Genomic DNA, 72089 nt, shown 5'->3' on the forward strand with positions numbered 1-72089 from the left:
TCATATGCAATCTTTATAACAACCCTGGAAAAGCATCATCATTTGTCATCCCTATTTTATCAAAAAGGAAACGAATGTCTCTAGAAACTAAGGTGTTTGCCCAAAGTCGCTCAACGAGGAGACTTCTCATCTCAAAGCTCACACTACACCACAGTTGTCTCTCCCATGTTGAAATCTACAAAGGTTGTCCATATTCTCCTTGCACATCAATGGGCTCAGGCAGAGTCACAATGTGAGTTTCAGGCATAATGACTACTCACGTAAGACCAGCCGTGGGCAACAGTATATAGATTTGTTATAAGACGAAAATGTGATCCTATCTCCCCCAAACAGTATGCAATTTTGAGGCTTCCCCTTGGATTCCTCTGGATAATGGATGCTGCAGAAATGTGTAATGTGGATGAAGCCTGAAAACAAAAGGCATCCCTATGGAATACAGCAACTGGAGTGATTTCCTCTGGCCTGCACTCTATAAGGGTCCAGTCTCCTGAGTGGGAATTCAGGCAGCCTGAAGGGAAAAGACAAAAACAGTTCATACCAGCTGGTACTGAAAACAGACCCAAGATTCATCATAGGTAGGTAGGTAGATAGATAGATGATGATAGGTAGATAGATGATAGATAGATGATAGATAGATACATAGATACATAGATAGATACATACATAGATAGGTAGATGATAGATAGATAGAGATAGATGATAGATAGATAGATAGATAGATAGATAGATAGATAGATAGATAGATGATAGATAGATAGATAGATAGATAGATAGATAGATAGATAGATAGATAGATAGATAGATAAATAGATAGATGTACATATTAGGCCCTTAGGCCCCAGGCTTCCCAGCATGTCTTGAGAGTTTTGTGTTTTTTTTCTTCCAGGCTGACTCTCTTGTTAACTTTCACCTGCTTTCCACTTGCCCCAAGCCTCACACCTGCTGAGATGACCTTGCTGAAAAGGGCTCAGACAACGTCAAAAGTCTGGACTGAATTGGTTACCATCAGTAGCTCCTACAGAGATGTCCTTGCAATTTTGACATTTTTTAAGACCTAAACTCATTAAATTCCCTGCCCAGGAAGCAGGACAAATGCATGTGCCCCGAGTTCCTAACCCCATGTAAGTACAGAATCAAACACATTAGCAGTTTTAATTTAATGGCACATGTATTCATTTCTGCTGTTTTTCTCCTCAGCAAATAAACATATGTCAAAATTATATGTCCCTTAGCACCTATACTCATGCATCTGAGTGGAATATTTACTAGGTAACATTTACAGACTTTCTCACACTGTGCCAAGCACTGGGTAGTTGCTTGACTTTCTGTCCCCAGTGTTTGGGCTTTAAAAATTTCAAGCATCTGTCCTCTCCCTGCAAAGACTGGATCTTCACAGAACTTTACATTTGGAAGGGCCCTTAGAGAGCATCCTGTCTTATTTCACAGAAAGGAAATCAAGGTCCTGGGAGTCACAAAGTCATACTGCTTCACAGTGAGAGAAATCGAGTGTCTCAGTGCAGTCCACTTTGCTCTATGTCACCCTGCCCTTTCCTTTTATAATATCAGGGGCCTTCTGGATCACGAGAGAGCTGTTTGGAGGCACACTGGTACCTGAGAGTGATCATTAAGCTGGGAAGTCAGCGTCTCTATCAGATACAGCTAAAAATAGGAGCCTGCCCAAGACCAGACTCAGAGAGAGAGACTGACTGATACCAGGGGCTTCTCAGCGTGCTCACCTGAGACCCCACCTGTGCTACCGGGAGGATGGTCATGCTGGGCACCTAGGAGGCAGAGGTGGGCTCAATAAAACAGCTGTCCACACTAAGGGCAACCTAGCTGCAGCTGAAGCGGCACAAGTAGCTCACTGGGAAGAGCAAATTCTGTCTTTGCAGCCACCTGACAGATGGGGCCACGTGACGTGATTAGAAGGACTAGGAAGACTCTTCTCTTGGTCCCAAAATTCTTGCTTTACTGGCTCACTGGATGGTGCCCAAAACCCTTCCATTATGAAGGAGTTTGGAAGTCCTAAGGAGTCTTGGAAATTACCTCGTCCACCTCTCCCAATATACAGATGAGATAAATAAAGCCCCAGAGACCTTAACTCCACTAAGGGTAAACAGCTTCATCTAGAACTTCCCAAAGCAGAATCCCTGAGATAGTAGTTTCACAAAATGTTCCCTGAAAAAAGAATGCTTAAGGTTCTGAGATCAGGTCGTTTGGAAAAAGCTACATTCTCTCCTCTCCTTTGTCTCATCCACTCATTCTCTATTTAACACATATTCACTCAGTCTCAAAATAAAGAACACATTTTAAGGATCTGGTCTAACCAGGCAAAGTTGAAACTAGCCTGTGGGTATTCAGACTTCAGAACCAAAGAATACACAGCCAGCTCAAGCCAAGGCTATTCCTCGAGGTTAACCACTCATGCTATTCTGTTAAAATGGTAATACTCCGGAGAGACCCAGCCGCTGTGTGTCGGTCAATAAGCTTTAGTATGTCTTACTCATCTAAGGCTTTTCTAAGTGACAGCACTTGTAATCCTACGGCCAAAGAGGTAATCCTGAGCCTGAGGAAAAGTTGGTCTACATGAAAGGGCTGGAAATTCAATAGGGCAACCGGGAGACACTGCTTCCCTGAGGAAAGGAAGAGTCAGAAAGAGAAAGTCATGGAAGAAAAGGTGGACTTACTTCACTCAGCATGACAATCTCTAGGTCCATCCATGTTGCTGCAAGTGGCATTATTTCATTCTTTTTTATGGCTGGGCAGTATTCCATTGTGTACATGTACCACATCTTCTTTATCCATTCCTCTATCAATGGACATTTAGGTTGCTTCCGTGTCCTGGCTATTGTAAATAGTGCTGCTAGGAATATTGGGGTTCATGTATCTTTTCGAATTATGGTTTTCTCTGGATTATGGTTTTACCTGCAAGCCCCGGAGTGGGACTGCAGGATTATATGGTAGCTCAGGAGATTGGGATTGATATATACACACTACTATATATAAAATGGATAACTAATATTAAGGACCTACTGTATAGCACAGGGAACTCTACCCAATACTCTGTAATGACCTATACAGGAAAAGAACCTAAAAAAGACTAGGTACATGTATACATATAACTGATTCACTTTGCTGTACAGCAGAAACTAAAACAACATTGTAAATCAACTATACTCCAATAAAAAATTTAAAAATAAAAAATAAAGCATTGAGAAGATTTTTTTAAAGAAAGAGAGAAAAGGTGGAACATAAGCAAAATCACTCCAAGCCTTGGTAGGCCAGTCAGCAATCATCTCTCATCAAAAAGAAGCACAATACACACAGCCCCATCCGAATAAAGCATCCCCACCACACCCCACCATCAAACCACACTTTTGCCCCAGCCCCCAAAAGAAACAAACACTTCGGAAATTAATTCTTCTCCATAGACTTCATATACCAAATTCCTCTCCTGGGCAATCGTGTAAGATCTAGCCAGGATTTATTATTTTTAATTACAAGGAGAGGGTGATGCTTCTATCAATAAAATTCTGCTTCAATTAGTACAATTATCATTTGGGTCATTATTTTGAGTGTTTGAAATTTCTGCTTAAATAAGGTCACTTTCAATTCAGTAAACACGCCAAAGTCATCATCTTAATTCATGGCCAGTCACCCTGGGAATGCTGAGTAAGTAAACACAATCAAACATTAGCTAACCAGCCACAAATCCACTTGAGTTTATTAATTTCTCTCTTGGCAGAGAAGCAAGAAAAGGGAGCAAACCATCAGAGACATTCACGCATCATTCATTCAATAAATATTTATTACATAGCAGGGGCCAGGCACTGTGCTGAGCTAAATTTAGATTTCATTGCTTTATTAATATTCAGCTACATTATATGTGAATGTTTTAAATAATGAAATGCTATTTTCTCATAAATAAAAAATTTAATTCCTGAGATGCTTTTGCTTTGTTTCTGCCCGATGTGCGTTCTTCCATAGAGTGGATGATACACCCTAACTCTTAAGCTTTCAGACTCTCCATCCCTCCCTCCAAAAGACCCCCTCCCATCATCCCTCCAGCAGCTAGTGGATATAAACTCATACTAGAAGCACTAGTGAGGCCCTCACTATTTTAAAAGTTCTAGAATATAGATGGTAAGAAATAGTTCATAGCATTGCACTCAGATTTTTTTTTAATACATTTGGGTTTTGTTTTAGGGGGAATATTTATACTTGCCCAAAAAGCTTTTAAATACTAGTACACATATATATTCCAAACGCAGACAGGATTGTAGGCAAACTGGGAATAGAATCGTAAGAGTACCACCTTATCAGGGAATTTCCCTCTCCTCATTTCAAAGGAGCTCCCCACTCTCTCGCCCTTTCCCATCTTCTCCCCGACAACACCCGAAACAATGGCACCTATCCAAACTCAGTACCCAAGGAAGACACCCACACTGAGAACTGACCTCAGACAGGTCACTTTTCATACCAGTGCAAAAGGGAGTTGGACTGGAGATTCCGTGATCCCTCTACAGCCTGCGGATTAGGGGGTCCAGTCTAGTCTAATCCACTGCACCCCCCACACACACACGCACAGCCCCCCCCCACGACAGCCGGCTTAACGAGTTGCACAAAACACCCCCACACCACCCAGAAGAAGAGTCAGGACTCCCCCTCCCTCAGCGGGGCAGCCTCCGGAGGCTGCTGACATCACAAAGGTGTCAACTGGCAACCTCTTGGTCATGTGGCTCTCCCCTGGCTCCCCTTCACTTGCAAACGCAGGGAAAGGGTGAGACCTTTTAAAGCCGCCAAGCGGGCAGGCTTCCAGCCGCAGTCTGGGAGTGAGCAATCAGCAGACACCAAGCCGGGTGGCGGGGCATTGGGCCTCGCGTTTCAACTTCTGTTCAGTTCTCCTGTAATGGAAAATTGCTTTGCACAAAGCTAGAGAGTTACAGTTCTTTCCAGCGCCCCTCCCCCGCCCCGCCCCGCCGCTCGGCAGCCTCTGATCAGAGAGACAGCGCCCGCTGGAAAGTGGAAGGAGGGTAGTCGCTGCTTCTTACTATGTCCCTTGCTTCAGGCCCTGGGCCCGGGTGGTTACTCTTTTCCTTTGGAATGGGACTGGTATCGGGGTCAAAGTGTCCAAATAATTGTCAGTGTCAAGTCCAAGAAGTGATCTGCACAGGGAGCAGGTTAACTGAATACCCCTCTGACATACCCCTCAACACCCGGAGGCTGTACCTGAATGATAACAGCATCCGTTTTTTGCCAGCGATGAATCTAGGACTCCTCAGTGACCTTGTTTACTTGGACTGTCAGAAGAACCTGATTCAGGAGGTGATGGATTATACCTTCGTCGGGGTCTTCAAACTCATCTACCTCGATCTCAGCTCAAACAATCTAACCTTGATCTCCCCATACAGTTTCTCCGTGCTTAGCAACCTGGTACAGCTGAATATCTCCAACAACCCTCATCTGCTATCACTTAACAAGTACACCTTTGCCAACACCAGCTCTTTGAGGTATCTGGACCTCAGAAACACCGGCTTGCAGACCTTGGACAATGATGCCTTCACTAACCTCATAACACTGCAGACCCTGTACCTGAGTGGAAACCCCTGGAAATGCAACTGCTCTTTCCTGGACTTCACCATCTACTTAATAGTGTCCCATCTGAACCATCCAGGTGAGGACTTTGCTTGGGTGTGGGGACAAGGATGTGATGGTGTAGGAAGAATTGGTTCCAGAAGAGGTGAAGTCAAAAGATTGTCAGTGTGGGAGAGAAATCTGGGTAAAGCTGGGTGAGAGCATTCTTATTGCTGTGCAGGACCCATCCCTGGGTTGACTGGACAGGCAGTAAGGATTGGTAGGAAAAGTTCTAGAATAGCCATCCAAAAAGCTGAGTTCTGCTGGCACACTCAGCCCTTACTACGTGGCTGCCTTTGGGGAAGTCACAGTTTCTCCGAGCCTCAGTTTCCTGTTGCATAAAGGGGGGACAATAATGTCACCAAACATATAGAGGTGTCATGTCAACATGAAATGTGTGGAAGTGATAAAGTACTGTAACTGCACAGTGACAAAGTAGTACAGGGACACTGTATCTCATTGGTAAGCTATTTTAATCTGTTCAGTTCAGTGACTGACTTTTTCCAGGGTCTAAAAGTAAATTCAGTCATTCATAGCCAGTAGAAAATCCAGTGGTATCATATTTAGAAGGGAAAGTTCAATAGAGACGGAGGAGGGGCACATGAGCCATCTGGACGTGAACGAGAGAGGGAGAAGAGAGGGCTTTTGATATCGCCTTTGTCTTCAGATGCTACCCTCACAAGGAAGGAGAGAATGGCATGAATGGGTGGAGAATGGGTCACCAGTGCCCACTGTGTCAAGCAGGGAGATTCCAATCTTACAGGCAAGCTCTCAAGTCTTACCTGGTAGATTTCCAAGCCAGTTACGACCACTCTTTCCACTGGTGCCACCCCTCTGCCATGGTCCCTGGGGCACTCCAGTGCCTCATCCATTCTTCTTTTCAGTGACTTCACTGTCCCATTCTCATCCTTCAACTCCCCCCCCCCCCACCGATAGCACTTTTACAGGGAAGTCAGAGCTTCAGAGAAATGTGAAATAACCCCTCACAGAAAGCCTGGAGCCACGGATGTAATTAAACCCTATGAGAACCATTTCTTCTCTGCCTTCCCTGGGTGTGTGTTTTTGAAAATATTTTCATGCACCGGCTTCACAAAAGTCCTGCTGAAGTTTCCACCCTGAAGTCCTCCCCACGTGACAATATTCTAGAAAGATTCCTGACCAAAATGACAAACCTTAAGGGGCACTGGGGGAGAAGGAGCTGGGTGGTGACAGCTAGTAAAAATGTGCCCTCCAGGCAGGGGCTGAACTGTGATGGGGCAAGCGAGGTGCCCAAGATGCAAAACCGAAGGTGACACCAAGTGTGGGTGGCACCAAGAGTGACCGTCTCCTTTAATGTTGTGCCCGAGGCACCTCGCTCTGCTGCCAGGTACTTCAACTCGAGTGGGAATAAATCCAAAGGAACGGACTTTGTCAGACCATCTGAACAGTACTAATCATACAAGTAGATAGGAGCGGTTTCTTGGGGGCGTTGCCTGGCCTTGACAGAGATCATGTCTTCCACTTTTCTCAATGGCTGGTGCTGTGGTGGTTTCCAGAAAGGTCTCTAAAAGAGGGTCAGTATTAATCATTCTCAGGCACCAAATGTGATTCCCAAAGGAGATGGTCCCTGTCAGTGTCCACGTAATGAGCCTGTGGGCCAGCATCATTTTCTCTTGCCCCGTCGCCACCATTCATACACATTTTCTTTGAGCAGAAACCCCCACTTTGCCAGGAGGAACCCCCTGCTTAGCTGAAAGGGCGAAGTAGCTTGGCTTCTTCCCCAGTCCCTAAGCCTATCGCTTCACCACCCATCACATCTCCCTTAATAATGAATTGTGCTTATAAAGTTGTATCTTAGAATTTTCAGGCTAACTACTTTGGACTCTCTGACTCCATTCAATCCAGGATTGAATAGGATTATAAACCGATCTGTCTCACTGCATGTTTTCAAAAACATCAGAAACAGGTATCCAGCTCGTCAAGCTCATAAGTTCCTCGTGAATGAAGAGTCTGGCTTCTGAGGTAGACAAAGCTTTCATCCACTGGCCAGTGGGAGCTCCCCTACGCAGACACATGCACGTACCTGCACCCGCAATTGCCAATCTGCTCATCTCCCTCTGCTGCTTGGAGGCCTAGAGGAACCCTCCCAGCTCACTTCATACAGAAATATGGTCCCACTGCCCCCAGTTCACTATTTTTGTTTGTTTGGGTTTTGTTTTGTTTTTTTATTTATTTACTTTTGGCTGTGTTGGGTCTTTGTTGCTGCACGTGGGCTTTCTCTAGTTGTGGCAAGCAGGGGCTACTCTTTGTTGTGGTGCGTGGGCTCCTCATTGCAGTGGCTTCTCTTGTTGTGGAGCACAGGATCAAGGTGTGCGGGCTCAGGAGTTGTGGCACGTGGGCTCAGGAGTTGTGGCTCACAGGCTCTAGAGCACAGGCTCAGTAGTTGTGGCACATGGGCTTAGTTGCTCCGCAGTATGTGGGATCTTTCCAGCCCAGGGCTTGAACCTGTGTCCCCTGCATTAGCAGGCAGATTCTTAACCACCGAGCCATCAGGAAAGTCCCCCCAGTTCACTATTATTATCCCTTAAAAACATCAGTGAGCCCCAGGCCAAACATAGAACAATTTAGCCTTATATCAAGCTTTGCAACTGCTTAAGTTTTTTCACACACGCAGTTTCAATTTTTTTACTTTGAGTGTCACACCAACCCTTAAATTTTGTGCCCTAGAACTGTGGAAGAGGCTAGGATGGGTATTTTTAATCCCTATCTTATGGTTGAGAGGATAGACTGATTTCCCAAAACCGCACAGCTACTAAATGGCAAGAAAATGGTTTGAACCTCCTGATTTCAAATTCAGGTCTTTTTCCATGTGACTATTATCTCTTAAATCCTCAAATTACATAACTATGATCCAGTAAGTCACTTTAGTTATAAATGTAAGTCATGTTATAAGCGTATGGCCACAGCACCTAAATTTCAGCTTTGTTTCCTATCTGTTTACACCTGGAACTCACATAAGATCATTTTCATTGGATAATAAGCCCTAGCCATCATAAACTCATTATAATATGCCTGTACTTCCCTTGCAGACTGAGGTTTCACCCCTAATCTACCCAAACTCTAAAAGAATGAACCTAACCTCAGTGTTTGCTCTCCTTTGCATCATATTCACTCTGATTCTCCCTTCTCATACACACACACACACGAACACACAAGAACACATACATACATGCACATATACAAACACAAAGCTGCATCTACACAAACATACCATACAAACATATATACGTAATTACATACACACTCACCCACATGTTACAGATGCATGACACACATGCACATATAAATGCATACACAGCAACACATGAACACACACACACACATAAAGTTGAAAAGACTCACAAATAAAATTCATTAGATGCTTATCTTGCCCTTTAGCCAGACCTCAACATAATGGAAGATATTTATTTCATGTGACTCTCATATGATGATTCATGGCTCTGTTAGGTAGAAATATCTTTGCTACTTACAAACACTCTAGTTGAACTCTCAACCTTTAGCCCACCTATTATACCACATTTTCTATCAAAATGGTACTCTTTGGCATGTTCTAGAATGGGGTCTACACATCTTTTCCCCATGCGCCCAAATTTCAGGATAGAGGACAAATTTCTATGAAATAAGCTAAATAACTTGGTTGTTTATAAAGGAGAATCCAGCTTGAAGATGGGTTTCATTTTAGAGCCAGGGAGATACTAAACATTAGTATTGGGAGATTTTGCTTGCGGTGCAGTATTGAGGTCAGTATGACAGCAGAATTCCAGTATATAGACCCCTTGAAAAGCAACGCAGTGAAGTAAGGGACTTCCAGGCTACCACTCAGCTCACCCATTCATCCATTTAAATATTGACTGAGTGCCTAGGATGTGCCAAACACGTGCTCACGAAGGTAACTAGCCAAGAACCCTGGGGCTGTGTATGGAGACTCATCTGGCTACGGGCCGCCTGCACCATATGTGTCCCATGGTCCAATTAGGCACAGCAGAACTAACCTCTCTGGACAGAGCAGGACAGAAAGGCAAGCATGTATCTTTCAGGGTAGAGCAGGCACCTGGGACAGCCTCAGCTGTGGCCCAGGACGGCCACCATGCAGGCAAGAGAGCCCAGTGTTAAGAGCTCAGGTTCTGGAGTGAAACAGATGTGGATCATAACCCTGGCCCTGCCTCTTAGTATCTATGGGAGATCAGATAATTTACTTAACTCTCCACACTTCAATTTCCTCATCTTTCAGACAGGTCTAATCATAGGACCAATCTGTCTAGGGCTGGTATAAGGATGAAATGAGAACACTTATAAACTGCCATTAGCATTAAGGCTGCCACACCATAAACATTAATAAACAAATGGTTCACAGATGTAGGAGAGACACAGAGGGTAGCAGATATCAGTCAGGTGGTTCCTGGGGCAAGCATTGGGCTTCAGGAAGGCTCAGCCGTTGTCAGAGGACAGGGTACTCTGCCCAGGAGACGTGACTGTACAGATGCATGTGGGCACATAAATAGGCTGTGAGAAGGTGGGCAGCAGGTCCCAGGACTCTAATCCCTGAGAAAATGGGACAGAGGGAATCCTGGAGGGAGTTGGATATTGAACAACTTATGAATACAGGGGTTCAGACCCTGGGGAACACAATCAGAAGCCCAAATCAAGGCTTAGTCTCTGCTCGGGCCACGAGACGCAGGGCTGGGCCAGGGGCAGCAACGTAGCTCTTCCTAAGTCACCTGAGTCTGGAACTGAAGTTCTACCTTAAAGACAAGCCCCACTTCCAGAAACAGGTGTGGACATGCAGACATATTTCAAGGGATGAGGGCAAGGAGATCAGTTCAGCTATGGGGCAGACATGGCCTAGGGAGAAAGAAGTCACCTACATGGTGCAATTTTGTCATCTGAAAAGTACTGAGCAGTACCTTTGCCCCAGTCTCTCCCCATCCACTGCCAACCATTTGACTAAAATTAGCCATTAGGGATTCACCCTTCTGGGTCCCCAAAAGTGCCCCAGTCTTGAAGAGGACTCTGAAAAATACACAAATTCCTGGGCGGAATAATACAGGTGTCCTTAAGCTTTTATCAGCTTTCATATCAGAGGGAAGAGTGAATTCTTGGGAAATCCAATTAGCTAAGGTGAACTCTGCAACAGTGGAGAACCTTGAAGGATGTCAAGGTCTAGGAAAGAAATGGAGAGGTCTTAAAAGGAAAGAAAAAAAAAAGACATGAGGGCAACAATATACCCTTCCCCTATGTCACACTTTGGCTAAGTTTGCCCCCCACAGAGGGCTGTAGAGGAGGCTGAATGTTTTATTCACCTTATTTCATCACAAGGCTGTAGCAAATAGGAAGATCAAAACTTCCCCGTATTGACAAGAGATTTGGTGCTATTATCAAAGGTCTTCATCAAAGGGAACCCTCCAATGATATACTCACCAGATGCACTGAAAACTGCCCAGTTCTCAAAGAGTTCATGTATCCACTTTCCAAACATAAAAATCATAGCAGAAACCAACGTGAGTTGAAACATGCTGGTTGCCTGGGTGCTCTGATCGATACAGCGTTAAAACAGATCCACAGATGCCATTACTTTTTTGGCTCAGGTCAGCAAATAGGAAGACTAATTCCTGGCCAGAACTGTAATTTTCCAGTCATTAATGCTGTTTGAAGGTGAGAGTGGAAATTGGGCTCTTCCCAGGATGGAGCTCTCCAGCAGGGCAGGGCTGAATGCCTCTGAAGATGCTCTCAAAAACTCCTGCAGCTCTAAGCTCCTGGATAGAAATAAACCTGGCTTCCTACCTCCCCTCTACCCTCAAAGTCTGGTCCAGCGCTGTCCTACAAAAGCTTCTGCAGCAGTAGAAATGGTCTACATCTGGGCTGTCCAATACACTGCCTACTAGACACATGTGCCTACTGAGCTCTTGAAATTAGGCTAGTGGAACTCAGGAACTGAATTTTCAATTTTCTGTCATTTCAATTTATTTAAAAAGCCACATGTATGGCTAGTGGCCACCATATTAGTCAGGGAAGCCTTTTAATATAGGATGTTTAAGCTGGAGCTTTAGAATCTAGCCTCCTCCCAGGTAGCTGGCTATAGAGCCCAGCCCAGCATGGAGATCTTCTGACATTCAAGTTCAATAGTTTCCCCCACGCCATGATATTTTCTTACTATCAGGCACATCACAGTCCATTCAACTCTAAAACATTTATTGTATGTCTAGTATGTGCCCAACATTGTATTATAATGTTGGGGTACTTTATCACAGGGAAAGAAGTCATAATTCCTGTCTTTAATATGATAAATCTAGGGGTACAAGAGAGAGGAAATTTGGTTGAAAGCCAGGAAGCCTGATCCCAAACATGCCAATGTATGATTTGGGGCAAGTCGCTTTTCCCTCTGAGTCTCACTTGTCTCTGAAATAAGGCAATAGGATTAGATACGCTATAAGACCCCTTCCAGTTGGCAGCCTATGTGCCTAAATAGAAAGATAAGATGCATGTAGATGAAGGAAGAGGAGAGCAGTGGTCAGCATGCGGGGTCCCAGAGGAGCAAGTGCATGCTGGGTCGGTGTCGAGGTGCAGGTGTTCCCAGAGACAAGGGCTGCACTCTCCCACCTCCGTCTTAAGCACCCTCCACTGGGCTAGAACAAAGCCTCCCCCCCTCAGGTCCTCAGTGCCCTAGACTTTCCTCCCAGGCCCAGCCTGCTCAACCAGCAATTCTCAAACTCTAATGAATACAAGAAACCAGGCTCCACGTCCAGAGATGATGACTCAGTGAGCTGCTGGGGTAGGTGCTCCTTAGGCCACATTTCAAGAAAGCCTATGACAATGGTCCGGATTCTAGCTCTACAGTGGCTGCTCCAACTGATGAATACACTGATTTGCACTGAGATATTAGCAGGTGATAATGTTTTGATGTATCTCCCTCCAGGGGCATTTGCAATGCGACAGGGAACAGCCAGAACCAGTGAGAATTCAGAAAGTTACAGGCCACTAGCGTAGACGCAGGGATAGCTTCAGGACAGAGGGTCCATCTATATTCGCCCTTAAATTATCGTCCCTAGGCAGTCCTGCTCAGTCCAACGGTGGGGCCCACAAGTCACAAAAGAGGAGTCTGGGCAGGAGTGCTGCCGAGGCAGGGGGACAAAGCCACTCAGGGACATCTGCAGGGACCAGATGGGCTGGGTCATGTGCTGTTTCAGGTCCAAGTCATTTTGAGGGCATTTTGAACAGGGAACATCTTAGTTTCATTCTGCGGCGATTTCATCCTGTAGTCAAGGCTGCTGTAATAGGATAATGGCCCCATTTCAACCCACCAAGTACAAAGTCATCTACAACTGTGCCAAAACTTAGATTTCCAGAATGAATTCAGGTCCTCACACTCTTCCACTATTAATGCTAACGCATCTCCTCCATCAGGAACATTGCAATAAAGGCCAGACACCAAACAAGGGACCAGCTGGGCAGCAGACATTGCCAAGACTGTCACCTGTCCTGTTAGCACGTCTCTCCCACCTCATCACGGACACCCTGGCCTTGTGGCTCCCTCCTGCTGAGAGCCAGAGGAGCAGCCTCATGAGGGCAATGAGGGGGCGGGGGGGGGGGGGGTGCAACCGGGTCAGTGATCCCTAAACCATCCAGAAAATTCAAAAGGGTTGGAGTGGCAAGCATGTGCGGTTTGGCAAGGACCCTGGGTGATTCTCACACACTCTCTAACTCAGCCCCATTGGAATCCCTGAGGGTGGGTGATCTAAAGTTCCCTCAAACTCAGAAATGCCAGACCTCTGTACATGGCCCCTCTGGTCACCCAACAGCACTCACACCCCGGGAAGGAGGCCTTGCAAGGTCAACCAAAGCAGCCAGCTCAGTTTCTTCATCTCTAGAGATGAAGAATTCCCCAAACTAAAAGTAATCCTGCAAAGCGTGAATGCAGCTAGAAAGAGAACCAGGGCTCAAGCCATCTAGGGCCTTCATTTACGACTTTCTAGGGAACATGCAATGTATCCTGAGAAATTTGGAAGGCAGGCAAGATGGATACCAGGCTAGGAGGCTCCTGTGGGCATTCAGGCAAGAGAGGACCACAGCCTATGACAGCAGTGTGGACGAAGAGGTACTGACAGGTCAGGAGGAGCTGTTTAGAAGGTAGAAACAACAGGACTTGGGACTGAACTAGACCCTCTCAGAGTTCCCTGTACTTCCTTTGTGACTCCTGGCACAATTCTGAGTAATTAACAGATTTGTATTAATTTAACATTTATCTTGCCTGAAAGACAGGAAGGTCTATAAGAGCAAAGAGTAGGTCTGAATCTTCAGAAAGATTCAGACACAGAGAAAACGCTCAAGAAATATTTGAGTGAATAAAAAATCAATGAGATGTGGAAAATAAAGGAAAGGAAAAAAATCAAGTATAACTCCCAAGACTTTGGCTTGGACAACTGTGGGGGCTCCACTGAGAGGAGGGGGCAGTGAGGGGGTTAGGGGAAAAGCCAAGTCACATCTTGAACGTGTTGAGTGGGAGGTCTTTGTGAGCTAGGAGCCATTTGGATGTTCTGACCTGAAATTCAGAATAGAGGATAAAATACATGTTTGGAAATCATCAGCTCACTGGTGATCATCAAAACCAAACAATGGATGATATCAGCCAGGGAATGAGTTTAGAATGAGAAGGTAATAGGGCAAGGACAGAAGCTGTAGGGAATGCTAACATATTGAAGGATCAAGTAAGAAGAGCAGAGAGCTGAATAAAGTGAAGGGACCAGCAATGGAAATATGATGCAGGGTGGTGTGGTCTTCTAGACAGAGGGAAGAGCAAGTGCAAAGGCCCTGGGGTGGAATGAACTCAATGTAGTACAAGGTTAATATGGCTGAAGCCAAGTGAAGCCAAGGGAAGAAATGAGGTTAAAAAAATCAGAGGCCATATCATATAGGACCTATGGGCCATGGAGAGGCTTTTGATTTTATTCTAAATGTGATAGGAAGTCATGAAAGGGTTTTGAGCAGGGAAGTGACATGATCTGTGATTTACAGCTGGCTCTCACTGCTAGATGGGGAGAGACTGGGGAAAGAGGTTATCACAGTTCAGGTGAGGGAGGACAGTGGCTTGGTCCAGAAGACAAGAAGAAGTGAGAATCGGGATATATATTGAACATCGGACTAAGAGGATTGGCTCATGACTTGAGTTATGGGATGTGAGAGAGGAAGCAAGAAGGACTCCCGAGTTTCTGCCCATGCTGCTGGTGAACGGTGCTGCCCTTCCACCACTGAACTTTTCTAACTTGCCTATTATCCATGAGGATGATAACTGTCCACTATCTGGATTTTTCTGAGAAGATGGGTAGTTATTCAGCAGGTCCAGCTCTAGGCCAAACTGAGAGCAAACGAGGGTTTGCCATTAGCTCCCGAAAACTGCCTGGCACCATCCCCCAGGCCTGTTGCATAGCTGGCTCCCCTCCCCCATCAAAACCTGCTAAGAAAGGCAGTAGCAGGGGTTCCTCAAGGGAGGGCTTAGGTCATTGGCTTCTTTTTCAAAGGACTTCACACTTTAAGCCTTATTCTTTCAGTGGAATGAAAGATCCTCTCTCCTGCTGATGGAATTCTGGGTACTGACAAGCACATGAGAAGCGTTATGAGGAAAAGGGGTCTTTCTACCTCTAAACCTTGCCCATATATAACCGCTTATACCAAAGACCAATCCTGTAGCCTAAAGCACCTTTAAAGCACAGGAATAATCAGGTTGAACTTGCTGGATTTCAAGGTTGTTCCTGTAATGTTCCAAGAGTCTATGAATCAGGTTTAACCTTGACCAAAATACGAACCAAGGGAAAAAATTGTATCACATAAGAACTGTACTGCCCAAGCCCAAATCATCCAAAGCCAAGGATGCTTTAGACCAGGAGTCAGACACACTTTCTATAAAAGAGCAGATAATAAATATTTTAAGCTGTGCAAGTCTTTGTTGCAACGACCCACTCTTGTCATTTGTAGTGTGAAAGCAGACATAGAAAATACATGAATAAATAGGCACGGCTGTGTTCCAATAAAACTTTATTTACAAAAACAAGCCAGGGGATGGATTTGGCCCACAGATTGTAGTTTGCTGAAGCCTGGCTCGAGCCATCAAGGAAAGACAGCTGGGTGATAAGGAAAAGGAGCTCTAGGGAGGCAAAGGTAGGAGCCAAAGGCAGGACTAGAAATGCTCAGGAGACCATACATGAGGGTCTAAGAAGGGGGCCTTGCTGTCTAGTTGGCTTTATTGGTGCTGGGCTGCTATATGGTCCAATCTAGGTTCCCCTCTAGGGAGTCTCCTCTGGGCCACTCACAGTCCAGCAGAATATAATAGTGATCCCTTCAAATTCCATCAGAAACCAGTCCTAAACAGCAAGGCCAAATATATGAGTTTAAAAATTGCTGTATGAGATTAAACCAATATTCCACCCATTCTCTCCTGTATGCATTCAGTAGACACTTATCAAGCCACTATTGTGTGTGAGGCACTAAGGATACAAGGGTGAACAAATAGGGTCTCTGCTCTCAGACTGTAATTGGGGAATAATAATAACTACCTTTTGCTGCCATGCCTGCAGCCCTTGCAACCTCACTCCCTCCCCATCTGCACTTACCCTCATTTCCTTCTCTGAAGTCTCAGAGGACAGTTCAAGGCTTACCCCTCCATTTGGTCCTGGAGACCATCTGTTCCTGCCTCCTCCAGGACGTCACACCCCTTAGCTCACTGAATCCTCCCCAAACGCTCACAAGGTAAGCAGGGATTGGTATTAGCCTAGTGTAGAGTAGCCCAAGGTGGCCAGAGGTTAGCTGACTCACCTATGGTCTTCTATCTCCCCAGGTTCCCTTTCCTCCAGGTGAGCATTATGTCAATGACTTTGATCCCAAGGGACATTAATAACAAACAATATTTAATTCATGCAACAAGCATACTTTGAGCTCTAGTATGTGTTAAGCACTGTTCTCGATGTTGGGGACACAACAGTGAAAACAACTGCATGCCTTCATGGAGTTCATCATCTAGTGGGTGGAGGCAGACAAGTGAATCGGTAGTACATCCACTTCCTTGACAAATACACAACTTAGCTGGAGAAAAAATAAGAAAAGAGACAAAATGCCAAACATCTAATGATGCTCAGGCAAGCTAGGGCCTAAGGAGGAGAAATGGGGAAATTAAGCCTTTCTCTAGGTTCCAGGTAGAAGGTTTATGACAAAGTGCTTAGGCTGGTAGAAACTGGTATTTGCTCTCCAAGGCGGTTGCAGTGTAATTGCGAGAGAAGTCTCCAAATTCCATCCTCTCACTTCACATGGCCACCACATCAAGGCTGGCCTCCTCCACTCAGCCCAGAGAGTTCCTGAGCCAGACTGGCCAGGGAGCTCAGAGCAGTCTGCTCCTCTGGGGAGCCAAGCAGACCCCAGAACTGTGGTCACTTCTGCAGACCAAGAAAGGAGCAGTTCCTCTTAAAACCACTGGGTTCAAGCTGGCTTTCTGAAGGAAGGATTCCTGTGCTCCTGCACTAACTAGTGTGGTTCTGGGCCCCCAAAACTCTTGCTCCTCCATGCATTTGATTTTGGCAGACTGGTTTTCCACCTGTGAGCAATGTGCCGCTTGTGGAACTAAGTAACGGGGTAGTTTATGTTTCCTCAGGAACTATTTGCAGGAAGAATTTAAATATTAATGATACCTGTAATTGTACCTGGGCACTTTAACTGGGGCAAATGCCCTACACCCATGAAGTGGAGCTGAGGAAGGGATAATATGGGGCTTAGTCACCTGTCTGTAATGTGAATGAAAGCCTTGGGATTGTGCAGTGCACAGCATACACAACAGTACCTGGTAGCCTTTTCTCAGAGTCAAGGAGATCAAGAAAGTCAGAGAGGGAATAATTGATGAACAATTTATTCATTGTGCAGCCTGGGAATAATTACAACTACTTAGTGGGGTGCTCAAGAGTAGCATTTAATTTTGTGAAGCATCTTATGTGGTGCCTAGCACATGTCAGACACTCCAGGATGAGTAGATGGGTCTATAAACTCTGAAGTCATCATACGAGACTAGGAAAAGAATGCACGACTAACAAGCTAAATAAAAGGAGATGAAATAATAAAATAGAGGGAACACAGTCAAGGGATAGTCTCATTTAAAAAGTGGGACAAATGGAAAACAAATAGGTAATCAAATATATCAGTCTAACATTAAATGTTAATGGGCTGATTAAAATACAAAGTTTGCTAGGCTGGATGAAAAACAAAGCCCAGCTACATCCTGCTTACTAAATGTACTTTAATTGTAGAAATATAGAAAGATTAAAAGTAAAAGGATTGGGAAAGCTACACGATGCAAACACTAACCAAAAGAAATTTGGTTCAGCCATACTAATGTCATCAAACAAAGCAGACTTTAAGGTAAGAGGCATTACTAAGGATAATGAGTGATATCAATCAATGAGAAAAGGGTAAATCTACCAAGAAAAGGTAACAGTTATAACTTTATATGCATCTAATAACATAGCTTCAAAATATGTAAAGCAAAACTTGGCAGAAATATATGGGGAAGTAGACAAATGCATAATCATAACTGGTGACTTTAACATACTTCCCCAGTAACAGATAACTAATAGGCTGACAGTAACTGAGACAATAGTTTTGAAAAGTCAATAAAAAGTCAAAAAATATTAAAAGTCAATAAAGACATAAATAAAAATCAATAAAGTCATAGAAGACCTGTATCAAAGCATACCTTAATTGACATATACAGAACGATGTATTCAACAAAAACAGAATATTTTTTTCAGTACACATGCAAAAATTACTAAAATTGACTTCATGTCCAGCCATAAAGCAAATTCTCAATAAATCTCAAAGGATTGAAATCATAAAGCGTATGTCTCTGACCACAGTAGAACTGAACTAGAACTCAATAATAAAAAATTACTAGAAAATCCCCAAATATTTAAAAATTAAGTAATTCATTCAATGAATGATAGCTCTTATTAACAAGAGCAGTAATGGTCAGACATGGGTTAGGTCATCAAGAGCTAAAAGTCTGTGTAGGACAGAAAAGATGCACCCCTTTTTTAGCAAGTAACCACCAAGCAAGGTAGAATGTGATAAACAAAGGGAGTCCAACTCGAGGATGGAAGATGCCTTAGAGGACTGGGACAGGGAGGGTGGGGGGGGACTCGAGGGAGGGAGGGAATACGGGGATATGTGTATAAAAACAGATAATTGAACTTGGTGTACCCCCCAAAAAAAAAATACATAATTTTTTTAAAAATTGCATTCTCCTGAATAGGAGAACACTTACTATCTTAACGTAAAAAAAAAAATAAAATAAAATTATACCTAATCAAAAAAAAAAAGATAGAATGTGATAGGTGCAGTAAGAATGATACTAGGAAATGCTATAGATGAGTTCACAGTGGGAACAATCACGTGACCTCTGAATTATGAGGATGGGGGTTTGGGGAAGGGCTCCTGTGGGTAGATGCATTTACACTAGACCTTTCAGGATAGGAAGGACCTGATCACGCAAAAACTGGAGGAAGAGATGTTTGATGCAATAAAAGCAGTGTAACAAAGCTAGCTACAGATAAGGGGGAGATGTAATCAAGGAATAAAGATGGTTTAATTTGACTGGAACAAAGGGTGGCTTAGTGGGAGAACTGAGAAGTAAGGTGGGAAAGGTAGGAGGGGGCAGATGCTGAGGGCTCTGAACAGTAAGCCAAGTGGCCTGGATGTTATTCTGAGCCCCACAGGGAAGTCGAGGCGGGTTTGAGCCAGAGTGTGCCTGGCAAGAGGCGAGCTTGCAGAATGGGAATCTGGCAGGAGTGTGTGAAGTGGTCCCGAGCTGGGAAACTGGGAATGGGTGGAGACAGACCTGCTGGGAGGTGAGGAGAGCTCACACCTTGGCGGTGACAGGCAGTGAAGTGGGGAGAGAGAATGCAGCGGTAGAAAAACCCTCCCCACAGAGCCACCCACATCCCTCACTTAAAAGCCGCCTAACAATGCATTAAAATCACTGCCTAATTGCTCCTTTCAAGGTAATGCTCCAAAATGGGGAAATATGCGTTTGATGTTTAGTCTCATCTCTGCCGCCCAAGCCCCAATTTGAAAGCCTAATCTTTTTAAAAATAGAATGAGATAAACCCCCCTAGACACCCCTAGGCACACACCAGACCCTCAGAATCCCACGTTCCTCTTTCTCAAACACCTCTTTCTTTGTATATTCGCATGTGTCTCTGGCAGCTTGGGTGACCTGAGCCCTGTCTTGCTAGAATTCTTGAAGACTGCAGGAGCCTCCCCTGCTCCTCACCAGCCCCACTCTTGGACCTCCTGGGTAACGCCCCAGAGGACCTGGAACCAGGCTGACTAGAGAAAAGCCTTGCAGTGTAATTGCGTTCCTGCCCCTTTTCAGCATCCTGAGATGGAGGCCTAAGGCCCCTTTCCCTCTCCCTTGAGCCAGGGTGGCCCTGAGGGCCACTGTCCCACACTCATTCTAGAGAGGGGCTTCTTCCTCTCCTTTCCCCTGTAATCTTTGTAAACAGCAGATGTGCAGTCCCCTATGTTGGCTTCCTCTTCCTGTGTCTACAGCCTCCTCCATCAGGGAGTCCTCACAGCATCACAGACTGCAGGCCATCTTCCTGAAGGTAACAATCGACTTCACTGTAGGTGCATTGACCCAGAACCAGGGTGCAGGGAATAGTGTCCAGCTTGGAGAGGACTTACCGCTCAGCCTGGACAGCTCTCTCCGGCCACCCAAAACTAGCTGCCCCCTCCCCAGTCAGCTCACTTCTATATTCCTTTCCCTAATTCTCCTGCTTCTAGCTGCAGTCCAAACCTGATTTCCCTCACTTCCTTGCTCACGGAGGATATCAGTGCCTTCACATAGTCTGGAGTTTCTACACTGGTCTAGTGGAAGCTTCTCCCCACACTATCCTCTCTCTGTATCTCTCACTTCTGCCAAACAAGCTCAGGTAGCTCAGTCTGGGTTTTCTGTCGCCTGTCCAAGCCTAGATCCTGCAGGTTATCCAGAACCTTCAAGTTAGGAAATCTTCCCAAGTCTCAAGTTCCCTTATGTGTAAAACAAGGATGATAATGTGTGTCGACGTTGTTGTTAGAATTAAATGAGATAGCATTTGTATATTACAAAGCATGTAGACAGAACTTGGTAAATATCAGCTGTTATCATGATTTTGATCATAACTGTCTCAAGCTGTGGTCTCAACCCTGAATGTAAACTCATTTATCTAATGCCTGCTGCATATATTCACGTGGACACCTCAGCATCCGCATGGTGGAGTATCCATGGAACTAGAGAACTGCGGGGCTGACGACAGAGCTGAGTAGTCTGTGCGACTACTGTGCACGGTGTATCGTGCACACTATTGTGTACAATAGCTCGCCTTCTCACCTGTGGCAGTTAAATCCTCACAACTACCCTGAGAACAGGTATCATTCTTTGTAAGGTGAGGCAATGGGATTCAGAGACAGAGTTAGACATCCTGCTGAAGTTTACAAAGTTAATATGTGACAGTGGGTTTGAACCCTAGCCTGTCTGGCTCCAGAGCCCACTTTGCCTTCTATTCTGTACTGAAGTCTGTAGTGCTTGGTGTGGGGAAGTGCTCAGAGAAGGAGCCAGGCTGCTGAGTCAGTGGCTAAAAAGGACTGAAGACTCCCGTAGATCATGTGATCAGCCAGTGCTACCAACATCATCACTGAGAAGCAGAACTGCTTCCCGTATTGGCTGTCTCTTCTCCCTGAGCTCCCCCTTGATTTCTCCAGGTGGGGGATGTGCAGGGCTGGGGGTGGGGGGGTGCAGAGAGCACACAGTAGGCATTTCCAAAGAATCTTGTCCTTCCTAAGTGGCGTGCGATGGCCTTGGGTGACCTTAGTGATCCCAGGCTGGGCTCAGGCACAGAAGAAGAGGAAGGGACAAGGTGGCGGGGGAAGGTGGGGGTCAAGAAGAGGAAGGGGAGACAGGGATGATGAGCATGGGTGGAGCTCTGCGGAGTGTCAGCACTCCATGGCGATCTTGCTAAAGTTTCCTCCCAGCTCCTGCTGTGGTCTCTCATTCCTTGAGGAGCCTTAAAAAGCAAAGCCTATTTTCAGGAGGTGACCTGAATGCAGCTAAGCCTGGAGCAAAAAGCAGTCCAGGTGCAATCTCAAACCTTAAGGTGACCAGAGATCACCTGGGGACCTTGTTAAGATGCAGATTCTGATTCAGAAGGCCTTGGGGTGGTGCCTGAAATTCTGTGCTTCTAACAAGGTCCAGGAGATGCCGATACCACTGGCCTGCAGACCACACTTTGAGTAGAAAGGGTCCAGACAGCCTCTCCTGGTCCCTGTTGGCCTCAGGACCCTGAGAGTTCTGCTGTCTCAGCACTCTGCCTGCTGTCTGTTTCCTCTTAGATGAACAAAATGCCACGTGCGTGGAGCCCACAGAGCTGGCAGGGTGGCCCATCACGAAGGTGGGGAACCCGCTCCGGTACATGTGCATCACGCACCTGGACCGCCAAGACTACATCTTCCTGCTCCTCATTGGCTTCTGCATCTTCTCTGCGGGCACCGTGGCCGCCTGGCTGACAGGCGTGTGCGCCGTGCTCTACCAGAACGCCCGCCGCAAGTCAAGTGAGGACGAGGCAGAGGACGAGCATGGGCAGAGGGTGGAAGTCAGCAGGAGGATTTTTCAAAGCAGGGTGGACTCAGGCCAGGATGGGTTCCCTCAGCTGATTTAGTTGCCAGGGCCTGCTGTCCGATGGACCTTTCCCAGGCTCTCTGTCTTCCACCTCGCCCTCCCCTTCCCACTCCTCAGAGCTGTCTTAGAGATTGAAGCTTACTAGTAAAATACATAAAACGTCTGGTGGCCATTTCACAGGTTGGTCCTTTCCCCTTCAACCAGCCCAAGGACAATTCCTTGAGCTCAGAAGGATGGCATAGAACAAAGTCTAGAGGAGCTTTTAGAGGCATCTAAATGCTAAGGAAGGCCACCCCGCATCTAAATGCTAAGGAAGGTCACCCCGAAAGCGGGCCAACTTGTGTTTGATGAGTACCTGCTATGCCCCTAAATTAAGTGCTGGAGGGAGGGATATGAGAAATACAGGGTTTAAGATCTGTCCTCAAAGAGCAACAATTTTTGAGGGGGGAGGGAAGGGAGGTAGTCAAGATTAATATGAGTCAAATGGAGAAAAATATAAGACAAAATGACAAGAACTAACATGAATGGAATAGGTCTATGGGCTGCCTTCACACTTCACTTCATAATTATCGCAACAATCCTAGTTTATAGTGACACTAGTTTACCCAAACGGTACAGACTGTACAGACTCCCAAAGTCCACGTTCTTTCCTTTAAATAAAGCTGCCTTTCCAAGAAATATTTAGCAACAAAACCAGAGGTTCACTGTGTCAGCCTTGGACAAAACGAAGGAGAGAGGCACCAGGAGGCAGCCAGCACTTACTGAGGCCTCACCAAGTGCCCAGCATCCTACCACACTTCAGACATGTTTTCTCATGGGGTTAATCTTCATAATAACTGTGTCAGCTGGTCAATGTTACCTCATCAGAGCTAAGTAACCAGCTCAAGATCACATAGACGGCAAGAAGCAGAACAACTGCTGAGCCCCTATCCGCCTGACCCCAAAGCCTATGCTCCACGCACTGTGACCTCCTGTCTCTGATAAACCGAGAGAATAGCTAAGTATGCACCCACGTGGTCCTGCTCTCAGGACTGCTTAGAGGAAGGGAAAGAGAGCAGAAGACAGGCGTGGCTCAACCCAAAGACTCATTCCAGGTTTTCCCTTTCTCTCTACCCAGATCAAATCATGTTCACATGCAAGACTCAGATCAAAGCCCCACCCGTGGAGCTGGCTGTCCCTAAACCCCCAACCAGACCTGCCTTTACCTCTGCACTTCCACTGCACATTGCACATTATTCCCTTAAATTTGCATGCCATGGTTAAGAGCACAGGTTCCCAAACAGGGTTCCTATCCCCAGGTATGTCCTTACCCCTGTGTGAACCTGGGCTTCCTACTTGTCGTGACCTTGAGAACAGAGACTGCCTGTTATTCTCCATGGACACAGCACATGGCATGGTGCCTTACACAAAGTAGGGGCTCAATACATGTTTATTATTGCATTCTATTTAAATCCCAGCCCACCAATCATTCCTACACTGTTATCCTGATTGTGAGGGGTGACCATGGGCAAGTTATTTAACTTCTCTGTGCCTCAGTGTCTTCATCTGTAAATGGCACTCATTATGGTTCTTCCATCACAGAGGGATATTGTGAGAATAAAATGAATATCAATTATAAAAATTCATCCTGGAATAATTTTAGACTTACAGAAAACTTACAAAGAGAGTACAAATATTTCTCATATACCCTCACCCAGTTTCCCCTACAGTTAGCTCATATTACCATTATCTCACCGTACATCTGTCAAAACTAAGAAACTAACAATGAAATATTACTACTAACTAAACTTCAGACTTTATTTGGATTTCACCAGCTATTCCCCAATGTCCTTTTTCTGTTCCAGGATCCAGTGGACGTTACCACATTTGCATTTAGGATATTCTTAAAAATAACAATATATCTAACATTTATTGGGCATTTCTGTATGTCAAGCATTGTTCTGAGTGTTTCTATATATATATTGAGTCATTTAACTAACAAAATAACCCTGTGAGGTGGATATTATCATTATTATTATCTGCATTAGATAAGGAAATTGGGGCTTCAGTAACCAGCTCAACATTACACAGTAACATGGACACCAGGTGGGAAAAGCGGGGAGGGTTGGGGGGGGAATGAATTGGGAGATTGGGATACCAAATTGTACCCTCTAAATACATGCAGTTTCTTGTAAAAAATAAAAAATAAAAAAAATTAATTAAAAAAAAAAAACAAACAACAAAAAAAACATTACACAGTAAGGCCAGAAGTCAAACCAGCTCTGACTATAAACTGTTTTACTAATCAATACTAGCTCTCAAGAATTTAAACTACCAAGAAAGTCTTGGCAAAAGAAATCTGAATTGCAGCTTTGCATGATAGCTTCTCCCCTAAGAGGCCCTGGATCTTTCCACCAAAAAAAAAAAAAAAAAAAAAAAAAATGGATTCAGCATCTACTGTGACAGGCCCTGAGGAGACTGCAGTGAAGAGGCAGAATCAAGATGCCCAGGGAGCTTACAGTCTAGTTTGGCGGAGACATAAGTAAACAGGTGATTTCAGGCCAGAGTGCTAAGTGAAGGGTAGGCAGGGGGTTCAAGGGGACAGAAGGGAGGGGCACTTCACCCAGTAAGTAGTAGGGAGTCTTGAAAGGCTTCCCTGAGGAAGAGACATCTAAGCTGAGACTTGAAGGTTGAGTTGGGATTAGCCAGACAAAGTGGCAAAGAACATATGTAATATATGTGGGTGAGGGGGACATTCTAAATAAGAAGAACTGCATGTGCAAAGTGCCTGGAAGTGGGGAAGAGCCTGGTACATCATTATAGCTAGGATATAGAGTGGAAGGGGAGGAAGACAGGAGGGATCATGAGAGAGAGACCCAAGGCCAGACCCTGAAGTCCTTACGCATACCTTGTGTTACTCAGGGTTATGATAGGTTCTGCTGCAGTAACAGATAAACCCCAAATTTTCCTTGGCTTAGCACAACAAAGACACTTCTCACTCATGTAAAGTCCGATGTGGGAAGGGCAGCCCTCCTCCATCCTGCAGCTACAGCATCTAGTAGGCCTCAGGTCCACTGCAGAAGAGAGAAGAGATGTAATACGCACATAGCTCTTACCTGCCCTGGCCTGGAAATGACACATGTCACTTTCACTCACATTTTGCATGGTCCCAACCTCATGGCTGTCTGTATGCCAGGAGAGCAAAATGCGATGGTTCACGAAGAACTGTGCGTAGCCCACCACGACAAGGAATTTGAACTGTCCCTGGGTACCCCAAGGTCCACTGGAGAGTTTTTAGCATGAGAATCACGTGGTGTAATTTGTGCTTTAGAAAGCTTGCTCTGGCTGTAAGGTCTTCACCTTAGGCAAAAGGAGGGAGGTATGACAGAAAACAAGGAAACTGGCATATTGTAGTTTTCCAGGGGAGACATGAAGGGGACTGAGCAAGGGCCATCTCATTGGGAATAGAGAGAAGCAGATGGATTTCAGTTATGTCGGAGGCAGAGTTGACAGAATTCCATGAGTGACTGGACAGGAGAGGTTGGGAAAGAATGGGTGGCCGGAGAATCCAGAGAAAGTGGTAGGAGTTAAGGAGGTGCCAGGTGGCACCTGATTTAGACATCCAGGTGGCTGGTAGCACCAGTTACCCAGGCAGAGAGAACCACCGTGGTGTGCTGGCTGTAAAAACCTGGCCAAGCAATAAAACATGAGGAATGGGACAGGGCATGTGTGGAAGGCATGGGCGGAGTGGGGAGACAGAAGCTTAAATCCTTATTCTCTTGAGTGGAAAATCAATAGACACTGCCTAAAACTGAAACATCAAATAGAAGCAATATAAGTATATTCTTTAGAGATACCAAAAAAATCAGTCAAAAGAATTTCAGGTGTCTGCCTCTGAGGAGGGAAAAGCATGGGGGAAAAGAATGGAAGATTGCTGTTTTTCATAACAAATTTTGCGGAACTACAACTCAAATAAACTATGTGCTTCTATATTTGATTAAAATGGTTTGTTTTTTTTTTTTAAAGAAAAGATTAGCTTATCTAGGATGTTGCTACCCTCAAGAGATGTCTTTAACCACCTTTTTTATACAGCGGGGTATCCACGTGATTTCAAAGGGCAATTTGCCTGCAAAGGGAATGCACCTAATCCCTGCCAGATTTCCTCATTTACACTGTGCTCCTGGGCTTGAGGCTCAGAAAAACCAGAGAGTGCTTTCTAGGGGAGACCAGGGTTAGCCTAGATCTTGAAAAGTCATAGGATTTCATGGAGGAAGGGGCACGTCAGATGGATGCTAAGGGTGAAAGAATGGATGTATGACAAAGAGAGATGTGTCTGGGGAATGACTGTAGCTCTGTTTGGCAGCCTGGACAACAAATTGAAGTGACTCTAGGATGGGGACAGAATATCAATCAGGTAGCTAATGAAACTGCTGCAGTCCACTCACCCCTGGATAGATCTCCTGAAGAAATGCTCACACAGCCTATAATGTACCACACATGAGGACATCCATTGCAGTTTTGTGTAGTGGCAGAGAGTTTGAAGATTGACTAGGTAAAATGTATAGACTGCTATAGAACAGTTACAAGCAACTAACTAGATGTACATATTGCAAAATGGGTGGATCTCAAAAACTCAATACTGAGTGAACAAAGGGGAAACGTAATGTGAACCCTTTATGACTCTCAAAATCCTGAAACCCCATAGTAAAATCTGAAGTCCTTACACTGTCCTACAAAGCCCTACATGATCTGCCTCTCCCATCTCCCTCACTCGCTTTACCTCAGTGACATCCTCCTCTACCACTGTCCCCACCGCTCACTCTGCCCCAGCCTCACTGGCTGCCCTGCTGTTAACACATGCTGGGCACTGAGGCTGCAACAGAGCCTTTGCATCGGCTGTTCCTCTGCCTGGATTACAAGCCTTCAAAAATCTCCTCCACACACACACACACACACACACACACACACCATCCCCCTTGCCCTGATCTATTTTTACCTTAGACAATAATGAGATGTAATAATAAGTAAGTTTTATAGTCGTTTGAAAGGTAATAAGTACTATCTCCTCACCCCTACATTTACCACTAGAATGTGAGCTCTGTGAAGGCAGGAACTTTTGCCTGTTTTGTTCCCTGATGTCTCTCAAGGCCTAGAACAAAGCCTATCATAAAAGGGGCCCTTATAAACTTTGGTTCACTACATAAATGAATGGTGAGTGGGAAAGAGTGTTAAATAGAAAAGAGAAGAAGCTAGCACGGGAAAATGATGATGAGGTTCAATTTGTTGAGGGATGTGAGTCATTGAACCTTGTGTGCCTGAGATGTACAAAGTGGGGTGACAGGCAAGCAGTGTCTCATACCCTCACTGCCCCCACCCCAGCCCATCTGTTGGAGTTCCTCTTCCTGCCGGGCCTTTGTGAAATGAGCAGGCAAAGCCCTGGCTGTGGGAAGAACCCTCTGCTTTGTGCACACAGCTGCTGTCTCTGAGATTTCAAGGCTGCAACTGGGCTGAGGGCACCTCCTGGCTGACAGTGTACACGACTGCACCCAGCATCTCACACTTCCTCAAACACAGGGCCTGCCTGAGGAGGAAGGGATTGAGCTCCACACAGAACCGCACCTAATGCCGTTAGAGTGACTTCCAACTCACAAAGCCCTTCCACAGTGTTGAAGGAAATTTCTGCCCCATTGCATGGATAAGACAACTAAAGTTTACAAAGGTTAGCAGTTGGTCAGAATGGCCATCCCCAAAAAAATCTGGAAATAAATGCTAAGGAGGGTGGGGAGAAAAGGGAACCCTCCTACACTGTTGGTGGGAATGTAAATTGGTGCAGCCACTCTGGAGAACAGTATGGAGATTCTTTAAAAAACTAAAAATAGAGCTACCATGTGATCCAGCAGTCCCACTCCTGGGCATATATCCAGAGAAAAGTATAATTCAAAAAAATACGTGCACCCCAGTGTTCATTGTGGCACTATTTACAATAGCCAGGACACAGAAGCAACCTAAATGCCCATCGACAGATGAACAGATAAAGAAGACATAGTACATATATACATTACTCAGCCACAAAAAAGAATGAAATAATGCCATTTGCAGCAACATGGATGGACCTAGAGGTTATCATACTAAGTGAACTAAGCCAGAGAAAGACAAATATCATATGATATTGCTTTTATGTGGAATCTAAAAAAAGAAAAAAAAAAGATACAAATGAACTTTTTCTACAAAACAGAGACTCACATACATAGAAAATAAATTTATGGTTACCTAAGGGGAAAGGAAGGAGGGAGGGACAAATTAGGATGCTGGGATTGACACATACACACTACTACATATAAAATAGGTAACAAAGACCTACCATACAGCACAGGGAACTCTACTCAATATTCTGTAATAACTATAAGGGAAAAGAATCTGAGAAAAGAATACACACACATAACTGAATCGCTGTGCTGTATACCTAAAACTAACATGATATTGTAAATCAACTATAATTCAATTTTTTAAAAAAAACAGATGTAAAGAACAAACGTATGGTTACCAAGGGGGAAAGTGGGGGGTGGGATAAATTGGGAGATTGGGATTGACGTATATACAACACTATGTATAAAATAGATAACTAATGAGAACCTACTGTATAGCACAGGGAACTCTGCTTAGTGCTCTGTGGTGACCTAAATGGGAAGGAAATCTTAAAAAGAGGGGAGATATATATATATGTATACATATGTATGTAACTGACTCACTTTGCTGTGCAGCAGAAGCTAACACAATATTGTAAAGCATCTGTACTCCAATAAAAAAAATTTTCTTAATGTAATAAAACGTCAATGCCAATAAATAAATACATACATACATATATACATAAATAGTTGATGGCAAAAATAAATTTTAAATTAAATTAAATTAAAAACTTTTAGCAGTGGTCCTATTTCACCTGGCTAATACCTGACAGGACTGGGATGCTCAGCCAGCGCATCCTCCTGACACCATGTTCTGTGTTTTCTCTACCAACTTAGCCTCCCTCTCTGTACAAAGAAGAAGAAACTCCCATGTTTGGGAAATTAACAAAATGAATTTTTCCAATTTGATTTTGTATGATTCTGCTGTCAGCTCCTCCCTGTTACTGACTGGTCTTCATCTCTAGGATTCAGATTCAAAATCTGTGGATTTGATACAGGCTATCTTAAAGCTAATGTTAGAAAATAAGGCCACACAAATCGTCTCCTACTATTAAGACTTTAAAGGGATTATCCACTGCTTGCAAGCAGCCAGATGGTGGACCCTCTATACTGGCCATCAGCTCTGACAATAATAGCACTGGTAATTCCGAGGGGTAAGGGAGGAACCACCAGGAACATGGGGCAAGCTGAAGGCAATGCTAAGGGCAAGCAGATTAGGAAAGGGTGCAGCCTGCTTGGTTTCTTAAGCAGGCCAATTATTTAAGCCAAGGGATTAATGTTTAAGAAAAATACAGTCTGGTATGCAACTTGGGTCTTCTTGGATGTCACTCCTTGGACTGATTTATGTGACCCTGGACTCATTCCCAAAGAGCAAAGGGGATCAGAATTGGCTTAATCCTTTGACGTGGTCTCCCTCAGAAGTAGTCTATGGCTTACAGTTCTTTATCTTCAGTGAACCTGGCGTCATGCAATGTACATGGCAGGAGTTCCATAAAACTCCCTGAGCTGCGATCTCACTGAAGCCCACGCGGGAAGAACTTTACACTGAAGCAATGAAATCCTGCAAGTCTCCTGCCAAGAAGCCTCTTAGGGATGACCAGCTTCCAGTAAAAATCTATTCAGGCTGATCTTTTCTTTACCCCACAATCTCACCCACCAAACAACAAGTAAAAGGAAATTCACCATAATGATCAGCATTATCTACATAGCAAGATATTTCCTCATGAGCTGCGTGAACCTTGAACGCATTATTATCTCTCATTCTCGTTTTCCCTCAAGTTAAATTGGGGATTAAACTCCATTTGTGGCTCTAAAACTTAGAGATTCTTTACATAAAGGACCTAAACCCCAAATCACAAACACAAAAGTTTAGATGTGTAAGGGATATCGGAGCTCTTGTTCAAAACCTTTATTTTTGTTAATGAAGAAATTGAAGACTAAAGAGATGAAATGACTAGTTTAAGGTCACACAGCTGGTGTCAAATAACATGAGTCCCTGGGTCCCGTCGGAAAGGCAAGGGTCCCATATGTGGGTGCTAAGGCGGTTCATTTTCTCCCTGAAGTTCCCATTTCTCTAAGGCCTACCTTGTGCCAGGGAGAAAATGAATGGGGTTTAGTCCAAAAGAGTTCTACAAGCAGAGGATCTTGGTTTCTCTTTGGCACAGTTTTATTTAAGCTCAAAATAATTTTTAGCAACTTTGTTTGGAGAAAAGGACAAAACTCTGCCCTCAGACCTTGAAGCCCAGACAGAGAGTCACATAAGCAAACAATAACATTACAAGATGCATTCCATGCACATAAAAATATGCATAAACTTTTTATATCATAAAAGAGAAAACAACTCTCAGCCTGGAGAGGCTGTGAAGTGCTTCAGCAAGGATGCGACAACTGAGCTGGGATTTCAAGGACAGGGGTCGGGGTCAGGGTCAGAACATTCCAAACAGAGGGAAGCATGTGCAAAATCCCCAAGGTAGGTGAGGGCATGGCACACTCAACGATTTGAGAGGGGAGAATATTGTAGTGTTCAATACAGACAATGAGAAGAATAATGCAAAACAAAATGAGAGAGACAGAAAAAGCCAGACCATGCAGGACCCTGAGGGCCATGGAAAGGATTTGGGGCTTTATCCTAAAAGCTACACCAAGTCATTAAATAGTTTTAAGCCAAAGGGAGAAATGGCCAAGTTCGAATTTTTTTTTAAATGACTCTGGCTGTAGTTGTAGTGCAGAAAGCAAATTAGAAGGGGAAAGGAAGAATACAGAGAGACAGTTGGGGCTATTGCAATTGTCCAGGTGACAGAGGATCATGGTTTGGGGGTGTAGGAGGAGAGGGAGGGAAGTGACTGATCAGAGAGGGCCTTAGGAGGTAAAGGCAAGGGAACCTGGAAATGGATTGGATAAGCGAGCGAGGGAGAAGGAGGTAGCAAGTGTGCATGCTAGTGCTCGATGTATACAAATGGCTGGATGGTCTGGTCCTAGAGGGTACACATAGAGTGACAAGGGTTGGGTGTTGTCATGTTGATATTTATATGTCATTATAATAGGGATGTCACGTGGGCAGCTGGCAATACGGGTCTGGGGCTCCAAGGCATCTGAGCTGGGAATGTTGAAAAAAGATTCTTCAGAGAGTAATCAACTAAAGCCATGGTTCTTATGAGATCACCTGCAGAAAAGAGTATAGAAGGAGAAGAGAATGGGGCCTAAGAAAGCCAACATTTAAACAAGTAAAGAAGGATGGATCAGCAAGTGGCTGAAAAGAATAAGAGGTAGGAAGAAAATTAAGAAAATATTTTCTCAGACACTGACAAATTACCTCTTATCAGCTATGCTTTTAAAAAGAAAAACTGGAAAAGCAGACAAACTGCCACAGCCAAAGGGAAAGATAAAAACAAAGAAGCCCAAATATTCCATGTATATAATTATTAATCTTTGGATTGCCAAGAATTACCTCCATCAAAATTCTTGTTACAGTAGCCTGTTTATTCTTTTATAAAGCCCATGCCATGCTTCCCTTTAGGTAAAGTATACTTCCCCACCAACTGACCTGGGGTTTGGCCATATGATAATGGATGTGAGCAGATGTGATATACACCATGTCCAAGCAGAAACTTTAAATACACTTGTATCGATTGGCTCCAGCTCTTTTATTTCTGCCCTCTGCCATGAGAAGAGCATGCTTCCTCTGCCAGGATCCTGAAATGAAAAGATACAAGGAGCAAAACCTAACCCAGTGCAGCCCAGCAAAGGAATAGTAAATTCAGCCCTCAGGTGACATGAGCAAGAAACAATGTATGTGATTTTTAACCACTGAGCTTTGCAGGCTATTTGTTACTGCAGCAAAAGCTGACTAATATAATTGCCCACAGTAAGATTTCTTTAAAACTAAATCTAGTTATTTCAAACTCCCAAGAAGGAAGCAAAGGTACTCTTTGTCTAGAACATATTATACCCCTGGCACTAATAAGCTATTTATAGACATTCTCTCATTTTATTCCTTGTGACAATTATTTGCACCATTTTACATGAACAAACTGAAGTTCAGATAAGTTGAATATATTTCTTAGGACCATAAAGCTAGCAAATAGTGGAAATACAACAAAAATTCATCTGATTCCAAAACCTATGCACTCACTCTCCATAATACCCTATTAAAGGATTTACTAGAAATCAAACCTAGATCTCCGACATGGGAAAGAAGAAAAAAACTGGTGAACCATCAGACTCAGCTTTAGACTACACTCATACACATGGGTAGTTGTGCTGCTGTTGAATAAGCCCAGAGTTACCAGCAAGAGGACATGTGCAACTCTGGATCTGACATCTCACATAGTCACAACCTCCACCTTCTTCTCACCGATGATATCACACTTGAGGAAATGGAAGCTGTAAGGTGCGATTTAGTGCTCAAGTCAGGTCACACTGAAAACTGGAAACAAAGGTTGCCTTTTATTTCCATCTCTATAGCCATGTAAACCAGGTGACTTTTTGTAATACCTCACTGTGGTCACCCATTATGAATTCAGCTTGGTTCTCCCATTGAATCTTAGTGATGAAAATTACATCTGCCTTCCTGAATCTCAAGGCAGAATTAAACCTTTAACATGTTAAGTAAGACAGATAAGCGAGATATATTAATCACTTATCAGTATCCATTTTTTCATTGAAGAGTTATGTGTGTGCTTTTCCGGAATTTATCGTTGCCTTGTAGAGTCCCTGATGAGACTTGGTGGGGGTAGTGGGGGTAGTGAGGTGCAGAGGAAATGCAGAAGCTTTGAAGATAGACAAGTCTAGGTTTAAATCCTGCTCCACCTCTTAGTAACTCTGTGACCTTGGGAAATTGACTTTCTCTCTCGAAACATCAGTTTCCTTGGTGCAAAATGTGGATGAAAACAGCTAATTCAGTAAGTTGTCTGAACAGAGAAAGACAAATACTGTAGGATATCACATAAGTGGAATCTAAAAAAATATGACAAAGTAGTGAATATAACACAAAAGGAGCAGACTCACAGATACAGAGAATAAACTAGTGGTTACGGGGGGAGGGGGAGGAATATAGCGATGGGAGAGTGGGAGGTACAAACTATTGGGTTTAAGATAAGCTCAAGGATGTATTGCACAACATGGGGAAAATAGCCAATATTTTGTGATAACTGTAAGTGGAAAGTAACCTTTTAAATTGTGTAATATTTTTTTACTTTTTAAATAAAAATAAATAAAATGTTTAAAGTTGTTTGAAGATTAAATGAGATGGAATGAATATTCACTTCTTCACTGTGGATCACTTGCATCCGCCTTGAGCTGCAAAGAGACTCAGAGTCCAGGATGAGAACCCTTTAACAGCACACACAATGCTGTATAATCACTGTCGTTATCACAGGCACCAAGCATGTCAAGCGCAAAAGAGTGAACACTCGCTATACTCCAACATTTTCCCAAGTCTACCCACACATTATCTCTAATCCTCACAACCTTGAAGCAAAATAAATGCTATTATACTCAGAGAGCAGAAAACCGAGAGATTAAGTGGCTTGCTAAAGATCAGGGTTGGTCCTCAGGCTAGTGCCCTTCCCACTCACCACACCACCTCCTACTCTGCTAAGCTATGCCTCTCTCTCTCCATTGTTTTCCATGAGATCCCGGGGAGAAAAAAAACTACGAACAAACAAATTTCCCCAGCAGGATCACACGAACTCTCAAAAAGTATTGATTGTAAGACTTGAGCACCAAAAACTATAAATTATTACTGAGAGAAATTAAAGAAGGTCTAAATAAATGGAGAGACATTCTGTATTCGTGGATTAGAAATCTTAATATTGTTCAGTTGGCAATTTTGTTCCAAATGGATCAATAAGTTCAACAACACACACACAGAAAAATCCTAGCAGGCTTTTTTGCAGAAATTGACAAGGTAATATTTACACAGAAATACAAAGAACCCAGTGTAGCCAAAACAATTTGGAAAAAAGAACAAAGTTGGAGGGCTTATACTTTCTAATTGCAAACTTATTATCAAGCTACATAATCAAGGCAGTGTGATACCGACCATAACGATAAACATATAAATAAATGGAATGAAACTGATAGTCCAGAATTAATCCCTTATATTTACAAGTCTATTGATTTTCAACAAAGGCACCAAGGCAATTCAAAGGGGAAAGAATAACTTCTTAAAAATTCACTACTATTTATTGTCATATTTTATGCTAGGAAGAATTTAAAACAAATGATGATTAAATTAAATGTAGCTCCAAAAAAAATGGTACTGAAACAATTGGAGATCCTCATGCTAAAAGATTAGGTTAGATTCCTACACACACCATACCTAAAAGTTAACTCAAAATTAATCAAATGCCTAAATAGAAGAGCTAAAACTATAAAAGTTTTAGAAGAAAATCTAAAATCTCCTAAAATCTAGGAGAAAACCTTCATGATCTTGAGTAGGCAAAGATTTCTTAGATAAGACACTAAAAGCAGGATACAAAAAAGAAAAAGTTGATAAAATGGATTTCATCAAAATTAAACACTTTTGAGCTTCAAAAGACACCATCAAGAAAATGAAAAGACAAGCTACAGTGTAGAGAAAATATTTGCAAATCATATATCTAATCAGGAACTTTATGTAGAATATACAAAGAACACCTACAACTAAATAATAAGACAAATAAACCAACTTGAAAATGGGCAAAAGATTTGAAAAGACATGTAGCCAAAGACGAAATATGAATGGCAGATAAGTGCTTGAAAAGACACTCAACATCATTAATCATTAGGTAAGTGCAAACTAAACCATAATGAGACACCACATCATACTCACTAAAATCAAAAACACAGATGACAACAAGTGTTGGTAAAGATGACAAGAAACCAGAAGTTTCATGAATTTCGGGTGGAAATATAAAATGGTACAGCCACTTTGGAAAACAATTTGGCAGTTTCTTAAAGATAAATTTACCATACAATTTGAGAAGTCCACTCCGAGCTATTCACCCAAGAATAATAACACCATATGTCCACACAACACTTACACACGAATGATCACAGCAGCGTTAGTCATAATAGTCGAAAAGTGGAAACAATCCAAATGGCCCTCAGCTGATGAATGGATAAATGTGGCACATCCATACAATGTGGATCTATTAGCAATAAAAAAGGAACAAGATATTGATACATGCTACAACATGGATGAACCTCAGAAATATTTGCTAAGTGAAAAAAGCAAGATACAAAAATCTACACATTGTAGGCTCCATTTATACGAAATGTCCAGAAAAGGCAAAACTAGAGAGATAGAATGCAGATTTGTGGTTGCCTGGATCTGGGAGTAGGAATTGACTGCAAACAGGCACAAAAGATCTTTTAGGCGTGATAAAAATATTCTAAAACTAAATTGTGCTAATGGTTGCATAGCCTTGTAAACTTACTAAAACTCATTGAATTGTACACTTAAAACAGATGAAGTTTACATTATGTAAATTACAGTTCAATAAATTTTTTTTAAGTCTTAATTGGTTCCTCTGCAAAATATCTCAGACAAGGTAAAGGAAGAAGCCTGGAGGAGTCTGTTCCCCAGCCTTGCTCCTTTCTGTTCTCAGGGAAGGACACCTGAGCCCCTCTCTCTGAGTGCTAAGAGCTGTTTCCCCAGGAGCCCAGAGCAGCTGTGCCTGACTCCTCTACCTTAGTGACTCTTAACCACCCTAATTCAGGCTTCTGGCAGCAAAGCTCAACCTGCAAAAATGCTGTAAGAGTTATAAATACTTTAGGTCCTCAGAGAGCCCTGTCAGTTCTCTACTATGGCATCAGTGACCTAGGGCAAGGAAAATTCTATTTCTAGGCATACTAAGTGTCTGTGAACAGCCTCAAGATAATAAACTGTTTCTTTCAGGGCATGGTTTGGACTCTTAAGATATCCATGCTCTCTTAAAAGCTAATTCCTACAAGCTAATTGCAGCCCACACTCCAGAAAAACGGAAAGAATGCATGAAATTCAAATGAAAGCCCATTCACCAGGTGGAGAGACTGCGGAACCTGGTTTTACAGAAGTGCAATGTTCTCAACCTGGGCTGCGTAGTAAAACCATAAAACCACCTGGTAAGGTTTTATGGAGAAGAATGTTCCTAAATGTATTATAACTGCCAATTAAAATATATTTTGTTTGATCTGGAAGCTGCTGCATAACACAAGGGAGATCAACTCAGTGATGGGTGATGACTTAAAGAGCTGGGATAGGGAGGGTGGGAAGGAGTCACAGGAGGGAGGGAATAGGGATATATGTATAAATACAGCTGATTCACATTGTTGTACAGCAAAAACTGGCACAACAGTGTAAAGCAATTATAGTCCCATAAAGAGCTTAAAAAAAAAGAATTTAAGATATATACATATGTAGTTCAATCAAATTAATAAAAACTGGTGACAGAATAAACACATAAAATCAAAAAACAAAAACGAAAACAAAACAACCTAGTAAGTTTTTTGAAAATACTATACCTGTGTGCCCCGCAAAGAGATGTAGATTTAACTGGCCCAGAATATGGTCTGAGCATCAGTATTTTTTTTAAAGCTCCCCAGTGATTGTGCTGTGCATCCAGGGCTGAGAATCACCAGCCCTGGAGGAGATGGGTGTCAAAACAAGGTCTTCCATCAGTTACTCATTCAAGCCTTAAGATGCATTTCTCTCTGAATAAGCACCTTCTTCCCAAATAGTAAGAGCAGCAACTGAATGGAGCCAGCTGAATGTTGGACCCCAGCATGTTGTCATTTGCAGTGCAGATGCTGCCAATTCACCTCTGTTTACCTCAGATGGGTTCCTGTTGAGTGTATTGATCTGTACATCCTTCACCATGACACTCAAAAAAGGGGCTAATTCTACTAATGTAACTGGTAGTGGAGAGGCTAAAAGAAGAAGATCGTCTTATCAGTATTCAAGGACTTTTCTCAACACCAGGGACCAAGAATAAAACCAATTAGGACCTTGTGCAATAGTAACACAATATTAAATATTAAAGGCAATCAAGCATTCACCTCAGACATGAGTGATCATGAGAATTTAGGACAGAGGTCCCTGATGACTTGAGTGGACCAAAGAAAAGCTTTGTGGATGAAGCAGAGCTCCAGCTGGGCCTTGTAAGATGTACAGAGTTTGAACTGGGGATGGGGAGGAACAGTAAAAATAATTGCCAATAACAATAATTACAACAACATTTACCATAAAGCAGCACTCTTCCTCAAGGATCATTTTATTTAAACCTCACAACCGCCTCATGGTCCTCATTTTACAGGTGAGGAAATGGGGGCTTAGAGAGGTTAAAACATTTGCCCAAGCTCAGTCAGTAAGCAGGATTTGAATACATGAGACTTGACTCCAGAATCCAGGTACCTGGGCCAAGGCAGAGAGACAGAAAGGAACCCATCACTTGTGTGATATTGTGCAAGGAAGCCACTAAGCTGAGAAGAGAAAACAGCCTAACCAGGATGAGTCCAGGTCACCCACACAGCCCTCACATCCTATGACCAAAAGGGGGGATGCACAGATGTTAAAAGCCCGCTACAACAAGGAGAACTGAATGAAAAGCAAACTAAGATGGGATTTCCTTTTTTAGAAATGCAAGATGAGAAAAGGGTCTGAATAGGTGAGCATGACTGGAGAAGCACAGGTCTGGAGATTCCCAAGCGGTGAAGTTTTATCAGAGTCTAGGAGAAATGCTAAGAACCAGAACTGGAAAGCAATCCTAAGCACCTGTCTACATTCTACCCATCTAGGATCCTCCAGGATCATGTGAAGGGCAGAAGAGCTAGAGAGGCATAGACTAGGAGGAGAAAGAACACAGAGACAACATGAAAAGTTAACGTAAATAGCTGAGCATGCCTACCTTGGCTGAATTACAGTTTTTAAAGTACCTCGTTGTAATCAGAAGCTAATAGGTACACAGTGTGTGTTTTAATCGGGGGAAGATACCCATGTAAGTGTCTGTGAAAGGCACACAGAGTACCCAATCCCTGCCTGCAAGGAATGTACAGTCTCATTGGAGAGTGGAGGAATAGTATTTACGCATAATCTCCTCAAATCATCGAAGCCCAATCAACAGAAGCCTCAAAGGAAAGGAAAGAAAAGAGGGAAGGATGAAGGCAGGGACAGAGGAAGGGAGGGAGGGGGGGAAGAGAAGGAGGGAGGGAAGGAATGAGGAAGAAAGGAAGGAAGGAAGGAAGGAAGGAAGGAAGGGGGAGGGAGGGAGGGAGGAAGGAAAGAGGGAGAGAGGGAGAGCAAGTGGCAGAAGGAAAGTGAAGACGAGAGGAGAGAAAGAAGGAAGGAAGTGAAGAAGCAAAAGGGAGAGGAGAAGAGAGAGGGAGAGAAAGGAAGAGAAGAAATAAGGGAGGGAGGAAGAGAGAGAACCAAGTTCACATAAGAAATTCATTTAAGGTGATGCTCATCAAAGTGTGAATCACACACCATCTGCATCGGAATCACCCAATGTGCTTCACAAGAAGACAAACCCTCAGAAGTGGGGTCTGGGAATCAGAACCATCACAGGTCCCCCAGAGGAAATCTGCAATCTGAGAACCACTGGTCTGGGCATCGCCCATGGTCAGTCCACTCACTCAGCCCCCTGCATCTCCAGCTACCAAACTGTCCAGAGCAATCTCATATTCAGAATGGTGGCCCTCAGGCAAGGTGAAGTCATGAGGCACCAGATAGATATGAAATTATATTCACAGTAGAGCACAGTCTTTGTTTGGAGTAAGGCAGATTCCAATTTAAATCCCAGTTCTACTTCTTCCTCGCTTTCCAGATTTCAGGCAAATAACTTAAACCCACTGAGCTTCAGATTCCTCATATGTAAAATCCTCACAAGATTGTTGGGAGGGATAATTGAGCAGAACCCACATCTTTCTCTCAGCTGCCTTTTATTTGCTGACTTTTAAGACAAGACATACTAGAAGAATTCTTCAAATGCTAATCTTAGTTAGATACCAAAAATTGAATGCCTCTCCTGGCATCGACTAACGGGGAAAAATTACCCTTAATTATTTCACCTGTTTCATGTTTCTTATTCCTCAGAACATTCTCCTGACATCCATGATCTCCAAACCTTCACAAATAAATTTTTCTCTATCTGAGATACACACACACACACACACACACACACACACCCCTCTATGACCTCTGTACTCTTGCAAACTCATTTTCTTCCTTCAACAGCCTGCTCAAGCATCACCTCTACATTAAAACCTCCCCGGAAGCCCTGCCCCCGCCCCACCTCACCTGTAACCACTGCCTAGGGCTGCTCAGAGAACCCAGACAAACGCCACAAGTGTGATCTCACCCCATTAGGATAACTGCCCTTGTTCTCTCTCCCCACCAGACAATGGGCTCCCAGAGAAGAATACTGATTAATCTTTGTAACCCCAGCACTTACTATCATGCCTAGTATGTAGCAAGTACTCTGTAATTTGAGTTCATATATTTCATATGTAAAATACGAAATTATGAAACTGATTTTTTAGTGTTACAACTTACTCATCCTGTTGTTTTCAAAAGCCAGTCAGAGGGGGAAAAAAACCACACTAGTTTAGTGTGATTTTTAAAAATTTGAATCAGAATTACCCACCTCGATCCTTCACCTTACTCGTTAGATTTGTTACAAAATCCACCCTCCTAGAAGGAAGATTTGCCACCATGGAAGGCTTAAGAAGACTATCTCTGACTCTGAAGGCAAGTCAGTGCAACAAACACTCATCAAGGATAAAGCACTAAACCAGACATTGTAATTCTACAAAAAGAACACTTCCAAAATCACAGCATCCCTGATGGAAACTTCCAAAGTGCTGACCTCCTGGTTGGCTGACAGGATCTTCTCTAGACCATCACTTGGGGTCTGTCTTTTTATCATAGTTCTGATACCAAGAGCCAGAGCCACATTTCTACACCTGGGCACTACCCGAACTTACCTTGCTGTCCCCACCCCAAACTGCCTCCTTTATGAATCACTACCCATGCCCTTTTCTTGCCATTTCCCATGCCTGAGTTTGCTTTTTCCTTTCAAACCACTGATGATCACTTCAAAAGTCTACTCAAATAATAGCTACCATTTACTGAGTGGCCCCATGTTCCAGACACCCTTTGAGAGTTTTTATGTACAATGTATCACCTTAAATCCCAACAACTCTATAATGTAGGTACATTAAGTCTTCTCATTTTACACAAGTAACTTAATAGTGAAGATGCTACATGTGACTCTAAAACCCATGTTCTGCCCAGAGTTAAACTATGGTCAACTAATCTATGACAAAGGAGGCAAGAATATGCAATAGAAAAAAGACAGCCTCTTCAATAAGTGGTGCTGGGAAAACTCGAAAGTTACATGTAAAAGAATGAGATTAGAACACTCCCTAACACCATACACAAAAATAAACTCAAAATGGATTAAAGACCTAAATATAAGGCTAGACACTATAAAACTCCTAGAGTAAAACACAGGAAGAACACTCTTCGACATAAATCACAGCAAGATCTTTTTTGATCCACCTCCTGGAGTAATGGAAATAAAAATAAATAAGTGGGACCTAATGAAACTTCAAAGCTTTGCACAGCAAAGGAAACTATAAGCAAGATGAAAAGACGACCCTCAGAATGGGAGACAATATTTGCAAATGAATCAACAGACAAAGGATTAATCTCCAAAATATATAAACAGTTCATGCAGCTCAATATCAAAAAAACAAACAACCCAATCAAAAAAATGGGCAGAAGACCTAAACAGGTATTTCTCCAAAGGAGACATACAGATGGCCAAGAGGCACATGAAAAGCTGCTCAGCATCACTAATTATTAGAGAAATGCAAATCAAAACTACAATGAGGTACCACCTCACACCACTTAGAATGAGCATCATCAGAAAATCTACAAACAATAAATGCTAGAGAGGGTGTGGAGAAAAGGGAACCCTCTTGCACTGTTGGTGGGAATGTAAGTTGATACAGCCACTATGGAGTACAGTATGGAGGTTCCTTGCAAAACTAAAAATAGAGTTACCATATGTCCCAGCAATCCCACTACTGGGCATATACCCAGAGAACACGATAATTCAAAAAGACACATGCACTCCAATGTTCATTGCAGCACTGTTTACAATAGCCAGGACATGGAAGCAACCTAAATGTCCATCAATAGAGGAATGAATAAAGAAGATGCAGTACATATATACAATGGAATATTACTCATCTGTAAAATGGAATGAAATTGGGACATTTGTAGAGACATGGATGGACCTAGAGACTGTCATACAGAGTGCAGTGAGCCAGAAAGAGAAAAACAAATATCATATATTAACACATATATGCGGAATATAGAAAAATGGTACAAATCAACCGGTTTGCAAGGCAGAAATAGAGGCACAGATGTGGAGAACAAACATATGGACAGCAAGTGGAGAAAGCGAAGGGGTTTGGGGTGGGATGGATTGGGAGATTGGGATTGCCATATATACATCACCAATAAGAGAAAAAAATATCAAGTTGTACACTTTGGATATATGCAGTTTATTGTATGTCAATTGTATCTCAATAAAAGTTCTTAAAGAAAAAAAAAAACCCCACCCTCAAAAAAATTAAAATAAAATAAAACCCATGTTCTCAGCCACAGAGGTACACACCTTCAAAAACTCATTAAATATTCACATAATTCTCTGTGGATGAGGTAGTATTGTTCCCATTTTACAGATGAAGAACCCAAGGCTCAGACATAAGACAAACTAATTCCAAATGATTTAAGCCACTCCAGTTACTCATGTCTCTTAAGGTCTATGCTGGCAGCTGTCTTGCCAATGTAGACAAAACTGCATCCAACCAGGAGGAGGACAGAGGTGAGGGGTGGACAGAGATGGGCCTTGGAGACACAACCAAGCCTTACTAATATATCTACGGTCTTTCCTGTCACATAAGGCATTAAACTGCAACTTTAATGAGACTGACTTGGATTTTAACTGTTGCTTGCAACCCAAAGAGTCCTACCTGATACAAAAATGAACCCCACAAGGTGAGACCATAAAGTACTGTGGATGACTGTTCATAAAGTTACAGGTAAAACTGATTCATCCAAATGAGGGAAGTTCCCTTTAAAGCAGTCATCTTCATGATATTATGCATAGAAAACCCTAAAGACTCTACCAGAAAACTGCTAGCACTAATTGATGAGTTTAGTAAAGTAGCAGGATACAAAATTAATGCACAGAAATCTCTTGCATTCCTATACACTAACAACGGAAGAGCAGAAAGAGAAATTAAGGAAACTCTCCCATTTACCATTGCAACAAAAAGAATAAAATACCTAGGAATAAATCTGCCTAAGGAGGCAAAAGAACTGTATGCAGAAAACTTTAAGACACTGATGAAAGAAATCAAAGATGACACAAACAGATGGAGGGACATACCATGTTCCTGGATTGGAAGAATCAACATCGTGAAAATGACTGTACTACCCAAAGCAATTTACAGATTCAATGCAATCCCGATCAAATTACCAATGGCATTTTTCACAGAACTAGAGCAAGAAACCTTACGATTTGTATGGAAACGCAAAAGACCCCGAATAGCCAAAGCAATCTTGAGAAGGAAAGATGGAGTTGGTGGAATCAGGCTTCCTGACTTCAAACTATACAAGGCTATAATGATCAAGACAGTATGGTACTGGCACAAAAATAGAAAGGAAGATCAATGGAATAGAATAGAGAACTCAGAGGTAAGCCCAAACACATATGGGCACCTTATCTTTGACAAAGGAGGCACGAATATACAATGGAAAAAAGACAGCCTCTTCAATAAGTGGTGCTGGGAAAATTGGACAGCAACATGTAAAAGAATGAAATTAGAACACTTCCTAACACCATACACAAAAGTAAACTCCAAATGGATTAAAGACCTACATGTAAGGCCAGACACTATCAAACTCCTAGAGGAAAACATAGGCAGAACACTCTATGACATACAGCAAAGCAAGATCCTTTTTGACCCAGCTCCTAGAATCATGGAAACAAAATCAAGAATAAATAAATGGGACCTAATGAAACTTAAAAGCCTTTGCACAGCAAAAGAAACCACAAATAAGAAGGCAACCCTCAGAATGGGAAAAAATAATTGCCTATGAAACAACGGACAAAGGATTAACCTCCAAAATATACAAGCAGCTCATGTCGCTTAATACCAAAAAAGCAAATAACCCAATCCACAAATGGGCAGAAGACCTAAATAGACATTTCTCCAAAGAAGACATACAGATGGCCAACAAATACATGAAAAGATGTTCAACATCACTAATCATCAGAGAAATGCAGGTCAAAGCCACAATGAGGTATCACCTCACACCAATCAGAATGGCCATCATCACAAAATCTGGAAACAACAAATGTTGGAGAGGGTGTGGAGAAAAGGGAACTCTCCTGCACTTTGGTGGGAATGTAAATTGGTATAGCCACTATGGAAAACAGTTTGAAGGTTCCTTAAAAAACTACAAATAGAACTACCATATGATCCAGTAATCCCACTCCTGGGCATATACCCAAAGAAAACCATAATCCCAAAAGAAACATGTACCATAATGTTTATTGTAGCACTATTTACAATAGCCAGGAAATGGAAGGAACCTAGGTGCCCATCAGCAAATGAATGGATAAAGAAGATGTGGCATATATATACAATGGAATATTACTCAGCTATAAAAAGGAATGAGATGGAGCTATATGTAGTGAGGTTGATAGACCTATAGTCTGTCATACAGAGTGAAGTAAGTCAGAAAGAGAAAGACAAATATTGTATGCTAACTCGTATATATGGAATCTAAAAATGGTACTGATGAACTCAGTGACAAGAACAAGGACGCAGATGCAGAGAATGGACTGGAGAACTCGAGGTTTGGGAGGGCGGGAGGTGAAAGGAAAGCTGAGACGAAGTGAGAGAGTAGCATAGACATATATATATACTATCAACTGTAAAATAGATAGCCAGTGGGAAGTTGCTGTATAACAAAGGGAGTTCAACTCGAGGATGGATGATGCCTTAGAGGACTGGGACGGGGAGGGTGGAGGGGGAGTCGAGGGAGGGAGGGAATACGGGGATATGTGTATAAATACAGAAGATTGAACTTGGTGTACCTCAAAATAAATAAATAAATAAATTTAATTTAAAAAAATAAAGTAGTCATCTTAAGGGAAATATAGTTGCAACCAAAGGGGGGAAACTATGAAACCATATCTCCTAAATTACAGTATTAACCAAGCACTGGCCAGTATTTTGGAATGAAAAATGGACATCATTTTGCAAGAAGAGTTGCTTCATGTTGTAGAAGGAAGTAGCCCAAGGGACAGGAAAGAAAATCATTTGCTTCTACTCCTATTCAAACTATTGAATACTGTTGCTCTGTCTACCACAAGGAAAGCCCATTCTGGACACTGGTATATAATGAAGGAGTAATCAACTTCCCAACCTGAACTAACAGCCTTGAAACCAGCAGATAAAATAGCAATTCTCAGCAAAATCAGACCTGAAATCCCCAGACAAGTCATTTGCCAGAATCTACCTTTGGCCTCAGATTCTCCTATTCCAAGCCCTCACTGGGCTGAGATTCAGTGGATTCTCTCCTGGGATGAGGTCGATGGTTCAGCTAAGGCAGCACATTTCCATTCCCGGTCCGTGACCCATGGCCAGCACTGCTGTCCAGACTATCACACCAGGGGAATTGAGTCACAAGACCATGCTTACCACAAGCTATGAAATGGGGGGAAATTGCCAAAAAGTCTCCCTTTAGAGCTGTGCTATTTCTCTTCCTGTAAATGAAAGGATATTCATGGTTCTTATGCAACTATAGAAAGATCAAATTAGCACCAAGAAGAGTTTCCTGGGTTTAAGGAGAAAAGAGGAGACTTCAGAAGTGCAGACCCTCAGAATTCTAATCTGAAGTTCTTTGGCTCAGGCCTAACGGTGACCTGCACCAACAGAGCCAAGGAGATGAGGGAGAAACTTTTCCTTTGCCAGTTTCTCTTCAGCATCATTGAGTTCCCTTTGGCATCACTGAGCTTGGACATAACACACTGCTGACCTAGCTTTCCTTACCTAAGTGCACACGAGAGAGTGAAAACCTAGACTAACATCTTGGCCTTCTAACTCACATAATACCCGTAAGGCTAGACCACAGGCACTGAATCGAAAAGAACATGCCACCCTTCAAAGAGATCTGCAAGGCAATTGACATCTTTGCAGCAAAGTCTTTAAAGGGTACCAAGGAAGCATTCCATTCACAATAATAATAAAACTTCTCAAGAACCTCTTTCCCCATCTCCTTCCTATTCTCTCGTAGAGTGCTGATGTTCTACCAAGTTCATGGCCCACACTCTTCAAATGCCCAAAAACTACCTCTCAAATCTCAGCCTGCATTTGCTGTCACCCCCTTTCTGCTTCCCTTCTGAAATACCCCTTTCCCTCCAGCACTTCCCTGCCCTTATCATTGTAGCTGGATCTTCTGCTCCCTTCTCATGTGATTCCACAGAACAAAAGCAGCTGTCCACCTGAGAAGCCTTGCTTTTAGAAGGCAGGGGAAAGGAAACGTTCTGAATGTGAACACGCTAATGTACCTTTTTGGAGGGGGTGGGGGAGGAGACTTTATCCCATTTGCTCACCAAAGTATAGACTTAAATGTTCAGAAAGAAGCTGACAAGCAAAATCAGGTAACATGCACAGACTCAGTCACTGTGCGTGACTTTGGGGCAATTATCCTAAACTTTCTGACCTTGGTCACTACATCTATAATATAAGGTAATAGTGATGTCTTCTTCACAAGGATGTGGTGATGACTGAATGAAAAAAAACATGCTTTGTCATAAGGAATAACAAGTAAACCAGAAAATGCTCTATGAACTTGATTCCCAGTCCTACTGGCTTTAATTCCTTACATTGGTTTGGATATTATATATGCATTATTCTCAATCCTTATAAAAGGTTTAATAAGATATTTAGGAGATAAAATAGTTTGTTTTCCAAGCTGATGACTTCACAATCTTGGCTAGAATCTTAAACAGTAGTTTCCTTTGCCTGTGTAGCGAGGCTCCTGATTCTTCCGATCTGTTTTGATGTACTCCATAAAATGGAATCCAGAATCTTTAGACCATCAGTTTGAAATCTGAATTTTTAAGTCTCAACTCCAGACTCCACATAAAATTTCCAAACCTCAGCTAGCCATAGCACAAAAGGTCTAATCTGATTCCCTTTTTAAAAGAGACTCTCACTAATTTTTAATTATAGAAGTCAAAATCCCCCACTCCGAATTTCTAATGGACCGCAGGCAAAGACATTATTGAATACAGGCTGTAAGACAGCAAAATTAGAAGGAAAAAGGTGTCAGGGGTAAATTGGGCAATTGGGATTAACATATACACACTACTAGATATAAAATAGGTAACTAATAAGAAACTACTGTTATAGCACAGGGAACTCTAGTCAATACTCTATAATGACCTATATGGGAATAGAATCTAAAAAAGAGTGGGGCTTCCCTGGTGGCACAGTGGTTAAGAATCCGCCTTCCAATCTAGGGAACACAGGTTCGATCCCTGGTCCGGGAGAATCTCATATGCCGCGGAGCAACTAAGCCCGTGTGCCACAACTGCTGAGCCTGCGCTCTAGAGTCTGCGAGCCACAACTACTAGAGTCTGCGAGCCACAACTACTGAAGCCCATGCACCTAGAGCCCATGCTCCACAACAAGAGAAGCCATCACAAAGAGAAGCCAGCACACCACAACAAACAGTAGCCCCCACTCTCCACAACTAGAGAAAGCCTGCTCACAGCAGCAAAGATCCAACACAGCCAATAAATAAATAAAATAAAATAAAAATGAAAATAAAATAAATAAAAAAGAGTGGATACATGTATATGTGTAACTGATTCACTTTGCTGTACAGCAGAAACTAACACAATATTGTAAATCAACTAGACTGCAATAAAAAATTAATTCTTAAAAAACAATTAAAATTTGTTTTAAAAAACAAGGGAAAAGATGTTGAAACTCAAGACCAAAGGAATTAACAATTAAGGAAAAGTCACCAGAGTACTTACACAAAAGTAACAAATCTATTCCTTCTGAAATAGGAAATGAAAAAATTGTAAGCACATGTGGAGCCACTAATTTCCAGTGAATATGATTCCAAAGTAATCATTTAGGTTCCTTGTAGGAAGGTGCCAGTGTGAATAAGCCATACCTTTTACCTTTGGGTAAAAGGGGACATAACAAAAGGGAGGATGAAAGCACAAAGTGATGTGCAAGCTAAGAGAGGCAGCACCCAGGAGCGTCTTTGTCTTTGAGCTTCACATTTGGGATATGGGTACCCATGAAACAGGTGGAAGAAGAACCTGACAGTTCCTGTAGCCCCTATTCAAGAAGAGCAGTATGTGTTGGGTATCTTTTCCCACCTTCCCCCAGGATTGGAGGAGCCTCACCCTTTAATGAAGATGTGACATTTACCTTCGTTCACTGCATATCACTGGATAGAGGAGGGAAGATGGATAAGGAAGACTAGGGTGAAACAGTTGGAAAGAGATTTTTTTAAAAGACTATTGAGGGACTTCCCTGGTGGCACAGTGGTTAAGAATTCGCCTGCCAATGCAGGGGAGAAGGGTTCAATCCCTGGTCCGGGAAGAATTCACATGCCTTAGAGCAACTAAGCCCATGTGCCACAACTACTGAAGCCCATGCACCTAGAGCCTATGCTCCACAACAAGAGAAGCCACCTCAATGAGAAACCCATACACTGCAACAAAAAGTAGACCAGGCTCTCCGAAACTAGAGAAAGCCCACATGCAACAACAAAGACACATCGCAGCCAGTAAGTAAGTAAATAAATAAATAAATTTTTTAAAAGACTCTTGAATTGTGCTCGCTTCGGCAGCACATATACTAAAATTGGAATGATACAGAGAAGATTAGCATGGCCCCTGCGCAAGGATGACACGCAAATTTGTGAAGCATTCCATATTTTTAAAAAAAAGAAAGAAAAAGAAAAAAAAAAACTATTGAATTGTTCTCTTTGCCAGATTCCATGCCAGGCAGATAATCAGCAGCAAAGTTAATTTCCCTTGGTCTTCGCTAATGAAGATATGGTATCTTCTGTAGGATACACAGGTGGGTTGTCCTGGAGAGCTCACAAATCCTGGATCACCACTACTTTATGTGAGAGTTTTCCCTTAGATTGTCCTCACCACCATCAACAATAGCGGCTAAAGAGGAGGTAACAAAACCTGGATTCCATTTTCAAGGAAGAATTTAGCTCTGCCCAAGCTGGTAAGAAACTATGAGCTCCAACTGATTTGTATGTTCAAATTATAGGCTTAAACTTGACATTGAAACCCAAATAAAATATAACACCAGAAGACATTTTCCATTGATCACTCCTTTGAGTTCCACTGCATTTAGCTTAACAAGCAGTTCATCCACATGTGGCTACAGAGGAAAATACCCTCAAAGGCCAGAGAAAGCCAAAGAGACCCATGCAGGATAGAAAGCTTAGCTGTGGAAACTCCACACTCCAGATTGAATTTCACAAGCAGGACAGACAGGCACCACCAAACTCAGTCCAGTGTCCTGGCTCTGGGTCCTAATTCTCTAATCTGGTTCTATCTATGAGTCAAGGGAAAACCCGGAAACATTATATGGTCACCAAACATGAAGATATTTTCAAAGGATACAGGATGCCATTCTCAAGACAATCATCTTTTCCTTTTCCCTTAATATCTATCCATCTTCAAAGGCACACTCTAAATGTTGTGACAGCAGAATGAGACCACATGAAACATCTCAAGAATAACCAGATTGGATGTTGAGCTACCCCAGAGAACTGCAGATTTTTCCCCAAGTAGGCAAATTTAGTTCTTTAGGGCATATCTCAAGATCAAATGGCTATCTAAGCTTTCTACTGCATTCATTGACACTACTCAAAATTAACTTTTCTCAAACCCAAGCTGTCTACAGCATACAGTTGAGAGGGAAGGGCACTAAGGAGGTTCAGTCTAAGAGATGATTAAGAGGAGCTCCCTATTGGCCCAGTGGTTAAGATTCCAGGCTTTCACTACAGGGACCTGGGCTCGATCCCTATTCAGGAAAGCTCCCACAAGCCATGCGGTGTAGCCAAAAAAAAAAAAAAAAAAAAATGACAGGAAAGACTCAAGACTAATCTTATATAAAGAGATGATTAAGAAGGAAATTTCCAGAGATTGCGCAGATCCTGACAGCAATGTCAGCTATCCATCCTTTCACACAATAAATATTCAACAAAACAAAACACCTACATATAAAACACCCATGTGATAAGTAAAATGAATAGAAAAATGGTTAAGAAATAGACTTTGCCTTTGAAAACTGTCAAGACATGTATATATTAGCCCATAATATAAGCTAGAAGGCATTAGTTGCCCTAAGAAAGGTACAGGTAAAGTGCCACACTCATGTGAGTTCAGAGAAGGCTGAAATTATTTCCAGTAGAAAAGGTTAAGAAAAGCTTCACCGAGAAAATTATATTTCAGATGACCTTTGGAGGATGGGTAAGATTTGGACCTGAAAGATGAAAGGAAAGTGCATCAAGGTGGAAGGACTGGCCTGAGCCGTGAATCTAAGGAGGCAAAACACTGGAAACGAGACATTTTGCAGTCTGGCTGGAAGAGAGGCTGCAAGGCACATCATGCAGGGGGAAAATATTGGAAAAAATAAGCTAGAGCTAGTTCATCGATGGTCTTCACTAACAATTTGGAATTTATGTTGTAAATAACAAAGAGCCCCTGAAGGTTCCTGAGCTGGGGAGTGGCATGGTGAGACTGAGGAAGGATTCATGGGCAAGATAGATTAGAGGAGAACACTGCCAGTGGCAAGAAGACAAGCCAGCATGGAAATACAGTGGTGGAGGGAAAAAGCAAAGAGCTGGGTTATCAGCGAGCGCATGAAGAGGAAGGGGTAGACGAGAGAAACGTCGAGGAAAGGCCAACAGAATTTGGTCACTGGTGGTCATGTGGGAAAAGGACATCAAAGATCATCCCAAAGTGTGTATTCTGGATGTCTGAGAACATAGTTATATTATCAACAGAAGTGGAACTTAGAAAGTGACAAAGCCTATGGAACACCCAAGTGCTTACGTTTGGTCATCAGCTGGAAATGTGGGGCTGGTCCCAGGAAGACACAGAGAGACAGACCCAAAGGTTCGGTTCAGTCCATGTCTTATTTTGCCTCTGTGGTTTCTGTCATTGTTGACCCCTCTCTCCTAGAAATTTTCCTCGGGGGTTTCTGGACAACATCCTTTCCTTGTTTTCCTCCTTCCCCTGTGGCAACCCTGTCCTACACCAGCTCCTCGTCTGTTACTTTCCCACAATAGCTATGTTCCTTGGTCCTTTTCTCATTCCACATGTCCCTGAATGTCTCATTTTTGCCCATTACTTAACCACGCCTCCATGTAGATGGCTCTGTAGGAGGCAGTGGTTGAGAACGCAGGCTCTGGGATCAGCCTGGGCTCAAATCCCAGCTCCACCATGATCTCTGTCACCTATAAAATGTGGTTACGGGGTTGTGAAAGAGGATGTCACATGAGGATCAACACAGAAAGCAGCAGATAATAAATCCTTGGTAAACGGTTATTATTCGTAACCATAATTTGCAACTGGAAATATAGATCTCTCTCCTGATGGCCAGATGCATATATTAAGTTGTCACCTGGGCAGGATCCCCTGAAGTCTGAAAGTCTTTATCACCTCCCACAACCCTGCCCCTCCTCCGTGTTACAAACATTCATGCAATCATCCAAAGTAGAATCCTAGGACTCATCCCACATTTCTCTCACTCTCCAACTCCCCGTATCTATCTACCATCAAATCCTGTAAGATAAAATTCCCAACAACTCAATGAGCTGTAAAAAGCCCATAATAATCTCACCCCAGCTTCCCTGCCCAATTCCCACCACTCCTACTATTCCCCATTCCTCACCAACACCAAGCCATCGAATATGTGTCTTTGCACATTTCATTCCACTGCCTGAATGTCCTTCTTCCAATTTCTCATGCTCAATATGGGTAACTCCTATTTGCCTTTAAAGACTCAGCTTGTGTCACCTCCCTGTGAAGGCTTTCCTCGCTGCCAGTGGGCAGTTAGATGCCTTTCTTTCTGTTTCTATGAAAAGACGTGCTCCCCTGTTGTAGCAGTTACCACACTGGAATTGTTGATTTGCTTGTTTCTCTTCTCCAGTAAATTGTAAGGAGCTCACAAGCAAGGACCATGTCTTATGGCTCAACTCTCTCCCCGACCCTGCAACCTAACACAATATATAGCACATAACAGGTTCTTCAGTGTTTTCACATACATATGAATAACTGAATAATCAAACAAAGCAAGATAATCCTAGAAGTTTCATACCCCTTTTTTTGTCAACATGATTCATCATAAAATTCATATTCATACACTTCAAAAGGTTTTCTGGTTTAGTCCATAACTATGGAACAATAAACAATAGTTTTTGCAGCTTATTTTTCAAAATATATATATTTTCAAGCTAACAGGTGGTTTTTATTTTCTCCTTAGTGCTTTCCTGCATTCTCTAAATGTTCTCTGGTTAATCTTTTGATCCATACCAAATCAGTCACCTGATAAAAATCAGAAAATATAAAGGAAGTCTGAAAGAAGTTTGAGTCTTCAAATATGATTAGACTCTTTAATTTAAAAGGTAATGTGATATCTAAAGATTATCATTCAAAGTGCCAAATGGTCATTGTATTGGGTATTGAGGACCAGGATGGGGGATAAACCCCAGGTAACAAGATATGAAAACAAACAACAAAAAAAACCAGAATAATTTTTAAGCACATCATTCTAATTCAAAGACAATAGGTCCTGGGACTTCCCTGGTGGCCCAGTGGTTAAGAATCCACCTTCCAGTGCAGGGGACACAGGTTCGATCCCTGGTTGGGGAACTAAGATCCCACAACTACTGAGCCCGCAACTAAGCCTGCAACTACTGAGCCAGCACATCACAACTAGAGAGCCCATGTGCCACAACTACAGAGCCCAGGCACTCTGGAGCCCCCATACCACAACTAGAGAGAAGCCCGTGAACTGCAACTAAGACTTGACGCAGACAAAAATAAATAAATAAATAATTTTTTAAGGAGTTGTTGATCATTAAAAAACAAAACAAAACAATAGGTCCTACTAAGGGGGATGAGGGTAAGAAAATTAATTCCCAGTTATTACAGCGACCTTACAAGACCAGCATTTAATACCTACCACCAGCCTCTGTTCATGGAGGCTTTTACGTTTTCACGCAGTCTCTTGGGGTCAATCTCTCCACCCTCTCCTTCGCCACACCTGGACCTTTAGTGATCACCTGCTGGAAAGCATTTCATCCTGCCTTCACTCTCCCAGGCCCCTGCCCCAGGCCTACTTACAACGTGTACCTTGACTCTGGGCCTGACCTGTCTCCCCAAGTCCAAATGGACAGCAGCTGTGTGTCCTCTAGCACTTTGGGGGCTGACACTGTACTCCAGTGTCCTGAACTTTCTGATGAAAAGCTCTCTTCCAGACTGAGAGAATGAACCACAGATAATGAAAGGCACGAAAAAAAGGAAACTCTGAGGGACCAGCCTGCTCAGAGACCAGTGACTTAGACAACGCTGCCACCCATCGGTCAAAAATAAAAGTACAACTGGTCTTTTCACCGAATATGGAGTGATTTAACGGAACACTTCACGTGGATTTGGAATGGGCAGTAGCTGAATTTTTATTACCATTATTGCTGGTGCTTTGACAATAAGCCTTTTATATTTATACCACAATCACAATTACAGCGGGAATAGAAGCAGGGGCTGCAGGAGAAATTGAGATTTGGGGAATTGGCGTAGGAAAACAGTTCAGACCCTAAACTGAGAGTGAAGGGCAAAAAAGTTGGGCAAAGTACCCTGATGAGAAAAACAGATGGAGAAACCGGAAGATAACGGCCCCAGCAGACTGAGCGCCTCCCATACACCACAAACTGACTGACCTAGGTAACTTCACATGAGGAATCTAATTTAATCCCCACTAAAACCCTACCAGACTGGTACTTCTGTGCCCTGGCTAGCGTGGGAGGGGCCAAAGAGCCAACAGATTTGCATAAGCTCACAACTCAGCCATAACAGAGCTGGTTTGAACTCAGGTCTATCTGTCCTGTTGCCAAAGTCCGTTCTCATGCTACCAGTCCAAAACACCCGTTCTCACTTCTCAAATTTGCGTAGGGCAGAAGTGGAGTCTATAAGATGGTTTTCTTGTTTTGATGACAATATCCCGCTGGGGTGTCAGAATAAGGAAGTTGATGCTTTTGGTTTAGCGCTGAAATGTTGAACAGGACACATATCCTGGGAAATCTGGCACCATGCATGCTCTGTATCCAGCAAGGGCTCTTTTGGTTTTGTTTGGGTTTGTTTGTTTTTCCCCTCTTTCCTGCCCCATTTCTCTCTCCCCTCTGAAATCCTCTGCTTAACTACAGATACAGGAACAGTTTAAAGCTGTGCTTCCAGTTCAACAGCCACTAACTACAAGTGGATGTTGAGCACTTGAAATGTGGCTGGTCCAAATTGGCATACACTATACATGTAAAATACACACCAGATTTCTAAGACGTCATACATAAATTAAAATATAAAATATCTCACTAATGATTTTATATTGATTACATAGTGACATGATACTCTTTTGAACATATTAGGTTAAACGAAGTATATTGTTAAAATTAATTTCACCCATTTCCTTTTACTTCTTAATGGGACTACTAAACATTTAATTACATATAAGGACAGCACTATATTTCTATTGGAGAGCACTGTGTTAAAGTCGTGCAAACATGTTTTCATAAATAAAGGCTTTTCATACATTAATTAGTACAAGATCATGGATACGAAATGAAATCTGTTTCTTCCTTAGTTGATAGACAGAAAACTGTCACCTGGAGTTCAATTAAGACAGCTGTAATTATAAAGCAGGAGTTTCACATCGTGAGGAAATTAATGAAGCCTGATTTTCTCTGGTTGCATCTTACAGGTGACTGAATTGTTCACTAATCATCCCTAAGCTTTTATCTGGCAGATTACATTAACAATAGTGTAATTTATACACTAGAAGCATGTGGCCTATCAGGCTTAACAAAGAACTTCACATTCTTACATTAAAGAAAGTAGAACCACTGCTGCTCCACTCAGAGGTGTGTTTCTAAGGCTGTGGAATCTCCTCGCCCCTATCTAATTCAGTGCCTTTAAACTGGTGGAAATCTCATTGTGAGCTAGACTGTCACACCCTAAGATTAAGGCAATTCAGCCTCCAAGGCTCAATTCCAGGCTAACCAGGGTTTCTTGGCAGGTTTTTCTTATCTCATCAAAAACAACCCTGGAAAAATGGCCTTGGAGAAATCTACAAGCCAATGAACTCCTAAAGATAGGATATATGCAAGGTTCCTAATCAGGGGATTAAAGCACAGTTTTAGTTGATGACTCCCAGGATGACAAACTATTGGTGCAATCCATGTGGAGTTACCTCCTCTGCAGGGCCCTCAGAACAGCAGTGACTTGGGACTAGCAGCAATGGTGAGCACCAATAAGAATGCTTCCTTCCTGCCCCCAAATTTTTAAGAGCCTCCTTTTGCCTTGGAGACAGGCTCTCTGTCCATCATGATGCTGAGTTTCCAGACAGGAGAAGGATGCACTAATTGATTTCTCAAGTTCACCTTTAAAACCAGACTCCGATCTTCAGCTCTGCAGAAAGGAACACGCTCAGAAAATTATACTGAAGTAAAAAATAGCCTTGGTCTGAGGTCTCCTAGGAACATATTTGAACAGTGCACGATGCAAACTCAACAGATATCTTCTGCCAGCTCTTCTCAATTTTCTCTGCTATGTGTGATATTTTCCATGGATGAGACCAGAGATGTTGGTTGTAAATGATAGTCAGATGTTTAAACAATTTTGTTACTGAAACATGATAATTTCCAGAAGCCCCCTTTACTGTACACGGTGTCTTTTGGTAAGACCCACCGCAAAGAAAATGAGTTGTACAAGAAGAACGGCAGAAGATCTGGATATTAACCAGGAAACTGGACCATAACATGTCTCAAACAAAACAAAAAATCATTAATAGGAAACAGGCCAGTTTTTAGGGGTCATGGAAAGAATACAGCCTGGGTTCTCAGCAACTGGCTACGTTTCAAAGTCAGTAACCTCCAACTTGTCAGGGAGGATTGTGGTTAATGCTGTGAAAGACATGTGCTGAAAGGTTTCTAGTTGCCCTTAAATTCCTGAATTTCTAGTCAGGATATCATACCACACATGTGCAAAACAGAAAGTCTGGTAAAATTTAAATGGGCCCTGCTGTAAGTAAACCCAATATATAAAATCTTAACTTATAAAATCAATACATTACAAGGTGGTCATTTATATCAAAAAAGGACAACTTCAAAATATGGTAAGTGAAATTTTTCTTATTCAGATTTTAGGTCGAATCATGTAAAATTGGCAATACTTGATTGTTTTGACCAAATAAAATCAAAATCCTGGCAATCCCACGTGGTTCAACACATACATTTCACTAACAACATAGGGGCCAGAAAAATTTAAAGAGAGAATTAGGAATGTCTACTAATTTCAAAGTGACAGAAATAAAAATTCTTTTAATGCTTCTTAAATAACAATTCAATGTTAACAGGAAAATATTTTGTTCAACATTTTCAATTTTGATCTATATAATCTTTCAGTAGCACATCGATAGACTGTTTTAATCTGAGTACCACAGGATGTAATTAGCAATGACTAAGAATGTTGGTAATAATTTGATAATGCCTAAAATAATAGTAAATAAACTCCATATTTATATTTTTCACATTTCAAAGCTTGAATTGAAATAAGTCTATTATTCATGCCCCAAAATCCTTCTTGAAAATGAGACAAATATGTAAGAGAGGGGGGAAAAAAAGGAAAGATGGACTAATTTTGATTATCAGAATTTATACATCAAACTGAGGATTTCTTTTCAAAGGCATCCCCATAGGAAGCTATATGTCTGGTTCCTGGTGACATGACCACATTGCTCAGAATGTCTATGGAATCCCTCTTGGAACTGCCTTCACAGCTACATAAGAAAACCAGTACAATACTTAATAGTCATATTTCTCCTTTTCCTTCTTCTTGCTTTTAAATTTCAATTTTTAAATTTCAAACTAGAGCAGAAGGAAAGAAATCATAAAGATCAGAGCAGAAATAAATGAAAAAGAAAGGAAAGAAACCATAAGAAAAATAAATAAAACTAAAAGCTGGTTCTTTGAGAAGATTAACAAAATTGATAAACCATTAGCCAGACTCATCAAGAAAAAAAGGGAGAAGATGCAAATCAACAGAATTAGAAATGCAAAAGGAGAAGTAACAACGGACACCTCAGAAATACAAAACATCATGAGAGACTACTACAAGCAACTATATGCCAATCAATTGGATAACCTGGAAGAAATGGATACATTCTTAGAAAAATACAATCTTCCAAGACTGAACCAGGAAGAAATAGAAACCATGAACAGACCAAACACAAGTACAGAAATTGAGGCAGTGATTAAAAATCTCCCAACACACAAAAGCCCAGGACCAGATGGATTCACAGGCGAATTCTATCAAACATTTTGAGAAGAGTTAACACCTATCCTTCTCAAACTCTTCCAGAATATTGCAGAAGGCGGAGTACTCCCAAACTCATTCTACGAGGCTACCATCACCCTGATACCAAAACCAGGCAAAGATGTCACAAAAAAAGAAAACTACAGACCAATATCACTGATGAATATAGATGCAAAAATCCTCAACAAAATACTAGCTAACAGACTCCAACAGCACATTAAAAAAATCATACACCACAATCAAGTGGGGTTTATCCCTGGGATGCAAGGATTCTTCAATATACGCAAATCAATCAACGTGATACATCATATCAACAAATTGAAGGATAAAAACCATATGATCATTTCAATAGATGCAGAAAAAGCTTTTGACAAAGTTCAACATCCATTTATGATAAAAGCTCTCCAGAAAATGGGCATAGAAGGAAATTACCTCAACATAATAAAAGCCATATATGACAAACCAAAAGCCAACATTGTTCTCAATGGAGAAAAACTGGAAGAATTCCCTCTAAGAACAGGAACAAGACAAGGGTGTCCACTCTCACCACTATTATTCAACATAGTTTTGGAAGTGTTAGCCACAGCAATCAGAGAAGAAAGTGAAATTAAAGGAATCCAAATTGGAAAAGAAGAAGTAAAATTGTCACTCTTTGCAGATGACATCATATTATATATAGAAAACCCTAAAGACTCTACCAGAAAACTGCTGGCACTAATTGATGAGTTTAGTCAAGTAGCAGGATACAAAATTAATGCACAGAAATCCCTTGCATTCCTATACACTAACAACGGAAGAGCAGAAAGAGAAATGAAGGAAACTCTCCCATTCACCATTGCAACCAAAAGAATCAAATACCTAGGAATAAACCTGCCTAAGGAGGCAAAAGATCTGTATGCAGAAAACTTTAAGACATTGATGAAAGAAATCAAAGATGACACAAACAGATGGAGGGACATACCATGTTCCTGGATTGGAAGAATCAACATCGTGAAAATGACTGTACTACCCAAAGCAATTTACAGATTCAATGCAATCCCGATCAAATTACCAATGGCATTTTTCACAGAACTAGAGCAAGAAATCTTACGATTTGTATGGAAACGCAAAAGACCCCGAATAGCCAAAGCAATCTTGAGAAGGAAAAATGGAGTTGGTGGAATCAGGCTTCCTGACTTCAAACTATACTACAAGGCCATAGTGATCAAGACAGTATGGTACTGGCACAAAAATAGAAAGGAAGATCAATGGAATAGAATAGAGAACTCAGAAGTAAGCCCAAACACATATGGGCACCTTATCTTTGACAAAGGAGGCACGAGTATACAATGGAAAAAAGACAGCCTCTTCAATAAGTGGTGCTGGGAAAATTGGACAGCAACATGGAAAAGAATGAAATTAGAACACTTCCTAACACCATACACAAAAATAAACTCCAAATGGATTAAAGACCTACATGTAAGGCCAGACACTATCAAACTCCTAGAGGAAAACATAGGCAGAACACTCTTTGACATACATCAAAGCAACATCCTTTTCGACCCACCTCCTAGAATCAGGGAAATAAAATCAAGAATAAATGAATGGGACCTCATGAAACTTAAAAGCTTTTGCACAGCAAAAGAAACCATAAACAAGACTAAAAGGCAACCCTCAGAATGGGAAAAAATAATTGCCTATGAAACAACGGACAAAGGATTAACCTCCAAAATATACAAGCAGCTCATGCAGCTTCATACCAAAAAAGCAAATAACCCAATCCACAAATGGGCAGAAGACCTAAATAGACATTTCTCCAAAGAAGACATACAGATGGCCAACAAACACATGAAAAGATGCTCAACATCACTAATCATCAGAGAAATGCAAGTCAAAGCCACAATGAGGTATCACCTCACACCAATCAGAATGGCCATCATCACAAAGTCTGGAAACAACAAATGTTGGAGAGGGTGTGGAGAAAAGGGAACTCCCCTGCACTGTTGGTGGGACTGTAAGTTGGTACAGCCACTATGGAAAACAATTTGGAGGTTCCTTAAAAAACTACAAATAGAACTACCATATGATCCAGTCATCCCACTCCTGGGCATATACCCAAAGAAAACCATAATCCCAAAAGAAACTTGTACCATAATGTTTATTGCAGCACTATTTACAATAGCCAGGACACGGAAGCAACCTAAATGCCCATCAACAAATGAATGGATACAGAAGATGTGGCATATATATACAATGGAATATTACTCAGCTATAAAAAGGGATGAGATGGAGCTATATGTAATGAGGTGGATAGAACTAGAATCTGTCATACAGAGTGAAGTAAGTCAGAAAGAGAAGGACAAATATTGTATGCTAACTCACATATACGGAATCTAAAAATGGTACTGATGAACTCAGTGACAAGAACAAGGATGCAGATACAGAGAATGGACTGGAGAACTCGAGGTATGGGAGGGGGCGGGGGGTGAAGGGGAAACTGAGACGAAGCGAGAGAGTAGCACAGACATATATATATACTACCAACTGTAAAATAGTCAGTGGGAAGTTGTTGTATAACAAAGGGAGTCCAACTCGAGGATGGAAGATGCCTTAGAGGACTGGGGCAGGGAGGGTGGGGGGGACTCGAGTGGGGGGAGTCAAGGAAGGGAGGGAATATGGGGATATGTGTATAAAAACAGTTGATTGAACCTGGTGTACCCCCAAAAAATAAAAAATAAATAAAAAAAATAAAAAAAAAATTTCAAACTAGGATCAATCAGCTATTAAACTGCTATTTCACAAACTTAGATCCAAATGCTTTGGGGTTATTTGCTAAAATACATACATAACTTGTCCAAACTCATAGAATGTAGAACACCAAGAGTGAACCCTAAGGTAAACTGTGGACGTTGGGTGATGATGTGTCACTGTAGGTCCATCAGTTGTAATAAGTGTGTCACTCTGGTGAAGGATGTTGATAACGGGGGAAGCTATGTGGGTGTGGGGTGAGGAGGTATATGGGAATTCTCTGCTCCTCAATTTTGCTGTGAACCTAAAACTGCTCATTGAGAATAAATTCACACAAAAGTAAAGTTAAAACTATTTTGGGAGAGGGACATTTGTCCACACTGAAAATATCCAAGAATGCCTAGTACATGATCCCACTTTCCCTTTTTGTCTGCTTATTCCTCCTCCTCTGCATTAGTTCCCTCCGTCTCTGAGAAGAAAAAGCGGTCTGCTGTCTTTAAACCAAGGTGAATAGGAAAGAGATGGTGGGAAAATATCCCTAATAGTGGCCGATTCCTGTCCCACCCTGAGTGACTTCAGAATGTTCCGTTACTCTTTCTTGCATCTGTTAATGTAGTTGAAAATTTCAGAATGTAGCAGGGATTCGTGTTGTCATCTCTCTACGTGAGAAGAAATACAAATGCCTAGCAAGCATAGAAATAACAAGCAAGGAAAGTGTTTTCCTCATAGAAAATGTAGGGAAATGAGAGAAAGGCTTACTGCCAAAGTTTTCACAGTTTATTTTAAACAATTACGCTGACCCATTAAAAATAAAAGTATTTCTTATGCCCACGTCGAGGCAAGTGGATTTTTACTTTGAGGTTGACAAATAAAAATACTTCGGAGATTAAAATGACAGAAATGGGGCAATCGTGGCTGTTTCATCTCTCCTGTCAATCTGGAAAGGCTTGCTGAGGTAATTGGGGTTAGTGTCCATGCCATTACCGCGTCCGCGCGGGGCTCAGCTCTTGGCCAAACTGTAGACCCCAGCCCTAAGCTTCCGCGGTTGCTAAGGCAACAGGCCGCCTCCGAGCAGTGGCCTCGGACCCAGCTGTCCACGCCTGGGCACAAACGTTTCTGCCAGGTTTCCACTTCCCACAACGCGCGGAGAGACTGTCCAATGGGATCAGCCCTCTCTAACGGGCCCTCCGCGATCCACCAATCAGGCGCTGTCACATAAAGCCCGAAGCTGAATGGTCCGTTCCCAGGGAGGGCGGGGTTGGAGAAACGGAGAGTGGACGGAGATGGGTGTTGCTTTTCGCTCGCTTTGTGAAATGGGTGTTAGTCACTGATGCCTAATATTCTATTGAGGACAGAGGACTGGACCCTCAGTCAGGGTTCTTGTGGGGCTAGGGAAGCAGGGTCAGAGGAACCCCAGGAAGTGACAGTCCCCTGGACGCGTGCTGGGAAGTGGGAAGGACCTCTGCGGAGCCCACTCCTGTCCGAGATTACACACTGGCAGTACCCTCTGCCGGCATCTGATAAACCGGCCGGAGGAGGCGAGTAGATCAACCAGCCTCACGGTTTGCTCCGTGAGATAGGAAAACAAAACTATTATTATTATTGTTATTACTACTACTACAAGTACTACTACTGCTACTGCCTTACTGCCCCTAGGACGGAACAGTAGCAACAGGTCATATGAAAGTCTGTAATTGAGAGTAAGCTCACTGAAGATTTGGGCGTGAAGAGGAAGTAAGGTTCTGAGTTGAAGTTTTGTTTAGTTTATCAGAGGAAGAGAATACTGTCAGCAAAAAAGTGAATGCAGTGAGATGACTGGTATTCTGCCAGCCCCATTCTACAGACCAGCGAGACCCAGCAGGGACCAGAATTTCAGGAAGGAAAGGAAGTACATGGAAAGATAATGGAAGATAACAAATAAAAAAGGGAAATACTTGAAAAGACTGGAAGAATACAGGGAACAGCTAAGCCAGTGGGAAACGATAGAAGAAAATGAAAAATTGTCTAAGCTTCTGCCCTGCGGTAGAATGACTGTATTTTCTGACCCACTGTCAGGATATATGAATAAAAGCTGCTGAACTTGTGCAGAAATTTGAGGCTGATATAAATTCGTCCTGCCTCTGAAAATCCAGGATGTATGTTTGTCTGTCCCACGGTTGATTCAGCTCATAGGCTCGGAGGCCTACCCCAGTGGAGGAAGGTTACAGAACGCCTGAATGTCTGGAGAAGAATTCTCATCTATCAGCACTCCGAGTGGGTAGGGTACTGTCCTCAGGAAGTCTCCGAATATGGTCAGTCCTTTATCAGAATTATTTTAGATTCACTTAAATTTTTTCATCAAATGCACGTAAAGCATGGAATGGTGTTTCTCTTGAAGCTGCGCTGACCTTGTCCTTTTGCTGAAAGTGTGCCTGAGAGCAATAATGATGATTTTATAAAGCCCTACATGCATGACATCTTTGTACTTTTCAAATCATTGTCTTACCTCATTCCCTCCTCTTCTGACAGTGTGCCTGCTTCAGTCACCTCTGTTCTCACAATGGCTCACGGAAGTCGCTTCCCACAGCTCGCATCATTACGCTGTTTTTCATTTCTATTTCAAACTTGTTTCTGATTTCCAGAGAGGATATTGTAATTCTTAAGTTACTATGTAGAGAGTTCCTTTTCCAGGAACATTATTAATGCAAGGAAAGGTCTCTCTTCCATCATGGATATATATCAATGCTTCTTACCTTGGGCTTTGACAGTCTTCTCCTTTTGTATTATGAAACCAGCTTTACTCTAATTAATTTTCACTCCCTTGAGCAGCTCTGCTCAGTCAGTTTTCCATTGCCCCTCAAGAGTTTCTCTTGTTCCATCTTTGCGTTTTTAAGAGCTAGGATCTATCCTTATTTGAAGTGTAGTATCTTGTTCCTCACCGAGCTCTGAAATTGTATAGCAGAGTGAAGGGTGTTGGCTCTCTTTAATTTTCCAACAACTTAATTGGCAGTTGCTTAAGTTCTACTGTTTCCTGACTCTTCCTTTTCCCTTTCCATACAGCTGACCCACTTTACTAATGTTTTAAGTCATTCTATCCACTGCTATTTAGATGAATAGTATTACAGGTTTTCAAGCCATTTGAGAGTACAAGCAAGACTGTTACCTTCTAGATCTTAGATCTATTGGCCTGAAGGTCTCAGTATCACTCCCCCACCCCCATATGGGCAGATGGTGTGTGTTGTTCTTTGATTTCAACTTGTGTCCACCTAAATGGCCCTCTGCATGGGAAGCCTTAGGAAGGAAAGAATTGAATAGCAATCATCTCCCCCAACTCCTGCTCTTCCATCATTTTTTTAAGTGTCAAATATTTGAGACATTCCCATTTATTCCTGGATAGCATAGTCTGAGTGTTTAGGAAAGAGGTATTAGGAGGAGAACAAAAAGATGAGTGAAAAAAGCTGAAGTGAAAGACTTGTCAAGATCCCCTGTTCAGAGGAAATAGCTCTGAATAGGACAGACTGCTCTAGAAGTAGTAGGATCCACAGAGGAAGAACCGGAGTTCACAGGCAGATCTGAACTCAGCAATCTGAATGGAATGTAGGTATAAGGGAGACGGCACAAGCTGGAAGTTGCAAACTTCTGAATTCAGATCCCAGCTCTGGCACCTACTATCTGCGTGACCCTAGAGAAGTCACTCAGCCTTAGTCTCCTTATCTGTAAAAGGGAGATAGAATGGTACCAACTTCATAGGATTGTTGTGAAGAATTAAGTGGGTTAGGGACTTCCCTTGTGGTCCAGCGGTTAAGACTCTGTGCTCCCAATGCAGGGGGCCCAGGTACGATCCCTGGTCAGGAAACTAGATCCTGCATGCCACAACTAAGAGCCTGCATGCTGCAACAAAAAGATCCTGCATGCCACAACTAAGACCTGGCACAGCCAAATAAATAAATAAATAAATATTAAAAAAAAAAAAAGAATTAAGTGGGTTAGTTACATGAATTGCTTGGAATAGGACCTGGCCGTTGGAAGTGCTAAATAGGTATTAACAAAACCATAATCTCAAACCCGCAGCAGTCTGCCACTATGTGAATGTCTCTGACAGAATCATTCTTTGGGTAAGGAGAGTGGGGCATAGTTTCTCATACTTGCTTGTTCCTTTCTTGCTATAGACCATACTTGGTATCTAGGATATTAATTAAGCAAACAAGCTTTTGCTTAAAATTCAGTAAAGGCATCAGAATCTGTTTTCGTTTCTACTATAGTACGCGGATGACAATGAACCCTCAAGCACTAATGGTGGAATTTCTCAATGATAGTTGCCCTGTGAGTGTATCAGTAGCAGCAGCAGAGAAGGAAATACAGGAGAACCTCCTCTGTCCCCCATCCCTCTCCCTGATAGCTCTCAGAATTCCACAATTAGATCCTTCATTGCTACCAAAGAGAGGCCAAAGAAATCAGAGCCCTGAGACCCACTACTGAAATTAAGCATTGCTTGTGGGCATCACTCAAGTGACTTTGACTTTCAGACGTAGGCAGGGATAACAGGAAATGGAAAGGGGCTGAGAGAAGGTGGAGTGTTTGGTGGGAACTGATAAGGTGGCCACAAGGTGGCACAGGATGACAACCAGAGTGTTCCCTTGCCCCCAAGTGACTGTGTTTTCTACGAGGGCTCTGCTTCCGCTGCCCTGACTCTCCTGCATCTTAATACCCTGAAACACTCTCTGCATCTTTCTCTTCCACATTCCACAATCCGTGGTCCTTTCTCTTTCCCTAGTTGCTCTTTTCTTTGACAAGTTCTCCTCAATTCTCATTATTATACTGAACATGGATTCCCTTCTCTCAGTGACCCTGATGGCTGGTCCTGTACTCAGCAAGTCCCCACTTCTAGAACGCGGGCTCCCCCACTATCTCTCTCAGTCATGTTTTCCTTTCTTTTTAGTTGAAGTAGAGTTGACTTACAATGTTGTGTTAGTTTCAGGTGTACAGCACAGTGATTCATTTGGGGTGTGTGTGTGTGTGTGTACACACGTGTTCTTTTTCAGATTATTTTCCCTTATAAGTTATTACAGAATAGTGAGTAGAGTTCCCTGTGTTATACAGTAGGTCCTTGTTGATTATATGTAATAATGTATATATGTTAATACCAACCTCTTATTTATCCCTCCCCGCCTCCTTTCCCCTTTGGTAACCATAAGTTTGTTTTCCATGTCTGTGAGTCTCTTTCTGTTTTGTAAATAAGTTCATTTTTCTTTTAGATTCCACATATAAGTGATATCATATGATATTTGCCTTTGTCTGGCTTACGTCACTTACTATGATAATCTCTAGGTCTATCCATGTTGCTGCAAATGGCATTATTTCATTCTTTTTTATGACTGAGTAATATTCCATTATATATATATATATATATATATACACACACACACACACACCCCCCATATCGTTTTTATCAGTTCATCTGTTGATGGAAATCTAGGTTGTTTCCATGTCTTGGCTACTGTAAATAGTGCTGCTATGACCATTGGGTGCATATATCTTTTAGAATTATAGTTTTGTCTGGATATATGCCAAGGAGTGGGATTGCAGGGTCATATGGCAGCACTATTTTTAGATTTTTAAGGAACCTCCATACTGTTCTCCTTAGTGGCTGCATAAATTTATATGCCCACCAACAGTGAAGGAGGGCTCATTTTTCTCCACACTCTCTCCAGCATTTATGTGTAGACTTTTTTTTTTTTAATAGTTTGCATTTTTTTTTATTTTTTTTTTATTTTTTTGGGGGTACACCAGGTGCAATCATCTGTTTTTATACACATATCCCCGTATTCCCTCCCTTCCTTGACGCCCCCCACTCGAGTCCCCCCCACCCTCCCCACCCCAGTCCTCTAAGGCATCTTCCATCCTCGAGTTGGACTCCCTTTGTTATACAACAACTTCCCACTGACTATTTTACAGTTGGTAGTATATATATGTCTGTGCTACTCTCTCGCTTCGTCTCAGTTTCCCCTTCACCCCCCGCCCCCTCCCATACCTCGAGTTCTCCAGTCCATTCTCTGTATCTGCTTCCTTGTTCTTGTCACTGAGTTCATCAGTACCATTTTTAGATTCTGTATATGTGAGTTAGCATACAATATTTGTCCTTCTCTTTCTGACTTACTTCACTCTGTATGACACATTCTAGTTCTATCCACCTCATTACATATAGCTCCATCTCATCCCTTTTTATAGCTGAGTAATATTCCAGTGTATATATATGCCACATCTTCTGTATCCATTCATTTGTTGATGGGCATTTAGGTTGCTTCCATGTCCTGGCTATTGTGAATAGTGCTGCAATAAACATTATGGTACAAGTTTCTTTTGGGATTCTGGTTTTCTTTGGGTATATGCCCAGCAGTGGGATTACTGGATCATATGGTAGTTCTATTTGTAGTTTTTTAAGGAACCTCCAAATTGTTTTCCATAGTGGCTGTACCAACTTACATTCCCACCAAAGTGCAGGAGAGTTCCCTTTTCTCCACAGCCTCTCCAACATTTGTTGTTTCCAGATTTTGTGATGATGGCCATTCTGATCGGTGTGAGGTGATACCTCATTGTGGCTTTGACCTGCATTTCTCTGATGATTAGTGATGTTGAGCATCTTTTCATGTGTTTGTTGGCCATCTGTATGTCTTCTTTGGAGAAATGTCTATTTAGGTCTTCCGCCCATTTGTGGATTGGGTTATTTGCTTTTTTGGTATTAAGCTTCATGAGCTGTTTGTATATTTTGGAGGTTAATCCTTTGTCCGTTGTTTCATAGGCAATTATTTTTTCCCATTCTGAGGGTTGCCTTTTAGTCTTGTTTATGGTTTCTTTTGCTGTGCAAAAGCTTTTAAGTATCATTAGGTCCCATTTGTTTATTCTTGATTTTATTTCCCTGATTCTAGGAGGTGGGTCAAAAAGGATGTTGCTTTGATGGATGTCATAGGGTGTTCTGCCTATATTTTCCTCTAGGAGTTTGATAGTGTCTGGCCTTACATGTAGGTCTTTAATCCATTTGGAGTTTATTTTTGTGTATGGTGTTAGGAAGTGTTCTAATTTCATTCTTTTCCATGTTGCTGTCCAATTTTCCCAGCACCACTTATTGAAGAGGCTGTCTTTTTTCCATTGTATGCTCATGCCTCCTTTGTCAAAGATAAGGTGCCCATATGTGTTTGGGCTTACTTCTGAGTTCTCTATTCTATTCCATTGATCTTCCTTTCTATTTTTGTGCCAGTACCATACTGTCTTGATCACTATGGCCTTGTAGTATAGTTTGAAGTCAGGAAGCCTGATTCCACCAACTCCATTTTTCCTTCTCAAGATTGCTTTGGCTATTTGGGGTCTTTTGCGTTTCCATACAAATTGTAAGATTTCTTGCTCTAGTTCTGTGAAAAATGCCATTGGTAACTTGATCGGGATTGCATTGAATCTGTAAATTGCTTTGGGTAGTACAGTCATTTTCACGATGTTGATTCTTCCAATCCAGGAACATGGTATGTCCCTCCATCTGTTTGTGTCGTCTTTGATTTCTTTCATCAATGTCTTAAAGTTTTCTGCATACAGATCTTTTGCCTCCTTAGGCAGGTTTATTCCTAGGTATTTTATTCTTTTGGTTGCAATGGTGAATGGGAGAGTTTCCTTCATTTCTCTTTCTGCTCTTCCGTTGTTAGTGTATAGGAATGCAAGGGATTTCTGTGCATTAATTTTGTATCCTGCTACTTGACTAAACTCATCAATTAGTGCTAGCAGTTTTCTGGTAGAGTCTTTAGGATTTTCTATATATAATATCATATCATCTGCAAAGAGTGACAATTTTACTTCTTCTTTTCCAATTTGGATTCCTTTAATTTCACTTTCTTCTCTGATTGCTGTGGCTAACACTTCCAAAACTATGTTGAATAATAGTGGTGAGAGTGGACACCCTTGTCTTGTTCCTGTTCTTAGAGGGAATTCTTCCAGTTTTTCCCCATTGAGAACGATGTTGGCTTTTGGTTTGTCATATATGGCTTTTATTATGTTGAGGTAATTTCCTTCTATGCCCATTTTCTGGAGAGCTTTTATCATAAATGGATGTTGAACTTTGTCAAAAGCTTTTTCTGCATCTATTGAAATGATCATATGGTTTTTATCCTTCAATTTGTTGATATGATGTATCACATTGATTGATTTGCATATATTGAAGAATCCTTGCATCCCAGGGATAAACCCCACTTGCTCGTGGTGTATGATTTTTTTAATGTGCTGTTGGAGTCTGTTAGCTAGTATTTTGTTGAGGATTTTTGCATCTATATTCATCAGTGATATTGGTCTGTAGTTTTCTTTTTTTGTGACATCTTTGCCTGGTTTTGGTATCAGGGTGATGGTAGCCTCGTAGAATGAGTTTGGGAGTGCTCCGCCTTCTGCAATATTCTGGAAGAGTTTGAGAAGGATAGGTGTTAACTCTTCTCAAAATGTTTGATAGAATTCGCCCGTGAATCCATCTGGTCCTGGGCTTTTGTGTGTTGGGAGATTTTTAATCACTGCCTCAATTTCTGTACTTGTGTTTGGTCTGTTCATGGTTTCTATTTCTTCCTGGTTCAGTCTTGGAAGATTGTATTTTTCTAAGAATGTATCCATTTCTTCCAGGTTATCCAATTGATTGGCATATAGTTGCTTGTAGTAGTCTCTCATGATGTTTTGTATTTCTGAGGTGTCCGTTGTTACTTCTCCTTTTTCATTTCTAATTCTGTTGATTTGCATCTTCTCCCTTTTTTTCTTGATGAGTCTGGCTAATGGTTTATCAATTTTGTTAATCTTCTCAAAGAACCAGCTTTTAGTTTTATTTATTTTTCTTATGGTTTCTTTCCTTTCTTTTTCATTTATTTCTGCTCTGATCTTTATGATTTCTTTCCTTCTGCTCACTTTGGGGTTTCTTTGTTCTTCTTTCTCTAGTTGTTTGAGGTGTAAGGTTAGGTTGTTTATTCGATCATTTTCTTGTTTCTTAAGGTAGGACTGTATTGCTATAAACTTCCCTCTTAGAACTGCTTTTGCTGCATCCCATAGGTTTTGGGTTGTTGTGTTTTCGTTGTTATTTGTTTCTAGATATTTTTTGATTTCCTCATTGATTTCTTTAGTGATTCCTTGGTTGTTTAAGAGTGAATTGTTTAGCCTCCATGTGTTTGTATTTTTTGCAGTTTTTTTCCTGTAATTGATATCTAGTCTCATGGCGTTGTGGTCTGAGAAGATGCTTGATATGATTTCAATTTTCTTGAATTTGCTGAGGTTTGATTTGTGACCCAAGATGTGATCTATCCTGGAAAATGTTCCGTGTGCACTTGAGAAGAAAGTGTAGTCTGTCGTTTTTGGATGGAATGTCCTATAAATATCAATGAAGTCAAGATGGTCTAATGTGTCATTTAGAGCTTGTGTGTCTTTATTTATTTTCTGTTTGGATGATCTGTCCATTGATGTAAGTGTGGTGTTCAAGTCTCCCACTATTATTGTGTTACTGTCGATGTCCCCTTTTATAGCTGTTAGCATTTGCCTTATGTATTGAGGTGCTCCTATATTGGGGGCATAGATATTTACCATTGTGATATGTTCTTCTTGAATGGATCCCTTGATCATTAGGTAGTGTCCTTCCTTGTCTCTCTTAATAGTCTTTACTTTCAAGTCTAATTTGTCTGATATGAGTATTGCTACTCCAGCTTTCTTTTGACTTCCATTTGCATGGAATCTCTTTTTCCATCCCTTTACTTTCAGTCTATATGTATCCCTTGGTCTGAAGTGGGTTTCTTGTAGGCAGCATCTAGAAGGGTCTTGTTTTTGTATCCATTCAGCCAGTCTGTGTCTTTTGGTTGGAGCATTTAATCCATTTACATTTAAAGTGATTATTGACATGTGAGTTCCAATTACCATTTTCTTAATTGTTTTGGGTTTGTATTTGTAGGTGTTTTCCTTTTCTTGTGTTTCCTACTTAGAGAAGTTCCTTTAGCAATTGTTGTAAGGCTGGTTTGGTGGTGCTCAATTCTCTTAACTTTTGCTTGTCTGGAAAGCTTTTGATTTCTCCCTCAAATCTGAATGAGATTCTTGCTGGGTAGAGTATTCTTGGCTGTAGGTTTCTCTCTTTTAGGACTTTCAGTATATCCTGCCATTCCCTTCTGGCCTGCAGAGTTTCTGTAGATAGGTCGGCTGTTATCCTGATGGGTTTTCCCTTATATGTTGTTTGTTGCTTTTCTCTTGCTACTTTTAATATTTTTTCTTTGTGTTGAATTGTCGTTAGTTTGATTAATATGTGTCTTGGTGTATTTCTCCTTGGGTTTATTCTGTATGGGACTCTCTGTGCTTCTTGGACTTGGTTAATTATTTCCTTTCCCATGTTGGGGAAGTTTTCCACTATAACCTCTTCAAATATTTTCTCAGACCCTTTCTTGTTTTCTTCTTCTTCTGGGATGCCTATAATTCGAATGTTGGTACATTTAAGGTTATCACTGAGGTCTCTGAGACTGTCTTCTATTCTTTTTATTCTTTTTTCTTTTTCCTGCTCTGTGGCGTTTATTTCCCCCATTCTATCTTCCAACTCACATATTCGTTCTTCTGCCTCAGTCATTCTGCTGGTTATAGCATCTAGAGTATTTTTAATTTCAGTTATTTTGTTATCCATTGCTGTTTGTTTTTCTGAGTTCTTATGAACTGTTTCTGGTACTTTCTCTATTTTGTTATCAAGATTTTGTATCATTTTTACTATCATTACTCTAAATTCTTTTTCAGGCATTTTCCTATTTCCTCCTCATTTATTTGGTCTTGTGGGTTTTTTTCCTGCTCCTTTGCCTGCATGGTGTTTCTTTGTTTCCTCATGGTTGTCCAAACTTTTGGGGTTGTTTGTCCTGGTGATAGAGGTGTTTATAGAAGACTGTCCAAGCCTCAGACTAATGTCCAAGTATTGGATTAAACGAATATTAAGTCTAGGAAACACATACATGTATAAGACACACAATTACTGAATCCGTTAGGACATAAGGCTCTAGAAAGACCTGACAGAACCCCAGTGTGCTATCAGATATTCAAAGAGAAACCCAACAGAAATTGACAACTGAAACAGAACAAATCAGAGACAAAAGCAAAAGCAAGCAAACAAACAAATAACACCCTACACATACAAACATCAATCCAGGGAGATTTTTTAAGCTAGGATCAAATATAGAAAAGAGCTAGAGTACCACCAGAGAGAATGGAGATTCTCAGAATGTAATTAGACAACTGTACTAAGAACTAAGATAAAGACAAAACCTAATATTAAATACCAAGGCAGTGCGTCATCTGGAGAATAGAGCAAGGAGTCTGAGCAGACCGATAGTGTTGCTTATAAGTATGTTAAGATAAAATAAACTTAAAATGGCTGGAAGAAAGGGGAACAGAAGAGCGTAATGTGGTTGGAAATATGCAAATAAAAAGAAAGGAATAGAAATGTATAAAAGATAGGGATGAAAGGAAAGTATGAGAGATATATTGTCTGTACTACCAAAAACTTAGCTAGATATAGAAGTATATAAAAAGGCAAAAAAAAAAAAAAAGAATAAAAAATATCATTAAAAAATTATGTTATAAAATTTGTAGATCCCTTAGGGCTAAGATCGTATTTAATAAAGAAAGAAAAAAAAAAAAAAAAAAAAAAAAAAGGAGAGAGAGAAAGAAAAAAAAAAATCCAGAACTGATCCCAGAATGGACCAGTTCAATAGGTATTGATACTACTATTTCTGTTTCCTTAGCTTCTCAGCTGTAAGTGTCCTTCTCCTTGCCTTGGGTTTTTTTTGCGTTATTCTGTGACCAGCAGAGGTTCTTTTATTGTTCGTCTGTAAGCGTTGGTGTGTGGGGAGGGAGAGGGTACAGTAGTGGCTCCTTCTCCTGGGAGTGAGTGAGCAGTGGCACACTGTTGTCTCAGTCAGGCTTGGAGGTGCCTGTTGCAGAGGGCGCTGGTGGCTCAGGCGTACACAGAAAGTCTTAGAGTTGGGCCTCTCTTGGGGTTTTTTTCTTTTTGATGCTGTTGTTTTTTTTTTGTTTTCTTTTTTCTCTCTGCAGCCTCCCTGCTGCTGGCATTGCAAGGGGTTTTAATCTAGCCCCGCCTGAGTGCCTGAGGGTGCTTGTTATCCCTGAGCGCCTTAGGTGGCCCGC

General features: G+C 42.0%; 1 protein-coding gene and 1 non-coding gene across 2 annotated transcripts; both read left to right on the forward strand.

Annotated features, from left to right (window-relative positions):
- Nucleotides 1-5052: 5052 nt before the first annotated feature.
- On the forward strand, nt 5053-22394 carry LRRC52 (leucine rich repeat containing 52). Its single transcript, XM_057725625.1, has 2 exons — nt 5053-5674; nt 22069-22394. The coding sequence occupies exons 1-2, from the start codon at nt 5053-5055 to the stop codon at nt 22392-22394; spliced, it is 948 nt and encodes a 315-aa protein (XP_057581608.1).
- A 26035-nt stretch (nt 22395-48429) lies between these two features.
- On the forward strand, nt 48430-48536 carry LOC130850671 (U6 spliceosomal RNA). Its single transcript, XR_009053015.1, has one exon. It is a non-coding gene; the product is annotated as a U6 spliceosomal RNA (small nuclear RNA).
- The last annotated feature ends 23553 nt before the right edge of the window (nt 48537-72089 follow it).

This window comes from Hippopotamus amphibius, chromosome 3 (genome assembly GCF_030028045.1).
Source record: "Hippopotamus amphibius kiboko isolate mHipAmp2 chromosome 3, mHipAmp2.hap2, whole genome shotgun sequence".
Taxonomy (NCBI): Eukaryota; Metazoa; Chordata; class Mammalia; order Artiodactyla; family Hippopotamidae; genus Hippopotamus; species Hippopotamus amphibius.

What these genes read in the sequence shown, in the direction of transcription:
- LRRC52 (XM_057725625.1), top strand. Translation starts at nt 5,053, where the DNA reads ATGTCCCTTGCTTCAGGCCCTGGGCCCGGGTGGTTACTCTTTTCCTTT. An exon ending in GTCCCATCTGAACCATCCAG is followed by an intron (nt 5,675 to 22,068) that starts GTGAGGACTTTG and finishes GTTTCCTCTTAG; the next exon opens with ATGAACAAAATGCCACGTGC.